Genomic DNA, 52082 nt, shown 5'->3' with positions numbered 1-52082 from the left:
TTGGAACCTCAACCTGGTCCTGGATTTCTTAGCAGGAACCTCTTTCAGACCTCTTCGCGGCCTGTCTCTCCGACTACCTTCATTGAAGACAGCCTTCCTGCTGGCAGTTTGCTCAGCCCGTCGTATATCCGAGCTACAAGCACTGTCCTGTCCTATCCAGATACTTGGAAATATCGGATCCCGTACGGAAAGTGGACCACCTATTCGTCCTCCACAGCGGGAAGAGGCAAGGGGAAGCGGCCTCACGAGTAACCATTACTCGCTGGATCAAAGAAGTCATCAAGGCGGCCTACGTAGAGGTAGGCAAGCCGCTGCCGCTACAAGTCAAGGCCCATTCTACTAGAGCCCAGGCAGTGTCCTGGGCAGAAACCAAGATGTTGTCTCCCGCTGAGATTTGCAGGGAGGTAACATGGTCCTCCATCCACACCTTCTCCAGGTTTTATCGCCTGGAAGTTCAGGCTCGGGAGGAAACAGCATTCGCAAGAGCAGTACTAAGTGGGTCACGGACAGCCTCCCATCCAGTCGGGAGTAGCTTTTATACATCCCATTGGTCCTGAATCCATCTGCTACACGCTAGGAAATGGAGAAATTACTTACCTGATAATTTCGTTTTCCTTAGTTTAGACAGATGGACTCAGCATCCCACCCACAGCTACCGTTACTCATGAAATGCTCGAGTGACTCAAGGGTAAACCATGCTTTCCTTCATCTAGGACACCCATCCTACCGGGTGTCGATGTTTCCCGGTTGAAGACACTGGTGGTCTCCCGCTATAGCCAAATTCAACCTAATCAAGTTATAAAGTTTTAAATAAGTTATAAAGTTATTCAAGTTATTCAAATTATCAGTCACACATATATCCACAATGCTTTTTGAGGAGAATACTGAAGAGCTGCACTTCCTGTAGGGGTATATGTACTAGGGCTGACGTCAGATTGAAATCTGATCCGTCTCCAACTGCTATCAGGAGTACACTATACCCACTGGTCCTAAGTCCATCTGTCTACACTAAGGAAAACGAAATTATCAGGTAAGTAATTTCTCCATTTATCCCGCTCACGGCCAAGATCTTCAAGGATCTAGAAAACTGGATGACTTACTCCATTGCTTGGACAGGGTGCATTACCTCGATCAAAATGAATGTTATCCCCAAGTTCAATTATTTATTTCAGTCTCTACCAAACCATATCCCTACAAACATTTTAAAGGGCTGGCAGAAGAGACTATTCGCCTTCATCTGGAAGAGAAGACCCCCCCCAGGGTGGCTCAATCTGTGTTATACAATCATAAACTGAGGAGCGGTGTGGGGGTCCCAAGATTCCAGGGATATTATGCTGCGGCACAGCTTAGTGTTATTATCGCCTGGCACAAAGGGAGTGAACCACCAAGATGGGTAGCCCTTGAAGAAGCTGCGTTAGGAAATATGCCCCTTAGGGCTCTCACTTGGCAACCACGGGAGATGTGGAGGGGTCCAGGGGATAATGACTTTGCCTTTGCAAACCACACTACAGGTTTGGTCACAGTGGAAGCATGTCATCACAGGAGCGAGAAATTACTTTCATAGTACCTGTTTTACAATAAGAATTTCTCGCCAGGCTCATCCTACACGGAATGGAAACATAAGGGCCTCACTACTTTGGGACAGATATGAGGCCGAGAAGGAATACTGCCCTACAATCAGATCAGGGACACATATCAATTCCAACAATCACATCTCTACCTTTACTACCAAGTAAGCCATTTCATACAGAAGGAAGCTATAGCAGGGGAGTTGTCACAGGGCAAGTTGCAGTTTGAAGGATGGTGAGAGGCAGCGGACGGGATCACGGGTGGCCTATCCAAGATCTATGGCCTCCTAGAGATCACTAACATCGATAATATGAAATATATTAAACCTTGGAGCAGGATTTGCATAAATCCTTCACTAAGGAGGAATGGGATCTGATATTCTTAAATACCAAGGGATGCTCAGTATCCGCTACCCTCATGGAGAAAGGCCTTAAAATATTGTTTCGCTGGCACTTCACCCTCTATAGGCTTTACCGTGCGAAACTTAGTCCTAATGATTTATGTTGGAAGGGCTGTGGCTTATCAGGAACTATTTTCCATATGTGGTGGGAATGTCCTAAAGTAAGTAGATTGTGGAGGGAAGTGTCTGACATCCTACAAGGTATTATGGGGAAACCTATTATTCTGACTCCAGAATGTCCGTTATTAAACGCTCCAATTGAGGGCAATAGAAATTCTAATGTACTATGGGGTAGATTTTCAAAAAGCGCGCCTTCGCGTACTTTTGTTGGCGCATCAGGCGCAAACAAAAGTACGCTGGATTTTAGTTGATACGCGCGTAGCCGCTAAAATCCTGGATCGGCGCGCGCAAGGCTACCGATTTCGTGTAGCCGGCGCGCGCCGAGCAGCCTACCTCCGTTCCCTCCGAGGCCGCTCCGAAATCGGAGCGGCCTCGGAGGGAATTCGCTATCACCTTCCCCTCCCTTCCTCTACCCTAACCCCACCCCCCCCCCCGGCCCTGTCTAAACCCCCCCCCCCTACCTTGTGTTGGGGGATTTACGCCTCCCGGAGGGAGAAGTAAATCCCCGTGCACCAGCGGGCCGCTGGCGCGCCTAGACACAACCCAGGGGTGGTTCCGGAGGGCGCGACCACGCTCCCGGACCGCCCCTGGCCGAAACTATGCCCCCGGGCCTGCCCCTGAAACGCCGCATCCCGCCCCCAAAAACGTCGCGCCGATCGGCCCCGCCCCCCGACACGCCCCCTCGGAAACCCCCGGGACTTACGCGAGTCTCGGGGCTCTGCACGCGCCGGCAGGCCTATGTAAATAGGGCACCGGCGCGTAAGGCCTGCTCGCGTAAATCCGGGTGGATTTACGCGAGCAGGGCTCTTAAAATCCGCCCCTATTTACTCAAATATGCTTCTGTACTAGATGTGTTTTGGCAACCTCATGGAAAAAAGCACTAGAACCTTCAGTGGATGTATTACTCCACAAATTGGACAATATGTGTATTCTTTACAAGATGACGGCACAAAACACCATAATATGCCTCGTTTCAACCAGGTATGGACTCCATATAGAGGACTGAAGACAGAGCAACCTGGATGAGCGGCAGACACTTCTGAGGATGGACAATAAAGACACTTAGCAGTAGTTGATTCATGTAAATCTACACTGAAGTTTATTGATCACACATTGCCATATTCATGTTAAATGCTGTGACGACTGTTAACCGAGGATAGCTTTCCATACCTGTTATATCTTAATGTTGTTTACTTGTAAAATGCCTAATAAAAATTTTAATTTAAAAAAAAAGAAAGGCCTCATGCTACTTTCCCATGATGGAAGCCATCCAGGAGCTGATTGACCTGGAAGGGAATGCCCAGGGGCCAGCTTTAAGGAGGGGCGGACATTGGAAGCCCTATACCCTCAGTCTAGAACCTACGGCCAAAGAACTCCTGTATTTCCCAAAAGTGGACGCTATGGTCTGTGCAGTCTCAAAGCGAACAACGATCCCCATTGAGAGAGGATGGCACGAAGGACACGCAAGGACAGACGACTGGAGTCCATCCTAAAAGCAGGCCTTCGACACAACAGCTATGTCACTGCAGATTGGCGTCCTGCTGCGCTCTGGTGCACATTCCTGTTTTACTTCTCGCCAGAGACGTGAATACGTCGGAGAAACGATGGGAACCAGCAGCATCCTTCCTCACTGACACCAAGCTCAGATCTATTACGCACCTCAGCAAGGGGCTCTGCCTCGGGTATAGCAGCCAGAAGACAACTATCGCTACAAATTGGTCTGCAGATGCGACATCTAAAGCAAATCCTACGAGAATGCTTTTCGGAAGCAAATTGGAGAAGTTAGCCAATAAATGGGGCGAATCTCCAGTGCCCAGACTACCGGAAGATAGGAATAAAAGACCTCAGCACTCCTCCCCCAGAAGGACCAAGGGCAGAGGATCGCAATGCTTTAGACCCTACAGGAACACACAGTTCCAGGCATCTCGACCATCCAGAAGATCCCAGATCTTTCAGAGCAGACACTCCAAGAGGGGAGCAGGAACGGAGGCAGGCTCCGGCGTGCCCCACAATAGAGAAGACGCCAGCCCATCCACAGGAAGAGCCATAGGGGGTCCAACTTGCCCCAAAGATGGGTCAAAATAACGTCGGCAAATGGGTCCTAAACATCATTCGAGAAGGATACTCTGGAATTCTGCAGCATCCCTCGAGCCTGCGAGGGTGGAGAGCCCACTGTCAGGAACTGATGGCCCAGGGACAATGGAACAAGGAAGAGGCGGAATGGAATAAGCCTGGAAGCTCAAGCAGTCAGACTAGCGTGCCTGCAGTTCAGCCACAGATTCCGGGGCGAGTCAGAATAATGTTGGACAATGTGACAATGGTTGCTTATATCAACCGCCAGGGAGGAACCAAGAGCCCAACAGGTGTCCCTGGAAATAGACCCCCCCTCATGCAATGGGCAGAGATAAACCTACAAGGGATCTCAGCCACCCAAATCGTGGGAAAAGACAACGTCTCAGCAGACTACCCTCAGCAGAGAGAGCCTAGACCCAGGGGAATGGATGCTGTCAACCACAGCCTTCCAACTGATAGTAAATCGCTGGGGGCCTCCCAGCCATGGACCTACTGGCAATCTGTTCCAATGCCCAAGTTCCCAGGTTCTTCAGCTGCAGACGAGAACTACAATCCCGGAGAATCGATGCTGTTGTCCAGACCTGTCCACAGGAAGACCTACTGTATGCCTTCCCCCCTTGGCCACTACTGGGCAAGGTCATCTGCAAGATAAAGCACCACAGGGGACTAATTGTACTAGCAGCCCCGGACTGGCCAAGATGACCATGGTACTTGGACATGTGAAGACTACTGGCAGGGAACCCTCTGTGCCTACCCCCACACAGGGACCTTCTCTGGCAAGGTCCGATCCTCCACAAAGACCCATCTCAATTCTTTCTTATGGTTGGTAAGCACCAGGTCCGGTATCACCCCCTCGCTTGTAGGTTCTGTTACCGGCTGACAGAGCAATTCTCCCAGGCAGAGACTCCAGGATCTCCCTCCTTCTAGAAGACACCCTCATCTGGGATGTCCAATCAACATCTGGCAGATTGAAATCCCCTAGCAATTGTGCTTCCCCTTTCAGAGCAATTTTGTGAATCTCCTCTATTAAATCTCTCTCCATCTCCTCTGACTGGGGTAGAGGTCTGTGTCTGACACCAATATAAACAGATACTCAGGTCTCTATTTCCAGATTAACCCACAGTGCCTCCTCCTTACCTTGTAAGCCCTGCAAGTTTAGTTTAATTTTACTGTGACTTGATTTTAAATGTATTTTATCGTACTAGATAATTTTACTTGATAGATATTAATGCCTGTCTATGATCACCACCTCTGTAACTAATCATTGTTTGTTTGTTGAGTTATTACTATGAATGTCACTTTGTAAACCGTTGTGATCTATATATGAAATAACAATATATAAAATGTCTAAATAAATATTGTTGTACTCTGCTTTGGATGATTTCATTCAATCAGGAAAGCGGTTTATTTATTAAATAAAAATAGATATATGATACAGACTTTCAGATACTTGAAAGGTTTTAATGATCCAAAGACAACGACAAACCTTTTCCATCGGAAAAAAATCAGCAGAACCAGGGGTCACGATTTGAAGCTCCAGGGAGGAAGACTCAGAACCAATGTCAGGAAGTATTTCTTCACGGAGAGGATGGTGGATGCCTGGAATGCCCTTCCGGAGGAAGTGGTGAAGACCAGAACTGTGAAGGACTTCAAAGGGGCGTGGGATAAACACTGTGGATCCATAAAATCTAGAGGACGTGAATGAAGAGTGGGTGGCTCGCGGGAATGACGGCTACTACCTGGAGATAATACCCTTATTCAATAAACATCACACAGTTAATGTGACTCCAATATTGCTCTAAGCTTCAACGGCAAGAGGAAATGTGGAAAAAAAGATTTGTATTCACAAAAAAGCGGGGAGTAGCTGGCTTGTTACGGCGGTTACTACCCCAAACCAAACAAGCCTGATACTTCACTTTCAATGCATCCAGCATAGCTCTCTGCTTCAATGGCAGGGGAGAAAGACTGATACATCACGCATATCCAGCATAGCTCTCTGCTTCAACGGCAGGGGAGAAAGTCTGATACTTCACTTTCAATGCATATCCAGCATAACTCTCTGCTTCTACGGCAGGGGAGAAAGACTGATACTTCACACATATCCAGCATAGCTGTCTGCTTCAACGGTAGGGGAGCAAGTCTGATACTTCACTTCCAATGCATATCCAGCATAACTCTCTGCTTCAATGGCAGGGGGAATGAAGAAAAGTGGATCTATATACAGACAACAACCAACAAGGACTGAATTATTTAGCCTGGGTAAACAAATAAGCATGGGTATAGCTTATGTAATGAGTGGAACGGCATGCAACCTTCCTGGAGGTATAGAAAACCAGCATTAGTAAAAAAGAAGAAGCCCAGTCTCAGGCTTCTTACAGCAGGGGGGCGCCCAGGTACCAAAGGAGAACTACAACTCCCAGGATTCAAGAGCAGCAGAGGGAAGCCAAAGTCCAGAGAGAGGCTGAGGCAAGCAACTGAATAGGAGGGTAGTCAATCTGATTCAGCTGAGTCAATGCTGTGAGGGGAGATGGGGTGAGTTGTGCTGGATCCCCAAACAGGATGGTTATAGGCATAGTACAAGCCTAACAGCAGACATTTCCATACAGGGGAGTTTTGGGTTGCATTTTTTTGGGGGGTTTTTCTTCTCTCAACCTTGAGAGGGACTAATTGCACAGTGCTGGGAAATAGAAAATGATTTGAACTCTTCTTGAACTGTTTTCCTTCTGACCATTTTCTTTGTTGTCTTGTGTTCCTGACTGGGGAGCATTTGGGGGGATTTGGATAATGTGGCAAGCCACGCTGGGGGGACAGAGTCCAGGGCTTGAGGACTCACAAGGAACTGCGAAAGTAACTGCACTGGTGAAAGTCAAGGCTACCAGGACTACAACTTGCTCCAGCTGTTTCAGCACGGCAGTTGGCGACGGATTGAGGCCAGAGCGTCCATGGAGGATAGTGAGCACTACAGTGGACCCAGCAGAGGAGGTTCGCGACACTTGCTTATTGCGGCGGTTACTACTCCTAACTAATTAAGCTAGATATTTCACTTAGATGCAGCTCCATCACTGCTCTCTACATTAATGGTGGGGGTGGAAGGGAACTAGAACCAAAAGGTTACTAAAATCCAAGAGTAACAGATAAGTATGAGAAAAAAAAAAAAGTGCGAAACTTGCTGGGCAGACTGGATGGGCCGTTTGGTCGTCTTCTGCTGTCATTTCTATGTTTCTGTCTCCCCCTGCAGCCAGAGACTGACTCTGTACTCAGCTAGGATGGGCTGAGCTCAGGTAAAGCTTAATAAAAAAAAAGAGAACCGAGAAGGAGGGTTTTTTCCTAGGGCTTCCTCCTTCCTCCGGTCTCTGTGCTCAGCACGCTGATCCGACATTTGTTTCCGCCTTCGAGGAAGTTTAAGGGACCTGGGCAGACTGGAGGGTTGAACAGTCCTTTTGGGCTAGGCCCCTCTCTTAGGATTTTCTCTATACCCTAAGTGGTGGGCCGTGGCAGCATTTTCATGCATTTTTTCTGCGTGTTAGGCTGCCCTCTTTAGGACCATTGGTTCATGCGAATGCGTCCCGCTCTGCGTCCAGTTGTGTGCCCAGTTTTTGGACACTTAGTTGGATGCATGCTTGGGCGTCCAGTTGGTAAGCAGGGCCTAATTTGGGTGCATTTTTTCCTGTATACATAATCTGGGAGGCATTGAAGGTGCTCAGTTTTGGGGCGCTTATCAAAGGCACAGGGTTGTACGCTTAAATTTTGAATGCCTATTTTTTTACAGCGTGAATTCAGCTGGATGTACACCTTTTAGTTGCCTGTCAAACGTACTGACAGACTAATGGCACCTATAGCTAAGAAACCTAAGCGCCTTACCCTCTGTGCTGCCTGTCATGTTCGGGCATCTCAGCCTGGTGTTCCAGCTAACTTATGCCAGCGCTGCTTGGAGGCTCAGGGGGAATTGCCTTCATCTGATTTTACTAAGCCCGGATCTTCCCAGCCTGATGTGGGCCTGGGTAAAGATGTGTCAGGAGGGGCGCCTGACCTTGGAACTCCCTTAACTGGTTTGTCAGCAGGGGAAGGTCGTTCAGTGGGCACAGGACAGGTGCCTCCTGGTTTTGGCATGGATCCTTCTGCCTTTTCTTGGGTGGAAATTTTTAAAAGATTGCAATCCTTTCTTCAGGCACAGCCCTCAGCCCCGACGAATCTTGCCAGGTCAGAGTCGCAGGTGGTGACTTCCTGCATGCCTGATGCTGTGCTTAAGTGTTTTTCTTTTCCCCTGCTGAATTGGGCCCACTAACCTGGCTTGGTATTCTCCTCTTGTGTTCAGAGGGGATTCCTTTTCAGTACACTCCCTGTCTGAGAGGATCTTCCCTTTTTAAAAGAGATTTTTGGATAGCTTTTGGATATGTTTTATCTCATTCTGGGGAACATTCTGTGCCTTTGGAGAGGGGCCACATACCAATCTGGGGAGCAGGGGCTGGAGACCTGTGAGCTATCCCTCCCTGGAGGAAGCAAGACCAATGACAACACTACCCAGCGCGAGATATTTTGGATAGTGATGTTTGGATTTTTCCCCTTTTTGTTAGTGTGGAGGTTTTTCCCACCCCTGTGCATACTAGGGGAAGGAGATAGAGGGCTCTGCACAGAACTGGAACATCAGGCTTCTCATCCCTGAGAGGTCCATCAAGGTTGTATCATCAAGCCTTGTGAGACTCCCATTGGATCTCCACCCCAGAGGTATCAGGACACAGACTGTGGGCATCAGACTGAATTTTGGCCCCAGGTAGGATCTGTTTATGGTGTGGGGCTCCCCACCAGGATTCCCCCCTCTACTGGGCTGTTGCACAGATGCGTAACTAGTGGCAAGCTCCCTCTCAGGAGATGGAGAGATGGACCACCAATACCCCAGCAGAGGCACCGTGTAAATAGTTCTACCACACAGTTTCATGGGATACCGTACATGTTTATGGGATAGTGATTGACCTCTTGGAAATAATCAGTAAACATGACTTGAACCCCAGTCTGAGTCCAGCCTATCTGTCCTGGAGGAGAGCACCTCACCCAAAAGACAGGCACACATCAGGAGAGCCTCTCCATCACCTGAACCACAGGGGATTTCCTCTCCTCCCACAGAAAGCGCTCACTGTCTGGGAAGTGCAGAAAGAAGGGGAAGGATGGCAAGAGCAGCCCCCCCCCCCCCACTAATACATTCTTTTATGGCCTTAGGGGAACCAATCTTTGCTTATTTGTTGAGTTATAAATATAAAAATCACTTTGTAAACCATTGTGACCTATATATGGTGCGATAATATATAATGTCTAAGTAAAAACCAGCAAACCCCCCCCCCCCCAGGTTGATATTAGATTACTGCATTTTTCAAGATTATATTTTTCTTTGCCTTTCAAGATTTCTCCAGATGTAATTTGTTACATATTTTCCGGTTCTGAAGGCGAAAACATTTGTGCGGGTTAGGTTAGTTTTAGGCCGGCCAGCAACCCTCTGCTGCTGCCCTGTTTTTTTATTTGCCGCAGACAACATCGCAGCTGGCAGTCGTAGAGTGATGACTCATGGGCTGCAGCAGCCCAGCCGGCAGTCGTAGAATGATGATGCAAGGCAGCAACATCGCATCCAGCAGTCCCACCGTGATGACACATGGACAGCAGCAGCCCGGTCTGCAGTCGCGGAGTGATGACTCATGGACAGCAGCAGCCCAGCCGGCAGTCGCAGAATGATGATGCAAGGCAGCAACATCGCATCCAGCAGTCCCACCGTGATGACACACGGACAGGAGCAGCCCGGTCTGCAGTCGCGGAGTGATGACTCATGGACAGCAGCAACCCAGGGAGTGCTCGCAGAATGATGATGCAGAGCAGCAGCAGCAGCCCTGCCAGCGGACGCAGAGTGATGATGCAGGGGAGGCAGCAACCAGTCAGAGGTGACAGGAGCAGACAGTCAATAGAAAGAGGCGGTGGCTGCGGTCTGCAGAAGACGAAAGAGGAAGACGCACGTGGTCAGACAGAGAGCTCTCTTCCGCTCCCTCCCCGTGCTCATAAACAAGCAATTTACTTTTCTTAACCAGGAATAAGCGATTGCAGTGAAGCTCAGCCCCGGAGGGTAAGCGGTGTCTTTCCAGCCTGTTCTCTTCCCGGTGTCCCTGTGACATTTTCTAGCAGAAGCAGCAGCGCTGAGGGGCAGGAGCTCCAGATAGGAGGGGGCTCTGCACAGGGAGCAGGGGAGGGAAAGCAAGGCGGGGCCAGGTCTTTGATTTGCTCTGATTGCTGCCCTTAGGATTCCCAATAATTTGGCTTTCAGAAACTTGAGCATTAAAATGTTAGGCTTTTTAGGGAGTCAAAGCTTTGCCGAGAAAAACCCGACAAGACCAGATGGCTTGAATAGGAGTTGAGTGAAGGGTTTAAGCACCACCCCCTGTAAACAGAGCACAAGGGTTGTTAGCTCTCCAGAGACTCCTCTCAAAGCTCACAGTTTTACTTGTATACAGAAACCTGAGATTGATTTATTTATTTAAAGTCTTTTCTATACCATCGCAACGGTTTACACGTAGGCACATAAAATAATGTAGGAGTAAGGGTACTATAGAACATTCTAACGGGTGCCAAGACGTTTCGGCTACATTATTAAATCATAAAATGACTCACAATTGTTTAGTGATGTGGGTCCTGGCCAAGTGTACCTGCAAGGTACTTTTACAGGTGAAAATCACATTCTCTGTATTTTACTGTTAGGTTAGTTGTGTAATAAAAATTGTTAAAAATCTTATAATGCACATTTTGAGAGTGGTGCTGGGGCTCTTCTGTTTATTCCTGTATTTTTTCCATTTTCTGGTCTCTTTATAAAAGGCTTGTTTAAAAAGCCATGTCTTTAAACTTTTCTTAAATGTTTTGAGGTCTCTCTGTAATCTGGTCTCTAGAGGCAATGTGTTCCAGAGTGTGGGGCCTGCTAAAGATAACGCCCTTTCTCTTACCTGGGTTAGCCTCGCCGTCTTCTCTGAGGGAATGGTTAAGAGAGCTTTGTTTGTCCTTTATGCAACCTTCTATGTCTATAACTTCTAACTCTGCTACAACTCTTAACGCTATGTAATTTATTTTTATTTATATTCTGCTTTTTGGCACTTCAAAGTGGATTACATTCAGTTACTGTGGGTATTTCCCTATCCCCAGAGGATTTACAATTTATGGGGCAGATGCAGTAAATATGTGCAGAAAGCGGGTGCTGAACAGTGAGCGCCCGCTTTGTTTATGTGCCCCAAGGGGGGGGTGCCATGCAATATTTAGATTAGGGGGTCGCATTAGTGAGGAGGCGCTAGGGTTGCTTGCATGCCCCTAGCGCCTCCTTGCCAACGACAGCGCGATCGGCATCGGCCCCGACACCGCACAGCCAGGGGGGTTCAGGAAACGGACGCTTGTCATTCAAGCGTCCGTTTCCTGACTGCCAGTCCGTTTCCTGACTGCCAGTGTTTTATTTTGTTTTTTCTATTTTTTTAACTTTATTTAATTTTTGTTTTTCCTCTTACTTAATATCGCAACGATATTAATTAGGAGGCAGTACAGAAAAAGTTTTTTCTGCTCCAGGCAGGCGTTAATTGCTGAGCACTAAATGTGCATCCTAGATGCACATTTTTTTTTTCCCAATCTGGAGTGAATGCTAATAGCCTCAATCCCATGCATTTGCATCTGTTGAGTGCTATTAGGTTCATTCTGCGTCGGATACGCGTTGAATAGGTGCCAGTCCCCTTATTGCATTAGGGGATTCATTAGCGCCTATTCAACCCGCGTCCGTCTGCAGGTTATACAGTGCGCTCGGCCCCTATGTTTGTACCTGAGGCAAGGGAGAGTAAAGTGACTTGCCTAAGGTCACAAGGAGCGACAGTGGGATTTTATCCCTGGTCCATGGCTCTCCGCTCTAACCACTAGGCCACTCCTACTACAGTTAGTGGGGATTAGAGAAAGCACATTCAGGCTGAAAGTCAGCACTGCTAGATCCCCACACTGGTTATGGACTTTTCCTTCAGGAACTTGCCGGTCTTCTTTTGAACACCACTATGTTAATTGTCTTAACCAAGTTCTCTGGCAACAGATTCCATGGGTTGTGCGCTGACTGAAAATATAACTCCTACAGTCTGTTTTGTATTTGCTGGTTGATAGTTTTCCCCATCGATAGCAGGCGGAATTAGCCGTGCTGCCTGGGACATCCTCCGAGCCTTGAGGTGGAGCTTCTCTCCGAGATCACAGAGCTCTTGCTCTGCGCGGCTGCGTGCGTCTTCCCGTGCGATTGCCACCTTCTCAGCCTTTTTCTTCCGCGCCGCCAGTCGCATATGGAGTTCATTCTCTCTCTCCTTCTCTGAAGTATTTTCTTAAAAAAAAAAAAACCAGAACTTTTCAGTGCTGTTTAAGGCACCCAAGCCACCTGGCTTCAAATACCGCCAGTGCGGAAAGGTTATGTCCATCCCCGATGGACATAACTATCGTTCTCTTTGTTTGGGGCCTGAGCACGACCGGTCCAACTGCTGGGACTGCGGTCGTAAGTCGTCCAGGGCCCAAAGACAGCGCGCCCAGAAGATCGTGCACCTAAGAGAAGAGGAAGCCAGCTCTGACGGAGCGCTGTTCATCCCACTTATCCTCGGGACCAAAGTCAGATTGCCCGGAGAAGCAAACGCTGATCTGCTTGGGAGCCCGCTTCGACCCGATGAGAAGGGCAGCGTATCTAACTGACAAAATGATTCAGAAGCTCCAGGAGCAGACGGAAGGCTTTGCGGAAGTTCACGTACACATGGCGGTACCTACAGGTACAAGACGCAATGGCGGCAGCAGGATGTATGTGCCCGCTGCAAGCGGGCCTGTTAGGCAGATGGTCCCCGCAAAGTCAGGAATACAACAAAAAGATCCAGTTCCCTGTACGTACCCGGATCAGCCCAGGCTCCTGGGTTTTACCTCCCCTCCAGCAGGCGGAGACGGACCAATTTCTGTGGACTCTGTCGTATACCCCTGAGGTGCCCCCTAGAGTCTGTCCGTATTCTTCTGTCTTCAGCAGGTTTGGCTGGCGCTGGGCAGGTGGACGACGAGGAGGAGGAGGATTCCGAAGGGTCTTCTTCGTCGTTCACCTCCGATTTTGTGCTCTTGATGCACAAAGCTTTTAAGGCGCGCAGGGCTGGTTAAGGCACAGGGGCGCAAGGTAGCCCGCAGGGCTCCTGCGGCAGCAGGGCCGGGAGGAGGTTCCTCCGAGGCCCGGAAGCGGAGTCAGCCACCGAAATCGGGTGGCGCACCCAAGGAGAAACGCCCGCTTCGGTCCATGGTATTTCCGAGGGACAGCACATCCTCGGACTCTTCGGATCAGGCGGATTCTCCGCGGCCAGTGCCTGATCGGGATCAGGATGTGGACCCTGATACCCAGGCTTCTCCATCCAAGCACGTGGGCTCCACTCTGGTGGAGGGGGATGACCCCAAGGTGGTGCGCTTATTTAGAAGGGACGAGCTGGGTCCCCTTATTCTGGTCATCTTAGATGAACTGGGGATTGAAGTCCCTCAGGAGGATTCCAAACTGGGGGCTACTATGGATTCTGTGGTCCTGGGCCTCCGAGACCCAGCACGGTCATTCCCGTTTCACTTTTCGGTGTCTGACCTTTTATTCAAGGAGTGGGACACTCCTGATCTGGGCTTAAAAGTGAGCAGAGCCGGGAGGACTTCCAGCTGGGAAACCTCTCTTCGAGAGGTAGGCAGAGAAGGGCAGGCTACAAGCTCCGTTTTTTCACCCTCGGAGCTGTTCCATCGTGCCGCCCGTAGCCACGCCCCCTAAGTGACGTCATCGGGAGGGGCCGGAATCGCTGAGATAAATCCAGGGAAGCAGCAGCGCCCAGCCGAAGCCGCGCGCCAAAGGGGCGCGCCCCTGGGCAAAAAAAACATTTCTTATTACTACACCTAACCATATGGACAGGAAAAGGAAATCAAAAGTTTGGACTTCATCTCCAGCGACAACGGAGGCTAGGGGGCCGATGGACCAACATGTTGTAAGGCGGGTAAGTCAATCTGCCCGCAATACAATACCTGAAATATCCTTTTCCTCGGGAGCTTCAGACAGCCCGAGCCAGCAGTTACTAACTCAACCTCACCTGGACTCAATTGTACTTCCTCAATCAGGTTTAAAAATGGAAGAAAGTGTTATGGATAATGATATACCTCTTCCCACAGTAATGGGGGAGGGGGTGGAATTGGGGTCTAATGAGGGACCTGGACTACAAATATTAAGTCCAGTAACCATAGACCCCCAGAATATAACCCTGGTGGATGTATGGAGAGCAATTAATGATTTGCAAAAGGTAATGACAGGATTTATGGCCCAGACTAATAAAGGAAATCTAGAGTTAAAAACTAATATAGAATTACATAATAATCGTTTAAAACAATTAGAGGAGGCAAGCGGGGGGGCTACAGTACAGATAGCAGCCCTGCAGACTGCAAATCATTCCTTTATTAAGGATTCTCTGACAGCTCAGCGGCAAATTGAGAGACTGGAAAATGAGAATAGGGTTAGAAACCTGAGGTTTTTAAATTTTCCAATGACCAGACTCCTTTCAGCCACTGAGTTGTTAAAGAAATACTTAAAAGAAAATTTGTTTATATTAAATATAGATGATCAATCTATTTCAAAAATATATTATGCTTTGAATTCTAGAATAAAGAGACAGGAAGGAGAGGAAGGTATGGACAGTATCCAACAAAAGTCCCCTAATTTGACCTCCTTCCTGGAGTCGTCAGTGGATGACATACCACAAAGAGCCACACTTCTTGTGACCTTTTGCAGAGAGAAGGATAAGGTTAACATTCTTGAAAAATATTTCAGGAATAAAGAGTCTTTGTTTTGCGGTTATAAAGTCCAGGTATTTCCTGATGTATCACGTTCTACCCAGTACAGGAGGAAGCAATTTCTTATGTTGAAATCTAGAGTATTGTCCATAGGGGCAACATATTTTCTTAAATTCCCCTGTAAATGTGTAATAGTGTATCAGAAGAATAAGTTTATTTTTCAGGACCCATCTCACTTAGAAACATTTTTAGTAGACAAAGAAAGAGGATGATTTAGGAAATAACTGCAATAAATAAAGTAATCCAGCTATATGTAATTTGATAGAAATACATTTTCTTTTGAGTTTTGCTTGTTAATGGTTCCTCCCATGTAGTGGACTATAAGATTGAGGTATAGAAAGATTTACTTGAATTTATAGTGGGCTAAGATTGTTATACCAAAAAATTTTGTTCCTTCTTTTTGCAATTTGTATAAATTTGTAAAAACCCAATAAACTATAAATATTAAAAAAAAAAAAAAAAAGTGAGCAGAGCCATGGATAAGTTGTATCCGCTCCCAGAGGACACGCTGGATCTTCTCAGGGTGCCTAAGGTGGATGCTGTGGTCTCAGCGGTGACAAAGAAGTTGACTATTCCGGTAACAGGGGCCGCGGCCTTGAAAGATTTGCAGGACCATAAGTTGGAGGTACATCTGAAGAAGATCTTTGAGGTTTCGGCTCTTGGTGTCCGGGCGGCCATCTGCATCAGCTTCGCGCAGTGGGCCAGTCTCCGCTGGATCCAGGATTTCCAAGCATCTGTGGAACTTACTGAGAACCAGTCACTACAGGTAGGGAGGCTGGAGTCTGCGGTGGCTTACACTGCGGATGCCCTGTATGATCTTTTGTGGACATCAGGAAGAGCGATGGTGTCAGCGGTTTCTGCGCGTCGTCTCCTATGGTTGCGGAATTGGTCGGCGGATGTATCCTCCAAGTCGCATTTGGGTTCACATCCCTTCAAAGGCAGATTGTTGTTCGGGCAGCAGTTGGATGATATGAGCAAGTCGCTCGGAGAGAATAAGGTCCATAAGCTGCCAGAGGACAGGCCTAGGACCAGGGGATCTTTCCCTCAGAGAGCAAGATTTCGGGGAAATCGACGTTTTCGCTCCTCCCGCTCCACGGACTCATCGTTCTGTCAGGGACAAAGCCATCAAAACACATGGCCCCAGTCCTTTAGAGGCCGGAGGTCCTCCAGAGATGGAGCCCCTCAACCTCATGGGGTCCCAAGCCTTCACAATGAAGGGCGGCCGGTTCACTCCTTGGTTCCAAAGATTGTGGGCAGGCTGTCCTTATTTCTGGAGGAGTGGACCACGGTAATGTCGATCAATGGGTCCTAAGCATAATCGAACACGGCTACGCTTTAGATTTTGCACGGCCGATCTGTGACCGCTTCATGGTTTCCCCATGCGCATGCAGCCAAAAGAGACAAGCGGTGCATGAGGCCCTGCTACGCTTACAAGACCTTGGCGCGATAGTTCCAGTTCCAGCCGGAGAACTCAGGCGCGGGCGTTACTCAATCTATTTCATTGTGCCGAAAAAGGAAGGAACATTTCGTCCCATCCTCGATCTGAAACAGGTCAATCAGAAGCTGAAGGTGCCTCGTTTCTGGCTGGAAATTCTGCGCTTCGTGATAGCATTCGTCCACAAGAGAAAGTTTCTGGCATTGTTGGATATGACGGAGGCTTATCTGCACATTCCCATCCGTCCGGATCATCAGAAGTACCTACGGTTCGCGATCCTCGGCCAGCATTTCCAGTTTTGTACACTCCCATTCGGCCTTGCGACAGCATCAAGGGTCTTCACCAAGGTGATGGTGGTAGCAGCAGCCCTGCGGCGCGAGGGAGTATTGGTTCATCCCTACCTGGACGATTGGCTGATTTGTGCAAAGTCGGAGGAATTGTGCAGGGCCATGGTCCAGCGGGACCCCCGGAGGTTGACTTCCTTAGGTTGGGTGGTAAACCCCGACTAGAGCCATCTGATTCCTTCTCAGTCCTTGGAGTTTCTGGGAGCCAGATTCGATACAGCCTCGGGCAAGGTGTTTCTTACAGAAGAGAGACTTTCCAAGTTGATTTCCCAGGTGGATTTATTCAGTTCCATGCTTCAGCCCACGGCCTGGGATTATTTGCAGATCCTGGGGTCGATGGCTTCCACTCTCGAGCTCGTTCCATGGGCCTGTGCTCATATGCGTCCTCTGCAGTCTGCGTTGCTCTCCCACTGGAGTCCACTTTCCCAGCAGTTCCTGCTTCAATTACCGCTGACGGAAGTGGCGCGTGCCAGTCTACCTTGGTGGCTGTGTCCAGACAACTTGCATCGGGGAGTGGACTTGGAGATTCCCACGTGGATCATGGTCACAACCGACGCCAGCCTCTCCGGATGGGGGGCGGTGTGTCGGGGAACGGCGGTGCAGGGCCAATGGACGAGGACGGAATCCTCCTGGTCCATAAAGCGATTGGAGACCAGGGCGGTTCGGCTGGCGTTACAGGCCCTTCTTTCCTTGGTGGAAGGGTGGTCGGTGAGGATACTATCCGACAATGCCACAGCAGTGGCTTACATCAATTGTCAAGGAGGAACCAGGAGCCATCCTATGGCTTAGACTTAGTTTTTGGGTACTTGCCAGGTTCTTATGGCCTGGATTGGCCACTGTTGGAAACAGGATGCTGGGCTTGATGGACCCTTGGTCTGACCCAGTATGGCATTTTCTTATGTTCTTATGTTCTTATGAAGGAGGCACGGCTGCTGATCGCCTGGGTGGAACGGCACCTTTACAAGATTGCGGCCTCCCACATCTCTGGGGTTGATAACGTGCAGGCAGACTTTCTAAGTCAAAACCAGTAGGATCCAGGGGAGTGGGAACTCTCAGACGAGGCCTTTCGTCTTCTTTGCTAGCATTGGACCAGGCCATCCATGGACCCATGGCAACATTTCGCAATGCCAAGGCTCCTCGTTTCTTCAGTCGGCGACGAGAACTGGGAGAGGAGGGAGTAGATGCTCTGGTTCTGCCATGGCCAAGGGACGTTCTGTTGAATGTCTTTCCTCCATGGCCGTTGGTCTGAAAAGTGTTGCGCCGCATAGAAGTTCACCCGGGTACAGTGATTCTAGTGGCTCCGAAATGGCTACAACGTCCGTGGTTTGCGGATCTTCTGACTCTAGCCGTCAATGGCCCGCTGAGATTTCCTCCGTCCCCAACTCTACTGCGCCAGGGGCTGGTCTATTTCGGTGAGGTCGATCGCTTCTGTCTAGCGGCATGGCTTTTGAAAGGCAGAGGTTAAGTTCAAGGGGTTATTCACCTGCGGTTATTGTCCCGCTGGCGAACTCCCATAAAACCTCTGCCTCCAGAGCCTATGTTAGGGTCTGGGGGGGGGTCTTTGAGTCCTGGTGTGTGGAACGTAGCATTTGTCCTGCCAAGGCCTCAATCCCGGAGGTTCTGGATTTCCTTCAGGCGGGCTTGTCCGAGGGTCTGGCCTTTAATTCCTTGAAAGTTCAAGTAGCGGCGTTAGATTGTTTTCGAGGTAAGGTGTGTGGGGTGGTGCTTGCTTCACATCCTGATGTGGCTAGGTTCCTGAAAGGGGTTAAGCACTTGCGCCCTCCAGTTAGGAATCCTTGTCCTTCCTGGAAACTTAATTTGGGCCTCCGCGCCCTTTGCTCGTCCCCCTTTGAGCCCTTGAAGCGGGCGACCCTGAAGGATCTCACTCTGAAAATGGTGTTTTTGGTCGCTATTGTTTCGGCGAGGCGCAGTTCAGAGCTGCAGGCGTTATCTTGCAGAGAGCCTTTCTTAAGGATTTCGGACACGGGTGTTTCATCGCGCACTGTTCCATCCTTTCTCCCCAAGGTGGTCTCTGCTTTTCATTTAAATCAGTCTGTGGAGCTTCCTTCCTTTGCGGGTGTGGATTCCTCTTTGCCAGAGGCCAGAGATTTGCGTAAGCTGGATGTGAAATGGGTATTGTTGCGTTACTTGGAGGACACGAATAGTTTTCTTTTGACGGATCATCTTTTCGTCTTATGGAGTGGACTGAGACAATTTTTAGTTTTTCCTTCTGAGCCTTCCTTCCGGGGGTTTATTATTTTTTCGGAATCCTGACGGCTTCTCCCTGTCTGGTGCGGGCGGGCGGGCCAGGAGTTGGTGATTCTTGGGTGTGCCCGACCCGTGCGCTCATGGGGTATAAATCTGGTGATCCAGATCCCTCCCCTTTACGCAGCTGCATGCTCTAGGTACCTTTTTCATCCGAGACAGCCTATTTTTTGTTTTCTCATAGGCTCTGTCTCAGTTCGAGTACTTTTCATATTTAAAAAAAAAAAGAGAGAGAAACAGTTTTAATTCTGGCTGTTAGTGTTTGATTCTGGCTGAGCGGCAGACCCTTCCACCTTTCCTAGCATGGTGGTAGGTTCTGGTTTTTTGTTTATTTTATACCTGGTGCTCCCTGGCAACGTGCAGTGATAGGTCAGGGGTCAGCATGCCTCAGCCGCCTTGGCGTCTGTGCCACGTGTTCCGAAGGGGGGGGGCCCGCCCAATCGCCATGAAACAGCACTGGGAATCCTCCGCTGCCACCCTGGCATCGCATCGTGTTGCTGACCGGGATGCTGATCCCTTCCCGATCAGCACAGGAACGGCGGCCATCTTGGATTTGCTTTCGGCCTTTCCTGTGCTATCTGAGGGGGAAGGGGAAGCTCCTCCTCGCTTGTCACTGGCCCGATCCATCTCCGCCTGCGATCGGGGGAGGACTGGGGTGACTTGGAAGACACCGGGCTGCTGCGTGCCAGTTTACCTTGGTGGCTGTGTCCAGACAACTTGTGTCGGGGAGAAGACTTGGAGATTCCCACATGGATCATGGTCACAACCGACGCCAGCCTCTCCGGATGGGGGGCGGTGTGTCGGGGAACGACACACCGCCCCCCCCCCCCCCTCTTTCAGGCTTTCTTCAGCAGACTTTGTGCTGCTGCTGCATGAGGCTTATTTAGCCAAGCAGCAGGCAGTTTCTACAGCCAGGAGCCCTCGAGTTTTAGCAGCCCAGCCTACGAGGGGGGGGGGGGCGTCATCTTCACCTGAAACAGACTCGATCTAGCCGGCATAGGGGCTCTCCTGCGCAGGGCTCGTCGGGTCCTCCCTTGGCATCTGGCCAAGGTGGGAGTGACTCGGATGATTTGGTCGAGGCTCCTCTAGTGTCGGAGGACACTCAGCTTCTGGGGGTCTCAGTGGACCCAGGAGATCCAGTCTCCGGAGGTACAGATAGGGGGGACACTACAGCGATCCCGCTGCCCGAGGGTGATGATCCAAAGGTGGTGTGTTTTCTTGAGAGAAGAGCTCGACGCCTTACTACCGCTGGCTTTTCAGGTACTTGGGGTTAAATTGCCCCTGGAGTGCATGTTGCTGGGGTCGAAAACGTTCAAGCAGATTTCTTGAGTTTGACAGCACTAGATCCGGGCGAGTGGGAGTTGCGGGGAGTCAGCGATGCAGCTCATTAAGTCTACATGGGGCCTCCCCATGTAGACCTAACTGTGTCTTGTCAGAATGCCAAAGCACCTTGGTTTTTCAGTCAGAGGCGAGAGCATGGGGCCGAGGGGGGGGTGGGGGTGTCAATGCACTGGTACTTCCTTGGCTGAAAGGAGTTTTACTGTCTTTCCTCCCTGGCCTCTCGTAGGAAATGTATTGCGTCGCATAGAAAAACAGGGAGAAGTGATCTTGGTGGCGCCAGAGTGGCCGGCGCTGTCCGTGGTTCAATTTGATCAATAGTTTGATCAGTTTGGCCGTAGATGGAGCGCTTCGGTTGGGTCATGTGGAGGGACTTCATCGCCAGGCACCCATATTTTCTTGGCTTTTGAGAGACGGCGGTTAAGGCGCAGGGGTAATCCTGAAGCGGTTATTTCTACATTGTTGCAAGCCAGGAGAGAGTCTGGAAAGTTTTCGAGTCCTGGTGTACCGCCAACGAGTCGCTGACATTTTATTCTTTCTGCAGGATGGTTTCGCCAAAGGCTGTGCATGCGCCTTGCCATGGCCTGCATAGGCGCCCGAAATCTATGCGAATAAAATTTTAAGCGCGAGCCGACTGACCATGTGGTTACCATCACCAATGGCCCTGACAGCAAAGAAACATGCGCGCCTTTCTCTCTGCGCTGCTTTCCATGTTAGGCCTTCACAGTCTGACCTGGATTCCAACTTATGTCAGCACTGTGAGGAAGCCCAGGGAGAGTTGGCCTCCCCAGACTTAGCTAAGCCCAGCTCCTCCCATTCAGAGGATGGGGTCAGCCACAGCCGTAACTAGAAGTACCCCAGATCTACACACACAAATTCTTGTTGCAAGTTTTTATTGCTGCACGTACTGAGATAGCCTGCCACTGGAAAGAGGCTTGGCTAAAATTCAATACAGACTTCACACACATATTACCAACTTAGTAGACTCACTGCGGTGCACAGAGATCTCTTGGCAGCGTTTGAAAGGGTGTGGGGCTGTTATACCAAGTGGCTTGAACTTCAAACCCTTTGACCATAAATGCTTGTCGCCACTATTCTTGGTCTTGCTCTGGACTATTAAAGCCTTACTAAATACTCTTATTACCTATCCAGGTTGGGTTGTCCCCCGTTATACACCTTTCTACTAGAGCCCTTCACTCATTTTGCCTTTTTCCCTTGCTCTTTGGTGGTCTCACTTCGTTTCCTCTCCCAGCTGCGATTCTTGCAAACAATTCTTCCCTGATGGTTATCTATTCCCAGTGTATGGGGGGGTGGGGGGTGGGTTGACGGGGTTGGGGTGAATGTATCAATGAAAATTCGGTCATTTTTGGCTATGACTATATTGTTTCACCTTGAGGTGGATGGTTACTACTGAGGTATATTTCTTGTTTTGATTTCCATGTTTATTTATGTTTCTTATGTGCTACTGTTCTGTATTACTGTTTTGCACTGACTGATAATAAAATCTTTAAATACAAAAAAAAAAAAAGAAGTACCCCAGATCTGAGTAACCCTGGGACTGGGTCATTCATGGGAAAGGGAAATTCAGCGGCATCTACCCCAGTATCTCCTGGGCTAGGCATAGACCCGACTGCCTTCTCTTAGGTGGAATTTTTCCAGGGCCTTCAAGCCTTCATACGGGCCCAGTCTGCTACCTCGCTTGCCCCTGTCTGGACGGCACCTCAGCCGGTAAGCCCTCCCTCTCCCAGTCCTATCGGCAGACCTTGAGGCATCCCCCACCTCACCAAGGGTATCCCTGGTGGGGTCCCGGATGGCATAGACGAAGAAGAGGATCCAGATTCCTTAGAAAATGGGGAAATCCCCCCACCCCCAGTTTAGAACCTTGTCTGACCATGTTATGTTTTTTCCATAGAGATGAATTGCTGGCCCTGGTTTCCCAGACCCTGAAGATACTTGGAGTTCCTGTTCGGACTCTATGACGGAACCAAAGAAGAATCCTCTTGCTATTTTCTAGTACTGGAAGCCATCCAGAAGTTGATTGACCTGGAATGGGACACCCCAGAAGCAAGTTTTAAAGGTGGACGAGCATTATAAGCTCTATACCGACTGGATCCGGCAGCGAGAGAATGTTTGCATTTCCCTAAAGTGGATGCGCTGGTCTGTGCCATCTCTAAGTGAACAACTATTGCAGTGGAAGGAGGAGCGGGCTTAAAGGATGCGCACAATAGGTGGATGGAGTCCATCCTTAAAGAGGCCTTTGATGCAATAGCAATGACCTTACAAAGTCAGCATGTCTTTACCCAAGGCAAGTCTTGCCTCACAAATCTGCTTCACTTTTTTGAAGGAGTTAATAAACATGTGGATAAAGGTGAACCGGTAGATGTAGTATACTTGGATTTTCAGAACGCGTTTGACAAAGTTCCTCATGAGAGGCTTCTAGGAAAAGTAAAAAGTCATGGGATAGGTGGCGATGTCCTTTCGTGGATTACAAACTGGTTAAAAGACAGGAAACGGAGAGTGGGATTAAATGGAGAATTTTCTCAGTGGAAGGGAGTGGGCAGTGGAGTGCCTCAGGGATCTGTATTGGGACCCTTACTGTTCAATATATTTATAAATGATCTGGAAAGAAATATGACGAGTGAGGTAATCAAATTTGCAGATGATACAAAATTGTTCAGAGTAGTTAAATCACAAGCAGATTGTGATAAATTGCAGGAAGACCTTGTGAGACTGGAAAATTGGGCAGAGAAATGGCAGATGAAATTTAATGTGGATAAGTGCAAGGTGATGCATATAGGGAAAAATAACTCATGCTATAGTTACACAATGTTAGGTTCCACATTAGGTGCTACCACCCAAAAAAGAGATCTAGGTGTCATAGTGGATAACACATTGAAATCGTCTGTTCAGTGTGCTGCAGCAGTCAAAAAAGCAAACAGAATGTTGGGAATTATTAGAAAGGGAATGGTGAATAAAACGGAAAATGTCATAATGCCTCTGTATCGCTCCATGGTGAGACCGCACCTTGAATACTGTGTACAATTCTGGTCGCCAAATCTCAAAAAAGATATAATTGTGATGGAGAAGGTACAGAGAAGGGCGACCAAAATGATAAAGGGAATGGAACAGCTCCCCTACAAGGAAAGACTAAAGAGGTTAGGACTTTTCAGCTTGGAGAAGAGACGGCTGAGGGGGGGATATGATAGAGGTGTTTAAAATCATGAGAGATCTAGAAAGGGTAGATGTGAATCGGTTATTTGCTCTTTCAGATAATAGAAGGACTAGGGGGCACTCTATGAAGTTAGCATGGGACACATTTAAAACTAATCGGAGAAAGTTCTTTTTCACTCAATCCACAATTAAACTCTGGAATTTGTTGCCAGAGGATGTGGTTAGTGCAGTTAGTGTAGCTGGGCTTAAAAAAGGATTGGATAAGTTCTTGGAGGAGAAGTCCATTACCTGCTATTAATTAAGTAGACTTAGAAAATAGCCACTGTTCTTTCTAGCAACGGAAATATGGAATAGACTTAGTTTTTGGGTACTTGCCAGGTTCTTATGGCCTGGATTGGCCACTGTTGGAAACAGGATGCTAGGCTTGATGGACCCTTGGTCTGACCCAGCATGGCATGTTCTTATGTTCTTAGATTGCTTCTTGTTGGGCACTGGTAGCTCGTTCATGCCTGCTCCTCTCTTGGGAGGTGGATGACTCTGGGACAAACTCCAGAACAGTTATGGAACTTGCTGACGCAGGCTCGGACCTTGTCTGTACCTCGGCCAGAGGAGTGGCCTCAGTGGTGGCAGCCAGAAGACAACTATGGCTGCGGAATTGGTCAGGAGACGCAACCTCCAAGGCAAATCTCACAAAGATGCCCTTTAAAGGATCACTCCTCTTGGGAAGTGAATTGGAAAAGCTGGCCAGTAAATGGGGCGAATCTGCAGTTCCTCGCCTTACCTTCTGGTAGCCAAAGCAGTTACAGCACCCCTCGCCCATGAGGAGTCAGTCCAGGGGATCCCAATGATTTCAGCCCTGTGGAAACTCAAAATTTCAGAGGTCTCTGTCCTTTTGGAGTCGACAGCCCAAGAGAGGGGCAGGCTGGGGTTCAGGTTTGTCGCAAACCCCCCCAATAAAGTGTTGCCAACCCACCCTCAGAACGAGGAGATAAGGGGTCGAATTCCTCTTCTACCAATGTTGGGTCGAGATCACTCCAGACAAATGAGTACTGGAGGTCATATGAGAAGGATATGCACTGGAATTTCGCAGCACTCCTCGGGACATATTCATGATTTCTCCTTGCCACTCCCAGAACAAGAATCAGGCAGTGGAGACTGTTAAGGCAATTTCTTATGTTCTTATGTTCTCAGGATGAGGGCTGTAATCCCAGTACCTACTCCCCATGAAAATATGGGGCTTTATTCCATCTATTTCATCGTACCCAAGATGGAAGGTTCCTTTCGCCCCATCCTGGACCTCAAGAGTGTCAACCGACATTTACAAGTGATTCATTTCCGCATGGAAACCCTATGCTCCATGATAATGGCCGTACAATCAGGAGAGTTCTTAACCTCCCTGGATCTATCCGAGGCTTACCTACATATTCCAATCTGGCAAGAACATTGATCCTACGCTTTGTGGTACTGGGTTGCCATTATCAGTTCCAAGCACTGCCCTTTGGCCTGGCCACTGCCCCCAGAACATTTTCCAAGATTATGGTGGTCATAGCAGCAGCGTTGAGAAAAGAAGGAATATTGGTGCTCCACTACTTGGACGACTGGTTGATCCAGGCCAAGTCCATGAAAGAGAGTTTCCGGGTGACCAGCAGGGTGACCACCTTGTTCAGGAACTTGGATGAGTCGTAAACCTGGACAAAAGCAGTCTCAAATCCTCCCAATCCTTGGAATATCTGGCAATCTGTTCGACACCAAGCAAGGCAAGGTCTTCTTTCAAACCACGCGGATAAGGAAGTTGATGTCGCAAGTGTGACTGTTGATGAGTACGATACGCCCAACGGTGTTGAACTATCTTCAAGTTCTCGGTTTAATGGTGGCAACCCTGGAAGTAGTGCCATGGGCGAGGGTACACATGTGACTACTTCTACGCTCCCTGCTATCATGTTGGAACCCGCAGTCTCAAGACTATTCATTTCACCTCCATTTGCCGAAGGAAGTATACTCTCTGCTCCAGTGGTGGCTGCAGGAAGCTCATCTGGGCAGGGGTTTACCCCAGTCCTCTCCAAACTGGCTGGTCCTCACGATAGACGCGAGCCTCCGGGGCTGGGGGAGCTCACTGTCAGGAACTAATGGCCCAGGGACGTCGGATCAAGGAAGAGGCCCTCTGGAACATAATATGCCTGGAAGCCCGGGTAGTCAGATTGGCGCGTCTACATTTCAACTACAAACTCCAGGGTCAAGCGGTCCACGTAATGTCTGACAACGCAATGACTGTAGCCTACATCAACCACCAAGGTGGAACCAAAAGCCAGCAGGTGTCACAGGAGCTAGATCTCCTTGTAGAATGGGCAGAAATACATCTACAAATGATCTTAGCCTCCCACATTGCAGGAAAAGACAACGTCAGAGCAGACTTTCAAAGCAGGGAGAATCTGGGTCCAGGAGAGTGGGCATTATTGGCCAAAGCCTTTCAGCTGGTACTAGATCGCTGGGGTCTCCCGTGCATCTATCTGGCTGCATCTCACAATTCGAATGTTTCCTGATTCTTCCGTCGCAGAAGAGATCAGTAGTCCCTAGGGAACAACACTCTTGTTCAAATCTGGCCAGAAGAGGAATTGCATACGCCTTCCTTGTGTGGCCCCTTACTAGGTAAAGTCATTCACAGGATCGAGCACCACAGGGGATTAGTCCTACTAGTAGCTCCAGATTGGCCCAGGCTTCTGTGGTACGCAGACACGCGGAGACTCTTGGTGGAGACCCCCCTTTGCCTCCCAGCGCACAGGGACTTGCTACAGCAGGGACTGGTCCTTCATGAGGTTTTGACTCGGTTCTGTCTTACGGTCTGGTCCTTGAGAAGGCTCGCTTGATGAAGTGTGGATATTAGGCGGCAGTAATTGCTACCTTACTCTGCATGCAGAAGTTCTCTACGTCCCTAGATATGTGTGGGTCTGGAGAGTATTTAAAGCCTGGTGCGATGATCACAGTGTTTCCCCTTGGATGGGCAAAATCCCCCTAATTCTGGGATTTTTGCAGGCTGTCTTGAATAAAGGTTTGACCCTTAACTCCTTGAAGGTCCAGGTAGCGGCTCTCTCCTCTTTCAGGGGCGAGGTAGTAAATTGCTGGGGGTCTCCTGTCCAGTGACCTGGCTGCATCTCACAATGCGAGCATCTCTTGATTCTTCAGTCGCAGAAGAGATCAGCAGTCCCTGGGGAAACGATGCTCTTGTTCAAACCTGGCCAGAAGAGGAGTTGCTATACGCCTTCCCTGCATGGCTCCTGCTGGGTAGAGTCGTTCACAGAATCGAGCATCACAGGGGATTAGTCCTGCTAGTAGCTCCAGACTGGCCCAGGCGGTCTCATGGGCGGAAGCTAGACTGCTGTCTCCTATCGATATCTGCCGAGCGGCGACGGGGTCCTCTTTGCACACCTTCTCCAGATTCTGTCGCCTTGACATTCCGGCCCGGGATGGCGCAGCCTTTGCGAGGGCGGTGCTAATTGGACCGCGGGCAGCCTCCCGCCCCGATCAGGAGTAGTTTAGGAACATCCCATTGGTCCTGAGTCCATCTGCTACACGATAGGAAATGGAGAAATTACTTACCTGATAATTTCGTTTTCCTTACTGTAGACAGATGGACTCAGCATTCCGTCCACGGCTTTCCAAGAACAGTGCCAAGGATTCGCCCTTGAAGAGGATATCAATTTCAAGAGATTACTGGTAAGCCGTTATCCAGTCCCTAGATCAGGGCATTTGTATTCTTACTGGAGTTCAGTGTTTGAGAACCGTAACTGTAATCTGTTGTTAATCAAGTTTTGGTTTTTTTTTTCAAGAATATGTCCATAATGGCTTTTGAAGACAATACTGAAGGGCTGAGGTCACTGCAGGGGTGAATTTAGGGTGACGTCCGTTTTGAAATCTGACTCTGTCTCCATCTGCTGGCAGGGGAGCAGATGGTCCTGTGTCCATATAGCTACATTAAGTAAAATGAAATTATTAGGTAAGTAATTTCTCCAATGTGTGTGAGAGGAAAGGGCTGTGTGAGTTTTGGGAGTTAGCGTTGTTTAAATGTGATGGGTTTGATACAAAGGTGCTGAGAGAGTTTTCTGCAGGGTTTTGTGTTACTTCCCAGAGTGCCCAGTACAGGAGGGAGTTAACTCTCCAGATTCTCTCTTTCTCTCGTCCTCAGCCCGACCTGTCTCTGATGCCGACTACATCGAATAGAAAGGGAAAGTCTAAATCTCGCCCGTCACCCATGGATGTTCCTGTCGGACCGATGGATGGTTTTATGGGTTCTGGGACTTCAGTGGAGCCCAGGAAGGGGGTTCTTCCTTCTCCAGAGCCAGATCCCTCCTCAGTGCAGCCCCTGGCAGAGCCCCCGGGGTCAGAGGAGGGGGCAGGGCTGGCTCTGGATCCACTGCAGCCCAGGACTTTGGGCTCTCTGTGGATGGTTCTGGTGCGGCTGGAAGCAACAATGAGCAGCAAGTTGGAAAGGATTCAAGGGGAAATCTCCTCGCTGGAGCTGCGCTCAGGGACCCAGGAGAAGAAAATCTCTGCTCAGGCTAAGCGGCTGCAGGCGCTGGAGAACAAGGTGGGACGTTTATACTCAAATTCCTCTGCCTCTATTTAAGATCGTGTTTCACTCAGAAGGAAAATTAAGACGTTAGAAAATGTTGTTAGAAGAGAAATAATTTAGAATTATCAACTTTTCCAAGGGTGATTATTTTTCACCAGGGACGATGATTCAGGGCAGTTTCCTCCCCTGTGATTTCAGAAACGGAGGAGAGGGTGAGAGTCCCTACATCCAAGTCAGCTTCTTCCATGACTGCCTCCTGATCCAGGACTGAATTTCCCATACTAGGAGCATTAGGGCACAGAGCTTTCCAGATGTTGCTTTTTTTTCCCCATTTTTATTCAAGTATTTCATGCTTTACTAAGCTTTAGGATTTTATCCACACATTCTTGTCGATTCTGTCATGGTTTTCTATTCCATCTTTCCTAGCATGTAGCCAGATGGACCCAGGATCAATGGGTTATGTGCTCCCCTGCTAGCAGATGGAGACGGAGTCAGGTTTCAAAGCTGACGTTACCCTAGATCCACCCCTGCAGTGACCTCAGCCATCCAGTATCTCTCTGTCTCCTAGCAGATGTGGATTGTTCCTTCCCTATCGGGAACACAGTACTCTTTTTAGAAGAGGAAACTTTACATTGGAGAAAGATCGAGCCCCGCTCTCCTGTGGTGATACCTAAAGGTCCCTCCCCCAGTTGAGAATTCCTGAGGTGATTTCCGAGATCCCTCAGAAGTTGCCTTGGTCCGGTAGCCGTTCCCAGCGTGGACTTTGCTGCTGAAGCAGCTGAAAGGCAGCGGGTGCAGGAAGCCGAGTGCAGCGGTGACGGCCTAAGCCCTCTCCTCCCGCAGCTGGAGACCGTCTCTGACTCAGCCAGTAAGCGCTGATCCTGGGTAAGTAGAGAAGATCTCCTCTGATTCAGAGACGTGGAAGGGCTTTGGTAAATCTTTCCTCCGGTCTCCTTGCTCGGCGCGCAGACAACGTTCACAATCCCATTAGGACAATGAAAGAGGGTTGCCAAGCGGGTTCAGCGGCCCCCCCGGTGGGCCAGGCCCCACTTCAGACTCTGCGGGCACTTCACGTGGCAGGCCGCGGCGGCACCATCTCGTGCCCAGTTTGGTGTGGCGCCATTTTCCTTCATTGACTGTCAGTATGCACGGTGCAGGCCGGCCCTTTTGTGCGCCTAACGAACGCATAAGTGCGCGCGCACCTAAGCACATGACTACAAGCATACGTTCATGCAAAACTGGTCGCTTATGTGCGTCGGGGCGGATTTGTGGCTCCGGCAACAAAGAAGCCCAAGCGCCACTCTCTGCCGCCTGCCATATTAGGGCTGCGCAGCCTGACCTGGATCCTTCCTGTGTCAGCTCTGTGAGGAAGCCCAGGGAGGGCTGGACTCTCAGAACTTCTCCCAGTCGGAGGATGGGTCAGCCAGGACCTTATCTGTTAGCACCCGGATCTGAGCAGTCCCGGGGCTGCGTCCTCCCCGGGAGAGGGCAGTTCAGGGGTGCTTACCCCAGTTCTTCCTGGGCTAGGTATAGACCCGGCGACCATTTCTTGAGTGGAATTCTTTCAGGGCCTTCAAACCGTTGTTCAGGCGCAGTCGGCTGCTGCCCCTGCCTGGTCTGAGCCCCAGCTGGGAAGGCCTCATTCTCCAGCCCTATCCGCAGGCTTACCAAGGGTATCCCTGACAGGGATCCAGACACCACGGATGTCATTGAGGATGCAGACTCATTGGAGGATGGGGAAATCCCCCCAGGCCTAGAGCCGTACCGGCCCATGCTATGATCTTTCCACAGAGATGAATTGCCAGTCCTGGCCTCCCAGACCCTGAAGACTCTGGGAGTTCCCGGCACAGACCCTATGTCTGAACCAAAGAGGAGTCCCATCCTGGTATCTCTACGGAAAGCCTCTTGCTATTTCCTGATGCTGGAAGCCATCCAGGAGGTGATTGACCTGGAATGGGACGCCCCAAAAGCCAATTTTAAAGGAGGTCAGGCCTTGGAGGCCTTATACCCTCTGGACCCGGCAGGCAAAGAACACCTGCAATTCCCGAAAGTGGACGCCCTGGTCCACACCATCTCAAAGCGAACAACTATCCCAGTAGAGGGAGGAACGGCCTTGAGGGATGCGCAAGATAGGTGGTGGGAGTCCATCCTTAAGCAAGCTTTTGATGCAACAGTAATGACACTGCAGATCACTTCCTGTTGTTCCCTGGTGGCTCACTCGTGTCTGCTTCTCTTGAGAGAGGCAGATAGCTCAGGGGTGCATCCCAGAGAGGCGATGGAGCCTGCCGCGGCCTTCCTAGCGGATGCAAGCTCTGACCTAGTGTGTACCTCGGCCAGAGGAGTGGCCTTAGTGGTGGCGGCCAGAAGATAGCTATGGCTGCGAAATTGGTCAGTGGACGCGACTTCTAAGGCAAACCTCATAAAAATGCCCTTTAACGGATCCCTCCTATTCAGAAGCGAATTGGAAAAGCTGAACAGTAAATGGGGTGAATCTCCAGTGCCTCGGCTACCAGAAGATAAGAAAAAGAGGCTGCAGCTTTCCTCGCCCATGAGGAGTCGGGTCAGGGGCTGCCAGCGCATCCGGCCCTACAGAAACTCGTCATTTCAGACATCTTGGCCCTCAGGAAGGTCTCAGTCCTTTCGGCGCCAACAACCAAAAAGAACTGGTTCGGGGTCAGGTTTGACCCGAACTCCCAATGAAGTTTGGCCGACCAATCCACAGGATGAGGAGATAGGGAGCAGACTATTCCTCTTCTATCAGCGGTGGGTCGAGATCAATTTGGACAAATTGGTACTGGACATCATACGAGAAGGATATGCTTTAGAATTTCGCAGCTTCCCTCGGGACATATTCATGATGTCTGCTTGCCATTTCCAGCACAAATATCTGGCAGTGGAATCCACATTGATAAGGCTCCTCAGTTTGAGGGCCATAACCCCGGTACCTACACCCTAGGAAAATATGGGGCGGCATTCTATCTATTTCATCGTACCCAAGAAGGAAGGTTCATTTCGCCTCATCCTAGATCTCAAGATCATCAATCGTCATCTGCAGGTAATTCACTTCCGCATGGAAACTCTTCACACCGTCATAATGGCCGTACAACCGGGAGATTTCTTAACATCCCTGGACCTATCAGAGGCCTACCTTCATATCTCATATCAATACCACCAGCGTTTCCTATGCTTTACGATACTGGGCCGACATTATCAGTTCCAGGTGTTGCCCTTTGACCTGGCAACCGCCCCCAGAACATTCTCCAAAATTATGGTGGTCGTAGCGGTGGCACTGAGGAAAGAAGGGATCCTGGTGCACCCTTACCTAGATGACTGGCTGATCCGGGCAAAGTTGTTGGAAGAGAGCCTCCAGGTGACCAGCAGGGTCAGATCCCTGCTTCAGGAACTCTGTTGGGTCGTGAACATGGACAACAGCAGTCTCAAGCTCTCCCAGTCCTTAGAGTACCTGGGAGTCCGGTTTGACTCCAAACAGGACAAAGCCCTCCTCCCTCCTTCGAGGATAAGGACACTGATATGCCACTTAAAAGTCAGTAGGCTGTTAGTACGATATCTAGAACATACAGAACCGGTGTGCAAGACGGACCGCTTGTTTGTTCTTCATGGTGGAAGGAAACAAGACGAAGCAGCTTTGCGAGCTACCATAGCTCGCTGGATCATGGAAGTGTTCACGGGAGCTTATGTAGCAGCAGGGAAGCCTTTACCCCTTCAGGTTAAAGCTCATTCCACTAGGGCCCAGGCAGTATCCTGGGTGGAAGCTAAGCTACTGTCTCCTATAGACATCTGCCAATCAGTGACGTGGTCTTCCTTGCACACCTTCTCCAGGTTCTATCGCCTGGACGTCCAAGCCCGAGAAGATGCAGCCTTTGCGAGGGAGGTGCTAACCGGACCACGGGCAGCCTCCCGCCCCATTCAGGAGTAGCTTTTGTACATCCCATTGGTCCTGAGACCATCTGGCTACATGCTAGGAAATGGAGAAATTACTATTTCGTTTTCCTTAGTGTAGACAGATGGACTCAGCATCCGTGGCTGCCCATGAACAATGCCAAGGAATCGCACATGAATCTCGATCCCAAAGAGGTTACGGGTAAGCCATCACCCTATCCCTAGATCTGGGCATCTATGATATTGCTGGGATTCAGCGCTTATGTTTGGGTGAGTACAGTTACGGTCACAAGTTCTTAATCAAGTTCTTAATCAAGTTATTAAATTGTATTCAAGATTTTCGTTAGTATGTCCACAGTGGCTTTTGAAGAGAATACTGAATGGCTGAGGTCGCTGCAGGGTGTATCTAGGGTGATGACAGCTTTAAAACCTGACACCGTCTCCATCTGCTGGCAGAGGTGCATAACCCATTGCTCCTGAGTCCATCTGTTTACACTAAGGAAAACAAAATTATCAGGTAAGTAATTTCTCCAATAATCACACTAAACTCAACGTGATCAAAACAGAGCTCCTTATCTTTCCTACCAAACCCACATCCCCTCTTCCTGTCTTACTCTGGACAGCACTGCCATCCTCCCAGTCCCCTTAACCCCTAACCATGCAGTCATTTTCCTCTCCTCTCTCTCCTTCTCTGCACACATCCATAGCACTGCTAAAATGAGTCATTTCTTCCTCTATAACATCACCAACATCCATCCCTTCCTTTCTGAACCCTTATCCGCTCTCTCATCTCCTCCCGCTTACACCAATGCTGCCTGCTCCTCACCGCTCTCCCCGTGAGCCCTCTCTCTCCCCTCCAATCCATCCAAAATTCAGCTGCGTGACTTCTCTCACCACGGTCCCTGCACCCAGATAACCCCTCTTCTCACCTCACTACATTGTCTCCTTATCCATTCCCAGTTCAAGCTCCTCTTACTCACCTACAAGAGCCTTCACTCTGCAGCTCCTCACTCCCTCTCCTCTCTTATCTCTCCCTGTACCTCTCCTCTCTTATCTCTCCCTGTACCCCTCCTCTCTTATCTCTCCCTGTACCTCTCCTCTCTTATCTCTCCCTGTACCCCTCCTCCTGCACTCCCCTCATCGTGCAGGTCCCTCCTATCTGTGCCCTTCTCCTCTACCCCCAATTCCTGACTCCCTGCTTTCCTCCTGCCTGCACCGTGTGCTGGGAAGAGACTTCCTGAGCTGCTGCCTCAGGCTCCCTCTCTCGCCTTGTTTAAATCCCATCTAAAAAACAATCTTTTTGAGGCTGCTTTTAAATCTTAATCCCAGATTATCCCCCTTGACAGCCTCATTCCTTTTGAATAATTTTCTTAAATGAAATTCCGGAAGTCTCTTTTGCCCTGTCTGTTTTGATTAGATTGTAAGCTCTGTCGAGAAGGGACTGTCTCTTATGTGTTTGTACAGTGTTGTGTACATCAGGGAGCGCTATAGAAGTGATAAGTAGGAGTTTATTTTATTTTTATTTATTTATTTATAGATTCTTTTATACCGAGGTACGTATAGTTATACATCACTTCGGTTTACAGGGAAACAATAAATTAGCAACAGGCTTTACATATAACAGTTTAAACAGTAGAACATTTATAAGAAACAGGCTTTACATTTAACAGCTACAGGCTTTACCATAAATAAAATAACGGAATTCAATGGAAATATGCTAACATATTTATATTTACATAATATATAACATATAATAGGAGTAACAGTGTCAGCGTCCTCATGCGTGTCCTGGACAACAGAGAACACAATTAGGGGATGGTACAACTTTCACTTTGTACGTTTTAGGACCTGATCTAAAAAAGAATTCCCGTGCATAAAACCCGGGACTGTGCCTGAAAATGGGCTTTTCCTTCTCTTCTGCTAGACCAGTCCCTTACACCTGGGATTTTCCCACTCCTCATCTGCTGGAGACGGAGGACCCCCCGCCCCCCCCCCCTATGATGTCAGACTTTGCATAAAGGGGGTGTGGTCAGAGGCCTCATCAGTAGTTCTCTGTCTCCTGCAGCTGAGGACAAGAGTCAGTGACTTCTCCTTACTTCCAGAGTCAGGGTGCAGCCCTGGTCCGTTGGACTAACAAGCGCCTGGGACACCAGCCTTTCGGGCTTGGTTTTTCCAGTGTAGCTGCCTCCCAGCCTTAGATAGAGGCCTCGTCAGTCTCCTCAGGGGAGATCTGTAGAGCTGCGACCTGGTCATCCCTGCACGCCCTCACCAAGCACTGCAGGCTGGACGTTCAAGCAGACCTTCAGGCTGGGGCACTCAGGAAGGCCCTGTCTTCCTCCCACCCTACATAGGAGGTTGCTTTGTTACATCCCAAGTGCAATGGACTGGTCTAGCAGCACTCAAGGAAAGAAAATTATCAGGTAAGAATAATTTCACCCTGAACATTGCCCTCGGGTTGTGCGTGTAACAGTAAGAGAGAGGTGTGTGCTGGGGCGGGGATACTATTTACATACAGGCAGTGTAAATGCGTCTGCAGCCCTGGGATTCACCTGCACCGGATAATATTCAAAGCAGACTTGTGCGTGCTCTGTACACCCAAGCTTCAGCCCTAACTGGGCCACTAAATCTCACCCACTTTGAGATTTAAAGTCACCCACACAGGTTTAGAGCAGGCCCCCAAAATGTCCCTCCCACCCCCAGAGAGCCTCTCTCTATGTCACCAAATTTGTGCAGGTTATGAAGTTACGCAGGGAGTCACAGAGGGGGAAACTATAGAAAATCAGAACTTTACATTAAATATAATTCATCACTTAATCATCCTGCATGTGACCCATGGAAATAACTGGAAATGGGAGCCAGGTTACTGCCCAGGACCCCAAACTCTTCCTGCCCTGCTATTTATTTGATTCATTGATTGTATTTTGTTAGTCTCCTAATTTGAAAAATCATCTCGATGCGATGCACACAGAGACATTGAAATATCTAATCGTATGGCAGGATTAGCACTACTGCTACTATTGATCATGTTTAAAGCACTACCAGTCATACACAGCGCTGCACAGACACACATAGGAGACGGTCCCTGCTCCAGGGAGCTTACAGTCTAATCAAGGCAAACATGCACGACAAACAAGAATCTGGAAGAAGTGTCTTAGACAGAATTTAGGATTTAAAAGCAGCATTAATAAGGTGAGTTTTTACACTGGATTCACTTATGGCCAGAGAGGGAACAAGAGCCAAGGACTCAGGAAGTCTCTTCCAGGCACTCGGCAGAGCGAGGCAGAAAGCAGGGAATCGGAAGGTGGTGGAGGAGGAGAAAGGCACAGATTAGAGGAACGGCGTCCACGAGGAAGGGAGAGAGAAGAGAAGAAAGGCAGTGAGGAGCTGCAGAGTGAGTGCATTGGTAGGGGAGGGAGAGAAGCTTGAACTGTAGGTGGAAGTGGACAGAGAGTCAATGTAGCGACCTGAGAAGAGGGGTTACATAATCATAGCGAGGTTAAAGACAGAGAAGTCATGCAGCTGAATGTTGAAGAGATTGCAGAGGAGAAAAACGATTCAGCAGGAGGTCAGCAAAGAGCAAGTTACAGAAGTCTAAGCAGGAGGAGATAAGAGAGGGGAGGAGGGTTTTGGCTCAGAGAGGAAGGGATAGATTTTAGCAGTGTTATAGAGGAGGAACTGACTCACTTTAGCAGTGTTTTGGATGTGCAGAAGGAGGGAGAGGCATCAAAGATGACCCAAGGTTAGGGGCTGAGCAGATCAGGAGGATGAGAGCACAGTGAGCCCTCCTGATGTGACAGAATCAGATGTTCCTGATGTTCTGGATAATGCTCTGTTAGATCTGGGGTTTTATTATTCGCTGATTTATCCAGGCAGAGACGATTGGTATTCTGGATCTTTGGGATTAGACTTGCAAACCCCAAGGTCCAGAAAGGAAACTGAGTCCAGGGGAACAAGTCTGGCAGTTCCTGGGGATGAGGGGTCCTGGTCTCCTCTTCCATGATAAAATGTTATGGGATTAAAGCCAGCTGAGCCCCTCCACGTGTCCCTGAGTGTTTCTGGTTTGTGTTTCAGGTGCCGGTGACGTTTGAGGACATCGCTGTCTCTTTCTCCCAGGAGGAAGGGAGTTGTTTAGCTGAAGGACAGAAGGAGATTTACAGGGATGTGAAGGAGAATTATGAGACCCTGAGCTCTGTAGGTAAGGATTGCATTATAGATATTTTTCTCTCTACGTACCCGGATCAGTCCAGAAAGCTGGGTTTTGCCTCCCCTCTAGCAGATGGAGACAGAGAAGTTTTTGACGGACACTGCCTTTAAGTTGAGGTGCCACCTGCCGTCCGTCAATATTTCTCTGTCTCCAGCAGATTGTGGAGGTGCAAACTCCTGCAGTCTGAACACGTAAAAAAAAAAAAGGAAAAGAAATAGAGAACAGATCTATAGAGGGGTCTACATCCTCCCAGGGGGTTGCTAGGTCCCAGTGGGACCATCCCCCCTGGTAATTGAGTCATCCGAGCAGAGGGTCGGAGACCTTGTTGCTCGCCCCTTTGAGGCAGCTGCCAGAGAGCCCGGTTCACTCACCCTGCCAAAGGACGGTAGGACCTGCAGCCAAGCATAAAGTTGTTTCATTTAAAAAAGAAAAAGGTAGAGACGCTTTCTTGAAGCAGTTGCAGGTAGATCAGCAAGTCCCAACTTGTGGCTTCCGCTTCGGACGGTTCCCCTCTGTCTCTCCTGTTTCCCGTTTTCGGTGCGGGATTGCTCCAGGTCCTGCACTTAGGGCTCACCGACCGTGGCGCGGCCTGTAGCGTCTTTGGGGCCACACGCGCGCATGTCTGTTGCGTGACGGCCTTTGCTCTGAGGGACCCTCCTCCGAGGCAGCTATATGGGGGACGCCGTCCTCGTGCCGGGAGCCTGGAAGGCTCGGGTTAGTGCAGAAGCCATCAGGGGACCCGTTTCCCACTTAACGTGGGAACAGAGGCCATTTTGACCGCGTTCGTGCGGTCTGCGGAGGGGGATTCCCATCCCTCTTTATCGCCACAGACAGAGGCCTCCGGGGGAGGTCCGCAGCGCAACCGCCGGGGATTTTTCCTCTGACAGGGAGGCTGGAGAGGGCTCTGACTCATCCTCCTCTCTTTCCTCTAACTTTGTGCATTTTTTGCACAGCGTTTTTAAGGCTGGGCGTTCAAGTAGGCACCGCCACCGCAAGCAGGTCTCATTCGGGGCCCCCAAGAGAGTCAAGCAGCCGCAGTTGGAGAGGGCTACACCTGCGGCCCCCACGAGGTCCGGAGCTCCAGACGTTGCTGGAGTCTCCAAAGTTTGCCGTCCCATCAGGTCCGAGCCTTCCGTGTCGGCAGGGGATTCGACCCCCAAGCACACTCTAGCATCGGATCCTCCTGGGGGGTTTACTGATGGGGGACCAGGATCCCAATGAGTCACAGTCGGATGCTCCAGGGCTTGCTGGTGATGACCCCAGGGTGGTGTGCTTATTTCGTAGTGAGGAACAGTTCTTGAGGAGCTGGGTATTGAGGCCCCCCCAGGAGAGTGCGGCGTTGGGAGCCATGGATCCAGTGATGATGGGCCTCCGGGGTCCTGCAACGGCCTTTCCATTTCACATGTCAGTCAACGCCTTGCTCTTCAGGGAGTGGGACACTCTGGACACCAGTTTGAAGGTAAGTAGCGCCATGGACAAGTTGTATCCACTTCTGGATGATGCGCTGGACTTCTCGGGATCCTGAAGTTGAATGCAGCGGTGTCCGCAGTCACTAAGAAGACACTGTCCCTGTCTTGGGCTCCGTGGCGCTCAAGGATCTTCAGGATCGGAAGCTGGAAGTTCACCTCAAGACGATTTTCGAGGTTTCCGCTCTGGGGGCTCGGGCTGCTATGTGCAGCAGTTTTATGTTACGTGCATGCCTTCATTGGGTGCAGCAACTCCAGATGGATAAGTTCCTCTTGGATACGGAGTCCCTCCAGCGCAGATGCATTATACGATCTGCTGTGGACCTGGGCTAGAATCATGATGTCCTCTTTTTCCGCATGCAGACTCTTCTGGTTGAGGAATTGGGCGGCAGATATCTCCTCTAAAGTGCAGCTGGGTTCTTTGCCCTTTTAAGGGTAAGCTGCTGTTTTGGTAAGGAGTTGGAGGAGATGATCAAATCCTCGGGTGAGAATAAAGTTCACAGATTACTTGAGGATAAGCCGAAAGTGAGGGCTTCCTTTCCCCCTCGAGCACATTCTCGAGGAAATCGTAGATGTTTGGCTTCTAGGTCTTCGGGTTCTTCTGCCAGGCTAACGTCGAGCAGTCAGCAGCCATGGAGTCAGCCTTTTCGTGGCTGCAGGCCCAGTAGAGTACTGTCCAGGGTGTGGGTGGAGCAGTCTTATGAATGAAGCAAGGTCGATTCACTCCTCGGTGCTGCTAATCGGGGGCCGGTTGGCTCTCTCTTACGAGGAGTGGACCAAGATTACTTCTGACCAGTGGGTCTTGAACGTAATAAGTCAAGGTTACGCTTTAGAATTTGCTCGGCCTCTGAGGGATCTTTTTCTCGTCTCCCCATGCTCTTACCGGCAAAAGGTATTAGAAACATAGAAATGAAATGACGGCAGAAGAAGACCAAATGGCCCATCCAGTCTGCCCAGCAAGCTTCACACACTATTGGCAGTACAGCCTACCGTCTGTCGCCTCAAAGAGCTGTGGGCCATTGTGCCAGTGCCTCCAGTGGAACAAGGGACAGGCAGGTATTCCATCTACTTTGTAGCCCTAAAGAAAGAAGGTACTTTCCGACACATCCTCGATTTAAAGAAGATGAACAGGGTGCTTCGTTTGCTGCGTTTTCGCATGGAGATCTTACGGTTGGTGATTGCAGCGGTGCACAACGGGGAGTACCTCGCATCCTTGGACTTGACGGAGGCTTACTTACACATTGGGATTCAGCCCGACCACGAAAGATTCCCCCGCTTCTTGATCTTGGGGCAGCACTTTCCATTTTATGCCCTGCCTTTCGGCCTAGTGACCACGCCCAGGACCTTTACCAAGGTGATGGTGGTGGTGGCAGCTGCTCTTCGGAAGGATGGCATTCTGGTACACCCTTATTTGAACAACTGGCTGATTCGAGCAAAATTAGATTCTCTCTGTTGGGAGGTGGTAACTCAAGTCCTGTGCCTCTTGCGGTCTCTGAGGTGGCAAAGAGTCACCTGGTTCCCTTCCAGACCCTGGAGTTCTTGGGAGCCCTCTTTGACACGAGGATGGGCAAAGGTTTTCTCTCCAAGGAGCGGATCCATAAATTATAGTCTCAAATTCGCTTGCTGTTGGCCATGCGTATGCCCAGGGTCTGGGATTACCTGCAGGTTCTGGGGTCAATGGCTTCCACCCTGGAGGTGGTAACATGGGCCTTTGCTCATATGTTTCCCTGACATCGCCAGGCTGATTAGTCTTCACGACAGATGTGAGCCTCCAGGGTTGAGGAGCTCACATTCGAGAACTAACGGCTAAAGGCCACTGGAATACAGAGGAGTCTCTCTGGAACATCAATCAGCTGGAAGCCTGGCTGGTCTGGTTGGCATGCTTGCAGTTCAGCAGCTGGCTGGGAGTCGAGCAGTTTGATTCCTCAGTCACAGGAGAGATCCAAAGTCCTTGGCTATTGATGCTCTTGTGCAGGCCTGGCTGGAGGGGCAAGCTGCTTTATGCCTCTTCCCCGTGGCCCATGTTGGGCAAAATAGTTGAGGGTCGAAAGTCACAGGGGACTGGTGCTCTTGTAAGCACCGGATTGGCCCAGGTGATCATAGTATGCAGATCTGCGAAGACTCCTAGTAGACTTCCCTCTTCGACTTACAGCACAGAGGGATCAGTTGCAGCAGGGGTCTGTCCTTCACAAAGATCAGACTCTGTTTTGTCTTATGGTATGGCTCTTGAGAAGGCTCGCTTGCTGAAGCATGAATATTCTACTGCAGTGATTGCCACCTTGTTTTTAGGGTCCAGGTGAATGGTGGATCCTTATTGGCTCATCCTAATGCGGTCCATTTCTTGAGGGGAGTGAAACATCTTCGTCTTCCCTTGCGGTTACCGCTTCCCTTGCAAAATCTTAATCTGATGTTGGATTTCTTGGCAGGCCCTACGTTTCGACCACTGGGTAGCCTTTCCTTGCAGTTACTGATCTTAAAAACGGTGTTTCTGGTGGTGATATATGTTCTGTGCATCAAATTTCCAAGCTGCAGGCCTTGTCTTGCCGGGAGCCATTCCTTCATATGACTCCAGGGGCGATACAGCTGTGGACTGTTTCTTCCTTCTTTTCTAAAGTGGTTTCAGATTTTCACTTGAATCAGTCCATTTCCTTGCCATCACTGAATAAGGAAGTAGATGCAAAGGAATATCACCTGTTGCATCCCTTGGATGTCAAGAGACATGTCGTGAGGTATCTGGAGGTTTCTAAACCTTTCTGAAAGGCAGATCGCCTGTTTGCCCTTCATGGTGGAGGTAAACTGGGTGAGCCGGCTTTGCGGGCTACAATAGCTCGCTGGATTAAGGAGGTAATCACAGCCGTGTATGTGGCCGCTGAATAGCCATTGCCTAGTCAGGTCAGAGCTCATTCCACTAGGGCTCAGGCAGTGTCATGGGCAGAGGTTAGATTGTTGTCTCCCGTCGACATTTGCCGAGCTGCGACATGGTCCTTCTTACACACCTTTTCCAGGTATTATCGTCTGGATGTGCAGGCCCGGGAGGACGCAGCCTTTGCACGTGAGTTTTGTCTGGACCACGGGCAGCCTCCTGCCCTATTCAGGAGTAGCTTGGGTACATCCCATTGGCCCTGAGTTCATCTGTCTATATGCTAGGAAAGGAGAAATTTAGTATTTACCTGATAATTTTGTTTTCCTTAGTGTAGACAGATGGAGTCAGCTTCCCGCCCTTGGCTGCCAAATGGTTGTGCTATGGTCCTCTTGTGTGACTACGTGATCCAGGGATTCCTGGGAAGTGTTCATTATGTCCCTAGATTAGTGTTTATATATTATTTTCCTGAGTTCAGTGTTTACTTTTGGTTGAGTGCAGAAATGTTATCTGTTATTAATCAAGTTTTTGATAGTCTGCCCACAGTGGCTTTTGAAGAGAATACTGGCGGGCTGATGTGCTGCAGGAGAATATATATACTGTGACGTCAGTTTGCTCCGTTTCCATCTGCTGGTGGGGGTGCATAACCCACTGGTTCTGAGTCCATTACACTAAGGAAAACAAAATTATCAGTAAGTAGTAATTTCTCAAAGTTGGTGCATTCGTGTCTGGACGACTGGCTCATTCTCGCAAAATCAGAGAACCATTGTCGACAGTCAGTACAAAAGGTACCGATGCATTTGAAGTCTCTTGGATGGGTGGTAAACCTAGCAAAGAGTCATTTAGTCCCTTTTCAAACTCTAGAGTATCTGGGAACTCAGTTCGACACGTTGGCTGGGAGAATGTTTCTCAGGGAGAGAGAGTGCTGAAGTTGAAGAGTCAGATTTGGCATCTGCTAGAATTTTCAAAGACTAGGGTCTGGTACTGTTTACAGATTCTGGGTTCTGTGTCATCAACATTGAAATTAGTGCATTGGCGTTTGCACATATGCGGCCTCTGCAGGGAACTCTTCTCTCCTGCTGGAATCTTGGAAGAGTTTCATCTTCCTCTTCTGATAGAGAGGGAAGTCAGGTACAGTCTTTCATGGTGCTTACTCGCACCAATCTCGATTGTGGTGCAGATCTGAAGTGGGTAATAGTCAGCACTGATGCAAGCCGTTCTGGATGGAGAGTGGTGTGTCAAGATCAGTTGGCGCAGGACTAGTGGTCAAAATGGGAGGCCTCATGGTCTATCAATCGGTTAGAGATGAGAGTGGTGCGTTTTGCATTGCTTGCCTGTCTGCCACTATTACATGGCCATCCAGTACAGATCCTTTAAGACAGAGCAATGACAGTGGCCTACATCAACCTTCAAGGTGAAACCAAGTATCAGGCAGTGGTCAAGAGGCCCTGGAGTTGATTTTCTGGGCAGAGCAGCACTTAGAGCGGCTGGTGGTGTCTCAGATTGCTAGGGTGGACAACATTCTGGTGGATTTTCTCAGTCAAAGAAAGCTAGACCCCGGGGAATGGGAGCATGTTGGAGGCAGCGATGTGTCTCATTCACGGAAGATGGGGATATTCCCAAATTGACTTATTGGCAACCAAAGAGAACACAAAGGTGTTGCGGTTTTACAGCCGCCAAAGAGAACATGGTATGGAAGGAATGCTCTGGATCTGCCGTGGACTTGAGGGATTCTTCTCTGTCTTCCCTCAGTGGCCTTTGGTGGACAAGGGATTATGACGGATAGAGAAACATCCGAGCAACATGATCCTGGTAGCTCCAGATTGGCCATGTTGACCATGGTTTCCAGATCTGATCAATATAGCCATAGACGTGCCGCTGAGGTTCGGACATCAGTCAGGACCTAATATTTTTGGGTCAGATGGCTCACTTCTGTCTCACGGCTTCGCTTCTAAGAGGAGACTACTGAAATGGAGGGGATATTCTAAAGCAGTTATTTCAGGCTAGGCAACCTTATTGCAGGCTAAGTGACCTTCTACATCCTTGGCATATGTGTGAATTTGGAGGGTCTTTGAGTCCTAGTCTGCTGTTGACGGCGTGCAGCCTGTTCAGGCTACAGTGTCGCATATTTTGGCTTTTTTTTTTTTTTTTACAGGAAGGTTCTAGTCAAGGGATTAGCCTTTAGCTCTCTGAGAAGGTTGTCTCTGGGGTAAGATGCAAGGGTATCTTCTGTCTGCATATCCGGATGTGGTTTGGTTCCTTCAGGAAGCTAACAACTTGCATCCTCAGGTGTGGAACATTTCTCCATCTTGTAATATGAATCTAGTCATTAGAGAATTGTGTGAGGCTTGGTTTGAACCACTAAAGAAGGCTTTGACTCTTTAAAGTGGTTTTCTTGGTGGCTATTTGTTCAGCCAGGTGAATTTCAGAGCTCCAGGCACTGTCCTGTCAAGATCCCTTCTTACAGAAGTTGGATTCGGGGGCCTCTTTATGCATGGTGCCTTCTTTTCTGCCTAAAGTAGTCTCAGTATTCTATCTTAGTTAGACAGTGGAGCTTCCAGCTTTTCCAGATTTTAGATTCCTCTACGTCTCATGCAAGGAAGCTTAGGCTCTTAGATGGGAGGCGTGCATTATTGAGGTATCTAAAGGTCAATAATGATTTCCATAGATTAGATCACCTCTTTGTACTGTGGAGTGGTCCAAAGAAGGGTAGGTAAGGCATCTAATGCTACAATTGTGCAGTGGCTAAAGGAAGCGATCGAGTTGACTTACATTCTGAAAGGGTGCCCGGTGCTGGGAGGTTTAGGGGTGCATGCGACATAATCTCAGGTGACCTCCTGGGCTGAGTCACAACAGGTGACACCGCATGAAATTTACAGGGCAACTGCTGGGAAGTCGTTGCACACTTTTGCTAGGCACTATCACTTGGATGTCTGGGCTCCGGCTTCCATGTGCTTTGGTGAGAGTGTTCTACGAGCAGAACTCTCCCGGTCCTACCAGGGGTAAGGGAGCTTAGATACATCCCAGGAGTCTGGAATGATCTGGGTACATAGAGGAAAAGGAAAATTGGTTCTTTTTGTGTTAATACAGAACGAAAATTAACAGGTAAGAATCAATTTTCCTATAAGCTCAGAGGACCCAGAACTACAGGAATCCTAAAGGAGGGACCTGTGTGATCTCCAAAGTTCCTGTATTGCAACAGCTTTATTGCTGCTCGAATAAAAATGTCACAACATTAGAGGCAGGGGGTAGATATCACAAATCCTGTGTTAAAAGATCGTCACTGGCTCTTAGTTGAAACTGATGGTGATATTCAGAAATAAAGTGTTTGTCTTCTACATTTCGACGTTATGAGCCTCCGATATCATTGAGGGTTGAGGGGACAGGGATGCTTCTGTTCCCTCTGCTTGTGAGTACTGATTGCTACTAAACACGTAAGAGAGCCTTTTCTATCGCTACCTCTTTTTTGTGGAAAGCCTCTCTAGTGTAATTTAAAAGCATGCAGAAAGGGTTTGAAAACTTTATTTTTAAAGATGTTTTTAATTTATCCATTTTATGTTATGTTGTTTTATTTGTGATTGAATGTGTGTGTATTTTTGTAATTCACCCTGAATAATTGCATTGGGGGAGGCAGGATATGTTTTATGAATAAATAAATAAACCACAGGAGGTCTATAAAGGCGTAACACAAGAGTTTTCACAGGCATCTCCTAAACCTTCTGCTAAGTTACAGTATTCTCTAATATTAGAGATCCCATGTGCTCATTGTGTCATCCTTCAAAATGTCTGATCCCAGGTCATTGGTAGCTTTCCGTGCCGTTGTCACTGACATGATTATTTCTTCTTTTTATATCCAGCAGACAATGAGGTCATAAAGGAAGAGAAGAGGGAGGAGAATAGAGAAGAACATCCTCTACTATTGGCATTTACACTAAGACCATCAGGAAATGTCTTTGAAAATCTGTCCCAGAGGACTGAGGTGGGCGACACTAGCCAAAGTCATCAGGAACTGGAGAAGAAGCAGCGAGACCCTGCAGGAGAGTCATCAGCTGGAGTCACTGCATGTGAGAGAAGTGACGGGGAGCTCACAGACATCCCTGAGCACCAGAGACACCTGATAGCAGAGGGACCCTTCCAGAGTAATAACAGTGATCAAATGACTTCTGACCTCCATCAGACTCACCTGATAGCAGAGGGACCCTTCCAGAGTAATAACAGTGATCAAATGACTTCTGACCTCCATCAGAGTCACCTGATAGCAGAGGGACCCTTCCAGAGTAATAACAGTGATCAAATGACTTCTGACCTCCATCAGAGTCACCTGATAGCAGAGGGACCCTTCCAGAGTAATAACAGTGATCAAATGGCTTCTGACCTCCATCAGAGTCACCTGATAGCAGAGGGCCCCTTCCAGAATAATAACTGTGATCAAATGACTTCTCTCCATCAAATAGAAGAGAAAGAGAAGAAATCCTTTTACTGTGACACCTGTGGGAAAACTTTTGATAAGAAATGTCATTTTGTATTGCATCAGAAAACCAACACAGGAGCAAGACCTTTTCCATGCTTACAGTGTAAAAAATGTTTCAAGCAGAAGGTAACCCTGAAATTACACCAAAGAATCCACACTCAAGGGAACACTTTCACTTGTATTGAATGTAAGAGAAACTTTTCTAGCAGGGAATCCTTAGTAATACACCAAAAAACACATACAGGTAAGAGACCCTCTCATTGCCCTCAAGATGAGGAATCTTACAGCTCCGAGTTCTCTTTATTAAATCCCCAGAAAATGGAGAGAGAAGAGAGAACATTTTCATATTCTGAAAGTGGAGAAAACATTCAAAAGCAAGACCTTATAATAAACCAAACACAGAAAGAAGAAAACATATTCATGAGTACTGATGCTTTTCCCACACTCAGTACATGCAAAAACTTCAGTCAGGAAGAAAACTTCACAGAACAACTAAAATTCCAACCAGGAGAGAGAGCAATTTCAAATAATGAATGCAATAAAATCTTATGTGACTGGAAAGTCTCTTCAAGAGATGGAAAAAAATATACTGGTGAGAGACCATTGTCTTTCATTCAAGCTGAAAAATGCTTCAGTAGGAAGGCAGATGTCTCACAACAAAAGAAAATCTCTATAGGAGAAAGACAATTTGCATGTACTGAGTGTGGGAAAAGCTTCAGGCAGAAACGCATCCTCAAAATCCACCAGAGAATCCACACTGGTTTAAAACCATTTGCATGTAGTGAGTGTGGTAAAAGTTTCAATCAGAAGGACATCCTAAAACGCCACCAGATAATCCACACTGGAGAGAAACCATTTTCGTGTAGTGAGTGTGGTAAACGTTTTAGTCGGAAGGAACATCTCAAATGCCACCAGAGAATCCACACTGGAGTCAAACCATTTACATGTAGTGAATGTGGTAAATGTTTCAGTGAATTAGGATCTTTGAACCGCCACCATAGAATCCACACTGGAGAGAAGCCATTTACCTGTAGTGAGTGTGGTAAAAATTTTAGTCGGAAAGAAACTTTCAAATGTCATCAGAGAATCCACACTGGAGTGAAACCATTTACATGTATTGAGTGTGGTAAGAGTTTCAGTCAGAAAGGTCACGTCAAATGCCACCAGAGAATCCACACTGGTGTCAAACCATTTACATGTAGTATATGTGGTAAAAGTTTCAGTGGGATAGGAAACTTGAAACGCCACCAGAGAATCCACACTGGACTCAAACCATTTACATGTAGTGTGTGGTAAAAATTTTAGTTAGAAAGGAATACTTAAATACCACCGGAGAATCCACACAAGAGAGAATTAGTTTACATGTAATGTGTGGTAAAAGTTTGTCAGAAGACATATCTTATGGCATCAGAGAATCCACACTAGAGTGAAACCAAGTCCATGTACTTTATGTAGTAAAAGCTTCAGAAAACTCCCTCGTGCATGTTCAGTGTGGAATTTTGTGGATATCCTGAAAACCAGACTGGCTGTGGGTCTTCTAGTCTAGGTTTGGGATCCACTGATCTAGGCATCATAGTGAATAATATGTAGAAATCCTTTGTTCAGTGTGCAGCAGTAGCTAAAAAAGCAAATAGAATGCTATAAATTATTAGGAAAGGAATTGTGAATAAAACAGAGAATATCATGATGACTTTGTATTGCTCCTTGATGTGACCAAGCCTTGAGTATTCTGTTCAGTTCTGGTCAGCGCATCTGCAAAACAACATAGCAGAATTAAAAAAGGTACCGAGAATAGTGACCATAGTGATAAAAGGGATGAAATGATTTCTTTATGAGAAAAGGCTAAAGAGGTTAGAGCACCTTAGCTTGCAGAAGAGACGGCTGAGGGGAGATATGATAGAGCTCTATAAAATAATGAGTGGAGTGGAAAGAGTAAACATTTGAAAAGTACAAAGAACAGGAGAATCACAATGAAGTTACTGGGTAATACATTTAAAAATAATAAGAGAAAATATTTTTTTTACTCAATGCATAATTAAGCTCTGGAATTCGTTACCAGAGGATGTGGTGAAATCTATTAGAGTAGCTGGGTTTAAAAAAGGTTTGGACAAGTTCCTGGAAGAAAAATCCATAAAACATTATTAAGGTAGAGTTGCAGAAATCCACTGGTTATTCCTCTGATAAGCAGCATGGATCGACTTTTTGGGATCCTGCCAGGTACTTGTGACCTGGCTTGGCCACTGTTGGAAACAGGATACTGGGCTTGTTGGACCTTTGGTCTGACCCAGTATGACAAATCTTATATTCTTATGTTCAGAAGAAAGGAAGAACTTGAAAGCCATAAGAAAAGCTCCACAGGAGTCAGATGTAATTCATGCACTCTCCTATAGTTTTTGAAATTGTAGACTGGCCTGATAAAGATATTAAAGGGTTTGGATTTAAGAACAATAAAACCTCTCCTTATCCATCAAGTAAGCTGTAAGAGTCGGTGTGTGCTGAGATTGTACATTCCATCAGCTGGTGCAGGTCTTACAGTGCTGAAGTACAAAAGTGAATGGCCAAAACTGGTCTCCATCTTTCAGCTTGGACAATTGTTACAAGTGGAAGAAATAAGTGAGACTCTACCAGTCCATGAGGGGAAAGATGCAAAGGAATTTGCAAAATAATAGAAAAATGTTTGTAAAGAATCAGACCAGCAAACATGGAAAATCACTTGGCAAAAGCACAAATTTAGTAGGAGTTACAAAGCGTTACTTCAGAAACCCCATGTAGATCAAAACTTGACACAGGAATGGTGAGTTTAAACATAGAGATGAGAGATTGATAATTGAAGTACAGGATAGTAGAGAGAAAGTGAACAAGCCCATGGGCCGGATGAGGTATATCCCAATATACAGAGGGAGCTCAGAGATGTGCTGGTGGGTCTGCTGAAAGACCTGTTCAATTGATCCCTGGAATCAGGAGTGGTGCAGTGGGACTGGAGAAGAGCAGTGGTGGTCCCGCTTCATAAGAGTGGTAACAGAGAGGAAGCTGAAAACTACAAGCTGCTTAGCCTCACATAAGTGGTGGGAAAATTAATGGAGATGCTGCTAAAGAAAAGGATAATGAACTATCTACAGTTTGGTGGGTTGCTGGACCTGAGGCAGCATGGATTAACCAGAGGAAGGATCCTGTCTGACAAATCTGATTGATTTGTTTTTTATTGTTTGACTAGAGAATTGGATCGAGGAAGAGCACTCGATGTGATCTACTTGGATTTCAGCAAAGCTTTTGATACGGTCCCACATAGGAGGCTTGTGAATAAAATGAGAAGCTTGGGAGTGAGTGCCAAGGTGGTGGCATGGATTACAAACTGGTTGAGCGATAGGAGACAGCATGTAATGGTAAATGGAACCTACTCTGAAGAGAAAAAACTGTTAAGTGGAGTGCCACAGGGAACGGTGTTGGGACCGGTTCTGTTCAATATCTTTATGAGCGATATTGCCGAAGAGATAGAAGGTAAAGTATGTCTATTTGCGGATGATACTAAGACCTGCAACAGAGTGGACATGCCTGAAGGAGTAGAGAGAATGAAAAGAGATTTAAGAAAGCTGGAAGAGTGGTCAAAAATTTGGCAGCTGGGATTCAATGTCAAGGATTGCAGTCACACAATAGAATATTCTGCTAATAATAACTCATATACTAAACTGAGTAGGTGTTATGGATGACCATCATATTTCTCTTGTGAATGGCTATGTGGATTAAGCCTATATTGACACAAGGCCTGGTATGTGTAGTGCGATAGGCAAATTATAATAGAGCCTTTAAGCACTCAATCCAGATTAATCATCGGTCATTCCTCACCTCTCATTTGTGAGTGGGCATTAGAATTGCTTTGTGCTGAAGTGGACATGAGATAGTGCACCAAGAAACATTGATTGTGTACTTATCTGGATCCTGCAGTTAGTCCTCCAACTCTGTAGGGTTTCGGAGTGAATTATACTCCTTCGTCAGGGAGCTTCAGGATAGTTGTAATCAGTTGCTTCAGCTATGAGTAGCCCATACTAACACTTTGGGAGGTGGTCAGTGAGATGCGTCGGAATCATCGATGCTAGATCGTTATTGCTTGAAGCGATCTACGTGCTGCAATGGTCTGTGACGTGGTATAAGGTAACCATTGCAGCACATTTTTTATTCAGTGCCCTTCTCCTCCAGCGCTGTGCTTACCAGGAGAAAGAAGGGATTTTTCATTTAGGAGAATGTGGGAGAAGGAAACTTTGAGGTGAAAATTTCCAGGGAAAGGAGGCAAACGACAGGAAGGAAGGTGCTGTGGGGAGGAAGGAGGGGGCCATGGGGAAGTGGAGCAGGAGGGCAGGGGCCATGGGTGGAGGATGGTAGGTGGAAATGGACACAGGGGACAGGCACTTGAGAAGGGGGTGAAGGGTGAGGAAAGCAGGGCGAGAGGAGGAGAGGGATACAGGAGAAAGAGGGCATGAGGGAAGGGGCCATGGGTGAGGGAAAGTGGCACATGATGGGAAAGGGCACAGAGGGCACGAAGGAAGGGGCCATGGATGAGGGGAAGCGGCACATGATGGGAAAGGGCACGAGGGAAGGGGCCATGGGTGAGGGGAAGCGGCAAATGATGGGAAAGGGCACGAGGGAAGGGGCACATGATGGGAGGGGACAGAGGGCACGAGGGAAGGGTCCTTGGCTGAAATGAAGTAGGGCAGGAATTAAGAAGATGGGGACAGATGGTAGGAGGGAAGCTCTCTGGAGGGGGGCAGGAGGGAGAGAACGGGAGATAGAGGGCAAAGGGGAATGAGCTATGTGTGAGGGAAGCGGGGGAAGGATGATAGGTGGGGGACAGGGAGAGGGAAGGGGCCGAGAGGAGGGGGGCTGCCTTCAGACCACCCTCTCTGATGTCATTGCCAGCCTCGCCACCTCCTCTGTAAGGAAAGTCACTGGATTCAGGATCTAGAACTGCGTTCCTTCCTGATGGTGTAAAGTGGCAGGGGCTGTTGTACACATATCACATGCATTGTGTGACACGGACACCGCTGCTGCTCATGTGCTCGCTCAGTGCGCGCTTCCTCCCTGAATCTTCTAGGATGGCTCTGCTATACCAATGAGCAAGTCAGAGCATTGATTTTGGCAGTTCCAGCTGAACAAAAGAAATTCCTTCCTATCAGCAGACATCCTAACAAAGGAAAAAGACCTTAACTTCAGCTGTTTAAGCGGCTGCAGAGCTGCTGCAGGACTGGGAGCCTCTCCCCTTTATCCTAAGCAGCGAGCGAGGTATTTCTGCTGCAGGAGCTGCTCCCTGTTAGTCAGCTCCACCCTAAAGGCTGAAATCAAGCTTTGGCCTCAGCCCGCTTCAGCAGAAGGGTTGGAAATCCTGCTCTGGCCTCAGACGCATACTATGTGTCTATATGAGCAGGTAACTCTGTCCTTCCCCTGCTTTCATATGAACCAGAATGGGAGCTGTGTGGAAACAAGAGAGAAGCTCTCTAAATGTACTGGTGCTGGCAGTGAAGGCCTCTGGGAGGGGAATAAAACTCCTGGGGGGTGAATAACCTGCTTTGAGCCAGTGCAGCAGGCAGAGCAGAAGGGGTTAATGGAAGGTGTACAGTGCCTCTGCCTTCTCTATACCCTGAATATCTTTTACAAGTCATGACAAATAGGTGCTTGATACAGATCTGGGAACCTGAATACCCAGCGGTGTTCTCCTAGGAGAGAAGGAAAGTGCTGGGGGTGATTCAGTCCTCTTACCCTATGCCTAGGTTCACATTTAAATACTTTGACGCTTCAGCACCACCTCAGGCTACAATAGTTTTGCTGTTTTTCTCTGTACAGCACAAAAGCTTTGCTAACTTATTCCTATAAACGGGTTGCAGAAAACATCCTCTCCCACTGCACCCAAAGACTGTCTCTAAGGGCAGGAAGCACCAGCGCAGACTTTAAAGCGCAGCCGGCACTATTAAGGGTCCCCACCATTAGGCATCTGTGCAGGGATCTGGGCAACTGTCACTGGAAAGGAGTTTACATGGAGAATATTCAGGGAGGGCCTAACTTTAGTATTTAGAGGAATCCTTCCCATTTGTACAACCCCATGAAAAGGGGAACGCTGCTGAGGCTGGGAAGAGCACGCAGCCTCTTTTTCTCTGCTTCCTGCAGCTCCCCTGTCTGTGCCTTCCATAGAAAACCCAGTAACTTAAATCTGGGCGGGGCAGTGGCCAAAAGCCTTCGCTCTCGCTGTCCGATTGGACACTTTCAGAGCCGTCTTGCAGCCTATTGGTTCCCGCCTGGCACCTGCAGCAGCGGGAGGCGCCCTGCTATGGTATTTTCTTTTTTTTTTTTTTTTTGTTTGGTCACAGAATCTGCATTAATTTACAATCCTACAGAATGTAAAACCCACAGCCGAAGAGCAGGTAAGAGTTTTTACAACATCGGTGATACTTCCGCCAGCGATCATGCTTTTTTCTCATTGGTCAGAGCTCAGCTCCTTTCTTTCTTCCTCTGGAATGATCTGATTGGCTGCGGCTTGAGCCTCCTGTCTCTGATTGGTTCCAGTAATAAGACTGGTAATATTACTTTTGGCAGACAGCGTGACAGTATTAGTTCCTGAGCGCTCTGCTGCCCCGAATTTTCCACACTCGATCTCCTTAACTACCCTACTGGTAAACACTGGTTATATCATCAATGTGAGACCACAGAGTAAAGATCCCGCCTTCACTGTGATGTCATCAATGTGAGCCCTCAAAGTCAAGCACCCCTCGTCTGTGATGTCATCAATGTGAGCTTTCAGAGAATGGCTCCCCTCTTCCTGTATGATGTCATCAATATGCGCCCTCAGGGAAAAGCTCCCCTCCTCCTGTATGATGTCATCAATGTGAGCCCTCGGTGGCAGCACCGGGCTGGATGTGGGGGTGGGACTGTTCGGAAACTTTGAAGCTTTTTATTCAGATTCAGGAAAGGAGAGGCTCCCTCCCCTCCCCAGCGCTGCTTCTCAGCTTTACTCAGCTCTTCCCCAGTCCGAGAAAGAGCCTCCAATTAA

The 52082-nt window shown here is 48.5% G+C and overlaps 1 protein-coding gene across 1 annotated transcript; it reads left to right on the top strand.

Moving 5' to 3' along the window:
- Positions 1-10071: 10071 nt before the first annotated feature.
- On the top strand, positions 10072-46918 carry LOC115083679 (oocyte zinc finger protein XlCOF6-like). The gene is made up of 4 exons (XM_029587637.1): positions 10072-10265; positions 27762-28163; positions 36120-36243; positions 44436-46918. Exons 2-4 carry the CDS (start codon positions 27777-27779, stop codon positions 46343-46345), a joined length of 2421 nt encoding a protein of 806 aa, XP_029443497.1. The 5' UTR covers positions 10072-10265; positions 27762-27776; the 3' UTR covers positions 46346-46918.
- The last annotated feature ends 5164 nt before the right edge of the window (positions 46919-52082 follow it).

This window comes from Rhinatrema bivittatum, chromosome 2, assembly GCF_901001135.1.
Source record: "Rhinatrema bivittatum chromosome 2, aRhiBiv1.1, whole genome shotgun sequence".
Taxonomy (NCBI): domain Eukaryota; kingdom Metazoa; phylum Chordata; class Amphibia; order Gymnophiona; family Rhinatrematidae; genus Rhinatrema; species Rhinatrema bivittatum.
Note: the sequence above shows the minus strand (reverse complement) of the source record. Positions and strands in the feature narration are given on the sequence as shown.

What these genes read in the sequence shown, in the direction of transcription:
- LOC115083679 (XM_029587637.1), top strand. Translation starts at nt 27,777, where the DNA reads ATGCCGACTACATCGAATAGAAAGGGAAAGTCTAAATCTCGCCCGTCA. An exon ending in TGCAGGCGCTGGAGAACAAG is followed by an intron (nt 28,164 to 36,119) that starts GTGGGACGTTTA and finishes TTTGTGTTTCAG; the next exon opens with GTGCCGGTGACGTTTGAGGA. An exon ending in TGAGACCCTGAGCTCTGTAG is followed by an intron (nt 36,244 to 44,435) that starts GTAAGGATTGCA and finishes TTTTATATCCAG; the next exon opens with CAGACAATGAGGTCATAAAG.